Source organism: Elaeis guineensis, chromosome 10 (genome assembly GCF_000442705.2).
Source record: "Elaeis guineensis isolate ETL-2024a chromosome 10, EG11, whole genome shotgun sequence".
NCBI lineage: Eukaryota > Viridiplantae > Streptophyta > Magnoliopsida > Arecales > Arecaceae > Elaeis > Elaeis guineensis.
Window position 1 is genome coordinate 64,363,141 of NC_026002.2, and position 72,089 is coordinate 64,435,229.

A 72,089-nucleotide genomic window follows, 5' to 3' on the forward strand; every position below is an offset into this window, starting at 1 on the left:
TCTTTATCTCTCCATTACTCTCTTGCACTCTTGCATTTAGTCATTAGTCTTAAATTAACTTTACTCTCCCAAGTTATTTAGCTATTGTCAAACATTTTTTTTCATAAGACATAAGTTAAGCATAAATTTTTTAGAAACCCAATTCACCCCCCCTCTTGGGTTGCATAGCTGGGCAACAAGTGGTATCAGAACCCGGTGCTCTAACCCTACTTTGATCTAATCAATCAAAGAGCCAAAGATCTATGGCAACTCAAGTCGGCACTTCTCTAGCCGAGGGGCAATCCACTAACCGACCTCCACTTTTCAATGGGTCTAATTACACCTATTGGAAAGCTCGGATGAAAATATTCATCCAAGCACTTGACTATGATATGTGAAGTATCATAGTGAACGGCCCTCACACCCACTAAAATTATAGATGGTGTGGAATCAGCCAAACCCGAGAAAGAGTGGGATGAGGTTGATAAGAAAATGGCCCAATTAAATGCTAAAGCTATGAATGTTCTATATTGTGCTCTTGATGCTAACAAATTTAATCACATTTCTACTTGCTCATCTGCTAAAGAAATATGGGATAGGTTAGAAGTAACCCATGAAGGAACCAATCAAGTAAAGGAGTCCAAAATCAACATGCTTGTGCATAAATATGAATTATTTAAAATGGAGCATGATGAGTCCATAACTGAAATATTTACTCGCTTTACTGATATTATAAATGATTTAAAGAGTCTTGGTAAGTCCTATACTAACAGTGAGCTTGTAAGAAAGATTCTCAGGTCCTTACCAAGAACTTGGGAAGCCAAAGTGATCGCCATCCAAGAAGCCAAGGATTTGAACATTCTATCCTTGGAAGAGCTTCTTGGATCATTGATGACTCATGAGCTGAGCATGAAGCAACATCAAGAGGAAGAAGTCAAAAAGAAAAGAACAATTGCACTCAAATTCACAGCTCCACCAGATGAAGAAACTGATGACACCGAAAATGAAGAGCAGGATGAAGAGATGGCACTCATTACCCGAAGGTTCAAAAAATTTTTGAGAAAAAGGAAACAAGGGATAAGGAAGAGGCCATTCACAAAAGGGGAACAGAGCAAAGAAAAAGATAAAGACCAACCCCTTATCTGCTATGAGTGCAAGAAACTGGGACACTTCAAGTCCGAATGCCCACAACTGAAGAAGGGTCCCAAGAAGTACAAGAAGAAGGCCATGATGGCCACTTGGAGTGCGAGTGATGACTCAAGCTTCGAAGAGGAAGATTCGACTGAACAAGCCAACCTGTGCCTTATGGTACATGAAAATGAGGTAATCTCCGAAACTCCTAATGACTTTACATTTGAAGAACTGCATGAAGCTTTTTGTGATTTAGTTGATGAACTAAAGAAACTAGAGATAAAGAACAAAGATCTAAAATCGAAAAATCAATCTTTATTGAAACAAAATGAAAGCATTTCAATTGAAAAATTCATCCTGCTTCAAGAAAATCAAAGTTTAAAGAATGAAATTGCCAAGCTAAAACCATTAGTTGAAAAATTTACCTTGAGTTCAAATAAACTTAATATGATTCTTGAAAATCAAAAGGCCGTGTATGATAAGGCTGGACTTGGCTATAACCCCTTGAAGAAATAAAAGTATCTGAAAAATATCTATGTAAACTCTTTAAGTAACAAGTCTTCTAATATTACTTGCTTCAAATGTGGTAGAGTAGGACATAAGTCATATACTTGCTTCTCTAACAAATCTGCAAACTCAAATGTAAAAAAATATGGGTTCCAAAAGGAACGATTATAACTAACCAAAAAGGACCCAAGAAAGCTTGGGTACCTAAAACAAAAACTTGACTTTTGCTTGTAGGTGTGTCTAGCATCCCAAGGAGGAAACAGAAAATGGTATCTTGACAGCGGATGCTCGAGACACATGACTGGTGATGAATCCCAATTCATCACTCTTGATGCTAAGAATGGAGGGATGGTCACCTTTGGAGACAATGGCAAAGGAAAGATCATCGGTATAGGTAACATTGGTATCACTCCCTCCAAATACATTGAAAATATTTTGTTAGTAGATGGTTTAAAGCATAATTTACTAAGCATTAGTCAATTTTGTGATAAAGGATATAAAGTTATTTTTGAATCTTTTGTTTGCATTGTAACTAGTCCTATTAATGATGGCATTAAATTTATGGACATAGACATGGTAATATTTATATGGTAGATTTGAATGATCTATCCAAAATGAACATGCAATGCCTAGTATCCTTGAATGCCAAAATTAATGAGACTAGTTGGCTTTGGCATCGTAGGCTTGTACATATTAGCATGCATTCACTTTCAAAATTAATTAAGAAAAATTAATTCTTGGTTTTCCAAAATTGAATTTTGAAAAGGATAGAATTTGTGATGCATGCCAACTAGGTAAACAAACAAAAGTTTCATTTAAATCCAAAAATGTTGTTTCAACCTCTAGACCTTTAGAGCTTTTGCATATGGACTTATTTGGACCTACTAGAACTACTAGTCTAGGAGAAAAATGATATAGTTTTGTAATTATAGATGATTACTCTCGTTTTACTTGGGTTTTCTTTTTGGCACACAAAGATGAAACTTTTCATGTTTTCACTAAATTTTACCGAAAAGTCACTAATGAGAAAGGATTTTCAATTCAAAATATTCGAAGTGATCATAGAACTGAATTTGAAAATCAAAACTTTAAAAAATTTATGATGAAAAAGGAATAGGCCATAATTTTTCTGCACCTAGGACACCCCAACAAAATGAGGTAGTAGAAAGGAAAAATAGAATCCTAGAAGAAATGGCCCGTACCATGCTATGTGAAAGCAACCTTCCAAGATACTTTTGGACGGAAGCTATTAATACAGCATGTTACATTTTAAATCATGCTTTGATTAGACAAATTTTAAAGAAAACCCCCTATGAGCTTTGGAAAGAAAGAAAACCTAATATTGCTTATTTTCATATTTTTGGTTGCCGATGTTTTGTATTAAATAATGATAAAGAAAGACTTGAAAAATTTAATGCAAAATCAGATGAAGTAATTTTTTTGGTTACTCCTCCACTAGTAAAGCTTTTAGAGTTTTTAACAAAAGAACCTTAGTAGTAGAGGAGTCGATACATGTTGTCTTTGATGAATCTAACGATCTTCCTTCAAGAAAGAATGAAGGTGTTGATGATGTAGATCCTTTTATAGAAGGAATGAAGGAGATCACTCTGAAAGATTCAACAATTCAAGATGATGAGGAACATGAAGACAAACAGGATGAGGAGGTGAAGAACATCAAGAACAATCTCAAAGTACAAATGACCTACCCAAAGAATGGAGGTATGTTCACAATCACCCTAAGGAGCTAATTATTGGTGATCCTATGCATGGGGTAAAAACTCGTTCTTCACTTAAAGATGTATTTAATCATTATACTTTTGTCTCTCATCTTGAACCAAAAACTATTGAAGAAGCTGAAAATGATTATAATTGGATTAATGCAATGCAAGAGGAACTTAATCAATTTGAAAGAAATAATGTATGGACTTTAGTATCAAGACCTAAAAATTATTCAATAATTGACACAAAATGGGTCTTTAGGAACAAATTAGATGAACATGGAAATGTAATAAGAAATAAAGCAAGATTGGTTGCTAAAGGCTATAATCAAGAAGAAAGAATTGATTTTGATGAGACCTTTGCACCTGTTGCTAGATTAGAGGCCATCAGACTTCTACTTGCATATGCTTGCTTTATGAAATTTAAATTATTTCAAATGGATGTCAAAAGTGCATTTTTGAATGGATATATTACTGAAGAAGTCTATGTAGAACAACCCCCAGATTTTGAAAATCATGCTTTTCCTAATCATGTTTTTAAATTAAATAAAGCTCTATATGATTTGAAACAAGCACCTAGGGCTTGGTATGATAGGCTAAGCAAATTTTTACTAAATAATGGTTTTTCAAGAGGTAATGTAGATACAACCCTTTCATTAAAAGAAATCAAAATGATATGTTAATTATACAAATATATGTTGATGACATTATTTTTGGGTCTACTAATGAATCTCTTTGTCAAGACTTTGCTAAGCTCATGCAGGGGGAGTTCGAGATGAGCATGATGGGAGAACTTACATTCTTCCTCGAACTCCAAATCAAACAAACAAAGGAAGGAATCTCCATCACCAAAGCAAGTACATCAAGGAATTACTCAAAAGATTTGGAATGGAGAACTCCAAAGCAATTGGCACACCCATGAGCCCTTCATGTAAGCTTGACAAGGATGAAGAAGGTAAATGTGTAGACTTAAAATATTATAGAGGTATGATTAGCTCTCTATTATATTTGACTGCAAGTAGGCCTGATATCATGTTTAGTGTTTGTCTGTGTGCTAGATTTCAATCTAATCCTAAAGAATCTCACTTGAATGCTGTTAAAAGAATCCTTAGATATTTAAATGGTACTCAAACTCTAGGATTATTACTCTAAGAACTATTAATTGATTTAATAGGATATTCAGATGCTGACTTTGCCGGATGTAGATTAGATAGAAAAAGTACTAATGGAACTTGCCAATTTTTTGGAGTTAACCTAATCTCCTAGTTTAGTAAGAAACAAAATTCGGTAGCACTGTCTACGGTCGAGGCCGAATACATTGCAGCCGAAAGTTGTTGTGCTCAAATCTTGTGGATTAAGCAACAACTCGAAGATTTTGGTATCAAACTTAATGAAACACCCATAAGATGTGATAACACTAGTGTCATAAATCTTACTAAAAATCTAATTCAACATTTTAGGTCTAAACATATTGAAATCAGACATCATTTTATAAGAGAATATGTTCAAAATAAAGATATAATTCTTGACTATGTTTGCACTGAAAATCAATTAGCCGATATCTTTACAAAGGCCCTAAGTGAAGATAGATTCTGTGAAATTAGGAGAGATCTAAGAATTCTTGATCCATTTGCTTAAATATCTCTCTAATTCCAAGGAATCAATGTCAAAATTCTTTGAGCTCAATTTCCATCATCTCTCTTGGACCTAAAAGCTTAAGATTATCATTCTCACAACTTTTCATAGAGCAAAAATTCTTCTCCCAGAATTCTGAATTTTTTTGGAATTTATTCATATTTTTCCTGAAATTTTGTGAATCATGAGTCAACCCCCTAGGGTCGACCCAATGGCATACTTGTAATTTTCGGCCAAAACCCCACGGATTCCTCTCTTTTTGGTTAAAACCCCATTCATGAGCCGACCCTCTCCATCTTTGTCTTCCTCCCTCCAAAACCCATAGTCCTCTTCTTCTTTCTCTCCAAATCCAAGGTCTAAGCCCAAGATCTTTCTCCCATCACCTGTCCACCTCAAATCGCCCCTTGGGAAAGGAGCTATTCCCATTTTTCTCCCTTGATTGGAGCGGTTGGAGCGTGCCCTAGCTTCCACCATTCTCCTCCAAATCAGATTTCTCTCCTCCAAAAATCTTTTCCATCCCCTAATAACCCTCTATCTCCTCACACATTTGATCTTCCAAGTCTCCTTGCTTGTTCTGGTGGTGAGTATGGCTCCAAAAATGAAGCTCCCTCAAAGAAGGAAATCGGTCCGCGAGTTGGAAGAGAGCGTGCACAGAAAAAGACAAGCTTCTCAGACCTCTTCTGCTTCCATTCCTGCTTTGGCATCTGCTCCAGGTTCCTCTCAATCTCCTCTTAGCCCTAGTAAAATTCCTCTCTCTGTCGAAAGGTAGAAATCGGGAAAAATATTGACTTCAGATTTTTTGAAAAAGAGGGGTTCTCCATTGGTTCAAAGATCAAAAACCAAGGTTGGGGATTTTACTGTTCACTTAAAGAAGTTACATATGTGGATTTAGTTAGAGAGTTTTATCTGAATCTATGCTATGGCAATGGAACGTAACATCCACTGTAAGGGTATTTATATCTGTTTAGATCCTGTTATTTTGGGAGAGATTCTTCATTTGTCCTGTGAGGAATATTCAAACATGGAACTCCCAGTGAAGGAAGAAGGGATTAATGTGATTTTAGGAGGAACCTACTCGGGAAGCCTGAATAAACTAGAAGCCAAGATCCTGTCCATTGAAATGAAGATTTTACATCAATTGGTAACAAAGCTTTTCTTCCCAAGAAGTGGTAGACATGACCTCCTTTCAGGCTGAGACATCTGTATTATGTTTCATGTGATTATCCAAACCCCCCTAAATCTCCCTGCATTAATGATAGAAGCCATGAGGGAAACTCTGAATAGATTCAAGGCTCATCTGCCTTTTGGTATGGCCCTCACCTTGGTATTCAGGAGGTTTGGAGTTAGTTTTGAGGGGGAGGTATCAGCTAGGCTCTCTCACTCTGACACCATCAACCAACACACTTTGCACCACATGGGATTCACTAGGACTGATGGTGGTTGGATTAAGGGTGCAGAAGAGAGAGTTGATGACAGAGCTGAGGAAGAAGGTCCTTCATCACCTCTCCATGACATCAGGGCAGCATCTCCAGACATCCAGTTTGTTTCAGATCCCGAGGTTGGCCCTTCAGTGTCTACCAGGAGGCACACTCCAGTTCAGCAGCCAGACAGCAGAGCACCTCCCTCAATGATCAGATTGGCTGATGACCAGATTGAGCTGATTTCTCAGCGTGTGGCTTCCTTGCTTTCTTGACAGTGGGGCACTTCAGCTTTTGCACAGGGATCCACATCATTAGATGCATCTGATTAGACTTTGATCCCCCACATCTCCACTATATTTCAGATGATCTCAGATCAGTCAGTTCGGATTCAGCAGCTCAAGGGTTACATTTTGAGACTGACTGGGAGGGTACTTGACTTGCAGGGGCAAGTATTAGCTCTGGCCCATCCACAGCCACAGGAGTGCACTACTGAGGTCTCAGACCTATCTATGGAGGCAGCCAGACTTAGAGGAGTATTGGAGAGTGGATTTGATTTTCTGAGGAGAGAGATCAGAGGCTCTAGTGAGCATGCATCCACCCAGTTCACTGTACTGCTACAGTTTGTTTCGAGAGCTCTGAACCTTCTAGACACCATCAGGCTCTCTCTTGCAGTTCAGTCTATTGCTTCTCAGCCTTCAGGATCATCTCGCCCACCTACTCGTGCCAGCACCTCCACTCGTGGCAGAGGCAGATGGGGTAGAGGACGAGTTCTTGGTCGTGATCCTTCATCTCCCCACCCCATCTCTGATACATCTGATTCTGATCCATCCAGTCATGAGCTCTACTAGATCCTTGTAGTTAGTCCTGTCTTTTGTCTCTTTATAGGATCTATCTTTTGGGACATGTAATGATGTTGACTAATTGACTTTTATATTTTGGTATATGTATTGGAACAACTATGGTATCAGTCACTTTTTGATTATATATCTACTCTTTGATTTTTAATGTATGTTCTTTAAATTGAGTTCCTTTCAATTGAGTGCGTGCCTAAAATACTATGAATTGCTATTTCATATCTATGATACTCAATGGTATATTTTTTATGATTGCTGTATTCAGGGGGAGTAAACATTAATGTTAGTAAAATTAATGATTAGAACAAGAAGCTCAAGAAGTAACATTAGTAAAATTATTTCCATCAAAAGAAACAAAAAGAGATAAACAATTTTTGTTGATGATGTCAAAAAGGGGGAGAAATTAAAGGATTAAAAGCAAGATTAATAAAAAAATTAAAAGCAAAATGAGTAAATTGTTAAGCAAAAGTAAATGAGCAAACTTTAAAATTAATTCTTAGACATGCTCTGGTACCAAATTAAATAATCAAATGAGAATGAGCAAGTTTTCAAGATGCTAAGCAATTTGAAAAACAAGCAAATGAGCAAATGAGATATTTTCAAATGAGCAACTTTCAAAATTCTTAGGCAAATTCTGCTTTGCTCTGATAACAAAAATAAATTTTGCTCTGATATCAAAATCATATAATCAAATGAGTAAATTTTTAATTTATTAAGCAATAGGCAAATTGTTTATGCAAATAAGCAACACAAGCAAATGGGCACATGTATCACATGCCAAAAGAATCAATCTTCTTTTCAAGCAAATGCACTTATAAGTAATTTTCAAGTTGGTAGTAAATTTTCTATTTATCTTCAACTACCTATAATGCATTTCATTCCTTTGAAATTTATGTGTATTGCTTCATATATATGCTTTTGCTCAAGTATTTTGTCATCATAAAAAAGAGGGAGATTGTTGCTCCTTAGATTGATTTTGATGATTACAAAGTATTTGAAGGGGTACTAATGATTTTCGCTTGAAAAAGACTTATTGCTCTTCAGGGACAAAATCATAATTTTATCAAATCTTGATTTGAAAGCATCAAGTGATAGAACAAAAGATTTGTGATCCATTGGTGAAAATTTTATTATTTTTGGACTTGTATGTTGAAAGATATGCATGTTTGAAAAATATGAGTCGACCCATGAGTCGACTCATGGCACATGAGATGATTGGCATGCTGAATTTCTGACCGGCACAAACTTGGCACACCCTGTGAGTTGACCCATGAGTCGACCCCCAAGGCATGAGTCGACCCATGAGTCGACCTCTGCAGGTTTTGGGCCAATTTTACAGAACCTTGCTTTCCGTTTGATTTTCTGGTGTTCTTCCACAGAGGTCGACCCATGAGTCGACCCCCAGGCATGAGTCGACCCATAAGTCGACCCCTGTGATGGGATTGTTCTGCAACGGCTAGTTTTTAACCCATTTTAAGTACTTTTAATGCTCATTTAATGTGGTCTAACGGCTCTATTTCAGTCCAGAATATTTTTCACTATTTCTTGAAGTTATAAAAGGGATAAATAGGTGGGAATCATCAAGAAGAGAGATTTTGAAAAAAAATTTTAAGCAAACTTTTTAGCCCTAAGCAAAAGCTCACTCAAAGCATTCAAGAAGCCTTTAATCCAAGCTCACCAACTCCTCAAGTGCACATTCAAGTCTCCAACCACCTTGAGGAAATCAAAAAGGGTCTTCTTCTTCTTGAGTAAAGTATATTTAAAGTCTCATACGCTCATTAAAGGAGCTTTCTTTGTACTTACTTATGCTATTCATTGTTATACTTTGTTTGAGTTATTATTTTTATTTTGGAAGGGTTCCAAAACAAGGAAAGGTTGATCCGAACCTTGAATCAGAGTGTATTGGGTTGGTTTGTACCCAAAAAATAAGTGGACTAGCTTGGGATAGCTAGAGTTGGAGTTTCCGATATTTGTATTCGGGTTGAATACAAGATTAGTGGATTGGAATTTCCAAGTAGGAGCTTGGGGAGTGGATGTAGGTGCAAGATTGGCACCGAACCACTATAAATCCTTTTGTTTGTGTTGTGTCTAATTGCTCTTCTTTATCTCTCCATTACTCTCTTGCACTCTTGCATTTAGCCATTAGTCTTAAATTAACTTTACTCTCCCAAGTTATTTAGCTATTGTCAAATATTTTTTTTCATAAGACATAAGTTAAGCATAAATTTTTTAGAAATCCAATTCACCCCCCCCCCCTCTCTTGGGTTGCATAGCTGGGCAACAATGCATAAGACAAGCACAGAATGTTGAGATGAGTTGATGGTAATACAAAAAAATGGAACAAAAAATAAAATTCATAAGGGGTGGAGGTTGCACCAATTTAAGGCCAAATTCATATGTACTTATTTTATCAATAAAAAATAAGATAGATTTTTACAAAAAATATATATATTAAAATATAAAATATCATAATATATATGAAATACTTCTATTTAATTATAAAAAATAAATTATCATTAACTTAGGAACTATTTACACATTTTTTTTCACCATGAATCCATTTCTAACAAAAAAATTTAGTATTCCATTTCAGATCTAAATCTGATAAAATTTATAAATGCATATTCAGATCCCAATATTGAGATTTGATACCTCGAGATTCGATCTATACTGAGCCCACAACAAAGTCCAGGACAACAAATGGAGTCCCATGAAAAAAGATGAAAATACGCACGAAAAAAGGCTCGAAGCAAGTTGCATGGCTCACAAGGTGGTGGAGGCTTGCGGCGGTGCAGTCGGGCCCGACGGATGGGCGTGCGTAGGAGCAGGGGATCCAGCACACGAGTGGGCCCAGCGCTCGCAGGCCTATCCAACAAGGGCGCAGGCACCCAGGCCTAGCACCCTGTCGCGGTCTATCATGGACCGCAGGGTGCTGAGTGGTCCATGGAGGCTGCATGGACCGATCACACGGTCTACATACGATCTAGAGGGTTTGTGCATGATCTGACGTTCCAGATTGTGTGCGGTCATGATCGGACAACTAAAACTCAATTTGAGCGTGATTAGACTTGATCTGAGGCTGTAATGCATGATTGGATGACTTTGGTGTGAGCCGATCATGATCGGACGGCCATAGATGGTTATAGGATTGATTTGGACTCGATATTCCTAGTATAATACTATTTTGGAGATTCTAGAGCCTATATAGCTTTGATTGATGAACTGTTTGTTGTTTTGAGTAGCTGATGACATTTTGGAGGTGTAGAAAAGCTTCAAAAGATGTTTAAAAGAGCTTTTATAAAAATTTTGAGCTTTTTTATTGAGAGACTCTTGTACAAGAGTTGAGTGGTGAGTTTCTCTTATATTGTTGTGTTTTATTCTCTCATAATGAAGCTTGTATGTCCCGTGGAGGTAGGCTTGAAGTCGATCCACATATTTATATTATATTTTTTATTTTATTTTTTTTACTGTAATATGTGGTACTAGATCATGCATAACACCCAAGCCCAATCTGATGATGCATTTGATCTAAAGTTCTAAACTGGGTGTAGAAGTAAAATAATGGATTCGCTCGGATATTGTCCAACCCATATCTATCTTTGGCTTTTCATGGTTCAATAAAGAGACTTTAGAGGGACCGCGATGAGACTTGTTTATTAGAATGCTTGGGCCCACTTGTGTTTGTTTTCTCTTTATGGCATTTCTGTGGGCCCTGCTTCGATATCTTCATCTATTGTCTTGTTTGGCATCGAAGAGTGGATAATGCAAATAGAGTAGGACGGCCGCCGCATAAACTCCCAAGCAGTGGAGCTCATGCGGCCCATTTTTAAAAAGGCCTCACACTCATACACAACCTTTAATAAATAAACTTTATCTTTCCTTCATGAATACTTTTACTTCCTCGTAATAGAGATCTTGTAGCACATTAATTGGACAATAGATGATAATAAATAGTAGACTAAAGACACCATATGCATCCAGCACGCTATTCATGCCCTTTTTTCTTTGTTGTAATTGATTCTCATTGGACTTGGCAATGGATTGGTTCGGATGTGGGTATGAGTCGATCCGAATCTGATTCGATATTTGAGTATTTTAATTCGAATTCGATCCATGATCCAATGGATCAACACTTTTTTTATCCATATCCTATCCGATTGGGTATCGGATTATCCGATCGAATATCCATCCCACTTAAATGAGATTTTCTAGATAAAAATAGAAGCGTTGAATAATAACCTACCACCATTCTTCAACCCTTGAGGTCTTAACCAAGTCTAAAGGCCATAAAGCCAACATTTCATACAATCAGCCCACATTTGAACAATATATATATACATAAGGTCGGATCATATTCGGATCGGATAATGAATTGGAACAGTCACTATCCGAATTCGATCCGATCTAAAATATAAATTTATTGGATTCAGATCAGATCAAAATCCAATCAATCTATTGACCAATCTGATCCATTAGAGTCGGGTCGGGTCGGATCAGGATCCATGTGAGTTAGGTGTGTTGTGGCCAATCCCCTATTGTGCCTGTCGTCGGTGAGGAGCACTTGCAAAATAAAGTCCACATTGATCAAAATTATATCTGACAGGGACCCTCCGATGCTTAAGTCAGTGAAAAATGATGAACCACAGATAAAGTATTCAAAATGACAGAGTATCAATCTAGAATTATCTTATCAGATACTATTTATTTACCTCCTTTTATAGACAAATAGTTGATAACACTACAATAAAACAGGATATTAGTGATGAAAAAAATTTATCGCTAATAACTAATTTTTATCGCTAATAGTTATTAATAACAAAAATTATTAGCGATAAAAATTTTATCGCTAATATTTAGTATTAGTGATGAAAATTTTATCGCTAATATTTAGTCATCAATAATGTCATCATTGATAATTTTTTACCATGAAAAAAATTTTCATTATAAATAATCAATATTATCGATGAAAAATTTTCATCGTTAAAAAAATTATTTTTTTAAAAACTATTTATGATGAAAAATTTTAGTCATAAAAAAAGATAATTTATGATAAAATTAATTATTTATGATAAATTTTATTCATCACTATTAATTTAATTAAAAATTTTTATAAAAATTAAATTTAAAAAATTATTAATGATGTAAATTTTTCATCATAAATATCATAATTTTTGATAAAAAATTTTATCACTAATAAATATTAAATTAATAGTGATGAAAATATTTTCATTACTATTAATTTAAATAAAAAATTTTATGAAAATTAAATTTTAAAAAAAAATTAGCAACATAAATTTTTCATCGTAAATATTGTTATTTATGATAAAAATATTTTTATCATTATTAATTTAATTAAAAATTTTTATGAAAATAAAATTTAAAAAAATATTAATGATATAAATTTTTCATCATAAATATTATTATTTATGATGAAAATATTTTTATCACTATTAATTTAATTAAAAAATTTTATAAAAATAAAATTTAAAAATATTAATGACATAAATTTTATGTTGTAAATATTTCAAATTTTGATGAATATTTTTATTGTTATTAATTTAATATAAAATTTTAATATTTTTAAATTTATTAAAAAATTTATTTACAATCAATTTTTCATCACTAATATATTTTTTGGTGATCAATATTTCATCAAAAATAATTCTATCACTAATAATTTATAGATATTTTTTAAAAAATAATTTATGAATATATATATTTAATTTATATTTATAATATTTTTTATAAATTAAAAATAAAATAAATAAAAATAATAAATTTATATAATAAATTTATAAATAAATTTTATTATTTTATTATATTAAATTAAAATTATAAGAGATGTAAAATAAAAATAAAAAGCTACACAAATAGACCGTCAAGTATCGGCATCTGCAGAAGGGAAACAAGTTGGGGAAGAAGAGGGCTTGGATGAGCTCGGACCGATCTGCTGCTGTCTCATTAGCTGCATCATCTACTCCATCTGTGTCATTCGCTCCATTATCTGTATGTGGAGTGCTGGTACTTGTCGATGTGTGCAGTCAATTCATCAGCTCACTGCTCAGCCTGCCTCTGTACCTCTGCCAGTCGAACATCGCAGGTAGCATGGATGTCAGCCCTGGACGAGCATGAGGATGAGGGAGCAGTGATCCCATGCCCTAGACTTCTAACATAATAGAATCTTATACCAAGCATCTGATCATAGGTCTCATCATCTGTAGGTGCGGTCATGCCCAGGGTAGACTGGGATCTGATGTCTATCATATGATCTTGAAAATTAAAATTATAGCTATTTTAATTTTGTACAAAAAATCAAACTATGAATGAAAAAAATAATTGAATAACCTTACAAAGAGCTCCTGGCTTCCCGTCGTCTACTCTCCTGACCGTCGTTGGTGGGTCTACTGGTAGATATCTATCCTATCAGAAAGCTCGCCACTCTCAGCATCTCTCTATAATTTAAGAATAATTAATTAAAAAAATTTTAAATAACTAAAATATTATATACTAATTAGAAATTATTTATCATCTGCTTCATGTGACGAGCGAACGACTTTGAACCCCCATAATGTGGTACAGTCTGTCTAACCCAATTCATGGTGTTCTAGGCATATCTTCTCTATACAGTTAGCAGTCAAATTAATAGGTAACAAACTGAATTTAAAAATAAATAACTCAATCATTAAACTTAAAAAAAAAAAGCTTGGATGTGTAATCTGATATGCTGGATCCTCATAATGCCGGCATATGACAGTCAAATCATCTATAGTGATGCTATCATAGGGCCCCTGCTATGCTACCTCCACCCTATGATCCTGCATCACATGGTACCAATACTGATAAATATGATGGCGATACTCCTCGAAACATAAAGATAAATGAGCATCCACAGCTCGCTGCATGCGATCCTCCTCAAAATCAATAATATCAAATACACCCTGCCAATAACAAATATTAAAAGAATATCATGCTAATTAAATATTTATAGTATAATTTATTTTATCTATAACTAGATGTAGAAAATCTATCTGTGAGTCAGTACAATGTGACGTCAATCAAAAAGCATCACGGGGGCATAGCTGTGGCATATGATGCTCAGCTCAGTCTGCCACGGCTCGCACCATCTCTTAATAGGTCTAGTGTAGCCGGATGGTATCTCGATACGGAGATGCTATCTCGAGTGCTCGTGTCTCTAATGCTCTAGAGTGAGGTTCTTTGATGGACCTTGCCCTTGCCTCACTACTAGTGAAGACTAGTCTAAAATAATAATAAATAAATTATTAGTATGATAGCCATCCAAATAAAAAAATTAAATTTTATTATATAAAGAGTATAATAATATCACTCGAACCCACCTCACTCAAACCTATCTCACTGAGACCTGCCAGTGTAGGACCCTCTGGCAACGAAGCTGGTGTGGCAATGAAAATTGGTGAAGGTGCCTCAGTCTCTGGGGTAGACAACGAACGTGAATGTCGTCGTCTATCTCCTGATGCCATACCTACAATTCTTGACATATAAATGAATATAATATTGAATAATAATAATAATAAATAAATTATATTCTAATGAATAGAATTATATCACATACCATTATTGCAAGAGAAGATTGAACAAAGAATATAGATCTACTCATCAATATTCGTATCTTCTTCGATGTGTAGATCTTCTTCCAAATCATAATAATCAACATATGTATCGTCTTCTATCTCATCGTCATTTATGAATGGATCGTCACCCTCTAACTCATCAAGATTAAATACAAAATTAGTTTCAACTTCATTGGATGGTAGATTAGTCCTATTCAAAAGAGCCGTTATAAGTTCTTCATCAACAAGGAGCTTGGCTAATATTTGTTCTTCCTGCTGAAAAGCTTTCTCTTCATGTAAATTCAACTTTTCTTCCATCTCTAATCGGGTTGGTATGTCATATACGTCTCTAGATATTATTTTTTGTACGATATGCCAATTACCTCGATACTTTAGATCTTTCAAATATATTACTTGTTTCGCTTGAGTTGCTAATATATACAGCTCATTCTGGTACCATGTTCTTGCAAAGTTTACACTGATTAAATATAGATCGATATGAATACTAATCTTTTTATTGCTAATATCTAACCATTCACATTGAAATAAGAATACAGAATTACTGGATCCATACTTCAGCTCTATGATATTTATCAGTACACCATAATATTCAATCTCTTCTTCTCCTTCATATCCTATCGTAGCAATCTCACTATTCTGATTATGTCGTTGCATCTCAAGCTCCTTTGTATGAAATCTCATTCCTCCAATGATACAGGATGTGTAATGGTTAACCCTTCGATCAAGACTACATACTAAATCATACAACTCATCGATCACACCCTCTTCTTTATTGAAATATTTATATTTCATCTGCACCATAACATAAAAAATTATGTTGATTCAAATAATTATTTTGATAATTATTAAAAATAATATATTACTGTGAAACTTAAAAGATCACCAAATCATTTTATAAATTTTCTCCTATGTGAATCATCAGCATTTGTATTATTCTCTCTGCATATTATACTCTTGTGCTCACTGCAACAAGTTATGATTTTTAATTTTACATCAACATGAAAAAATTACTTAGAACATTAAATAGTATGCTAAGATGGTACTTACTCAATAAAATCTTCAATTTCTTCATAATTATTTAGAATGTAGAAGTGTGCCTTGGATAGCTCATTCATGTCTATAAATTTATATCTCCTTCTACCAATGGATCGAACCATTTGTTTAAATATAGATAGTATTAGTTCATTATCACCCCATTCATGATCTGCATTATGATCTGTACGATTGAATCTTATTTCGATATCATCAAGATACATCGAGCAGAACGTGACACATTCCGTAGCTACATATGCTTCTGCTATAGACCCTTCAGATCGTGCTTTATTACGTACATATTCTTTTAAGATACACAAGAATCTATAAATAAAAATAAATTTAAATTTTATAAATATATTTATATCTTATAATTGATATGATAAAGTGCATACAATTTCTTTACCTTTCAATAGGATATATCCACCGATAATATATCGATCCAATCAAAAGAGCTTTCTTTGAAAGATGAATAGCCAGATGCATAATAACATCAAAAAATGATGATGAAAAATTTTTTTCTAACTTACAAAGAATGAGTACGATATCCTTCTCAAACTTTTCAAGTAAGTTAATCTTCAATTTTCGGCAACATAGTTCTCGAAAGAATACTTCCAACTTAATCAATGCAGTTTGAACATCACCACCCAAATAGCCATACATGACCACAGAAAGCAAGTGTTGCATTATTATATGAGAGTCATGACTTTTCATGCCAGAGATATTACTATCGTTGTTCTCAAGACACTACGATATGTTTGAAGCGTATGCATAAAAAAACTTTACAGTTTTGATCCATCCACAAAAACTCTTCTTTTTCTCACCAAACAGCGAATAACATGTAGGTGGCATAAAAAATCTATCAATTCAACGAACTAAATACAACTCCGATCGAATTTTTATTTTCTATAAATCAAGACGAGCTTTTGTACTATCTTTTATTTTTTTTAGGATGTTCAATATAGTATCGATGATATTATCACAAATATTTTTCTCAATATGCATTACATCCAGATTATGATGAAGTAGTAGCTACTTCAATATAGTAGTTCGAAAAAGATGCTTCGCTTCATCCAATTCTGCTCAGCTTCAGTATGCTTTCATTTGCGAGTATCTGATATTTTTTCAAATTGGACGTTTTCAATGACTTCAAGTTGTTCTAAATTTTTTACTCCACTTAACTCCTTAGGTGGTGGACGTCGGTCGGACTTACCATCAAAGTATTGATTATAACGAGTCCTCCAAGAATGATTACCAGGTAGAAACCATCGATGACCCATGAAGCATATTTTTCGTTCATGCTTTAAATGTAAGGAGGATGCATCCTTGTTACATATTGGATATGTCAGATATCCTTTGGTGCTCTACCCAGATAAATTTTTATATGTAGAAAAATTATTTATGGTCTATAAAATCGAAGCATGCAACTTAAAATTTATTCGACCCATAGAATCATATGTCTGTACTTTATTTTTCCATAGCTCTTTCAGATCATTGATTAACGATCGTAGATATACATCAATTTCATTATCTGATACTTTTAAATCTGAAATCAATAGTGATATAAAAATAAATGATTCTTTCAAGCACTTTCTATTAGAAAACCACTTGGTTTTGTACGTAAAGTTTAAAAATTTTTCTCAAGATCTATATAGTGAAAATAAATAAATTAAAATAATTTTAATTTATTCATGTATCAGATCAAATCTAAAAATCATAGTAAAGATCTTGATATGAACATGTAATCATGATCTAAAATCTGAAATAGAAAAATAAATAGTTAAAAAAATCAAACGAAGATCGGATCTCCATACCTCGGATCCTGCGGATGTCTTGAGTTTTGATCATAGCTGCGCACATGCCCGACCACTGTTGGTATCCACATAGAGCTATCTGATTGAAGCATCGAGATCATTAGTGTGCTAGCACCTTGCAGATCTCGCTCCTCATCTTTGGATCTAGATCTCTTCTTCTAGATCTCGAAGAAGAAGATCGTTGCACGAACTCTTTCATGTAGATCCATCAGGATCTGAACCAAATCATCATGAAGAGAAGAAGAATCTTTTTTCTTCTCTTCTTCTCTCTCTTTTTCTCTCTTAGATCTGATCACCATCAGATCTAGGCATTGGATGAAGGGGAGAAGGGAGGAGACATTGGGAAGGAAGATTTGATGTAAGAAAGAAGATGTTCTTCATATCTCACGCATGCCTCCTCTCCTCCTTTTATTTTTGTCACTCCAACCAGATCTCTCATGCTCCAAAACCTTCTTAATGCCTTAATAGATCAAATCCCATTTGATCTTGGACATCCAAAACAAAAACAATAGATGAGATGCATTGAGATAAGGGAAGAAAGAAGGAGAGATGTCTCAGGCCAACAATTAGCACACACCCTCCTTGCTCTAATTTTTTTGTCGCACAAAAAAAATACTTCTATGCCTTAATTAGATAGATTTCTATCCTATTTTGAATTAAATTTAAATAAAAAAAATTAGATGAAAAAGAATTCCAGATAAGGCAGGCGCCAACTATTGGTGCCCCCCTCCACTTTCACACGTGCTAAGGAAAAAAGAATGAGAAAATTAATGACTTATTTTTTTTGGTGTAATTTCTAGAGAAAGAACCTCAAAAAACATGAGCTCTCTGAGTCATAGTTCATCTGGTTCAAATAGGGCCTCAATCGGATTCAAATCGAGTCCGAAACGAGCCAAATTTGAAAAGACTGTCAAGCCTGAAATCTAAATTTGATTTAGATAATTGAACCTAATAAATATTAAATTAAATTAAATTAAATTAAATTTAAATTAATTAAAATTTAATTTATAATTTAATCAGCCTCAAAATAAATTACAATATGTGCAATTAAGTCCTTGCGCTAACAATTAGCAGCTACCAAAATTGTAGCGATTATAAATTAGCAGTTTCTAAAATTCAAACTATCAATCTGATTGATAATTTAAATATGATTCAAGCCATTGATCAGGTCATGCTCCTTTTATGTATGACTCCTCAGGTTCTATTCTATCTGATAGTAAAATATACCGTGATCTCTATCACAGTATCATAGAAACTCTTTTCGATGGGCTGAAATGATTCCAACTCACCTCAACAGATATTGTTGATCCAAAAATAATCTTAGTGAGTTCTCACGATCCACCAGTGATGTCTGGCAACATGTAGTGGCAACCCAGTAGAATAAAAAAATAAATTCCTAGGTGCAGTTATCATGCAATACAATCTCTCTATCGTGAGTCCCGACTTGATGGAGGTCATGGAGAACTCGTCAAACTCCATCATCAGTCATATCCTAGATTGGCTTGACTCGAGTTCATTTGTAAATCCCATAAAAAAGTTTTTCTAGTATTTACACTTATTCTAGTTAGAGATTTTTTTGAACTCAGTCTTATGAATTGTATAGGACTTCTCCTTTTCTATTAAGGTCGATAGATTCCATCTAGGTGCATCCTACTCCAAACAGCGAACCTGAACCTACATAGTCAACATACACAGCAAGGACCCATATGGCTAGAGATCAAGAAAATATGCATTCAAACTAATGTAGCCTCACTGTGAATAGCCAACACACCACAGGTCAAAGGATCAGTCACACCACTACAGCATCAAAAAAACTACTGATGAGTGAGTGACATCTAAGTAGTTTCTCATGTTGGTCATGCTCAGTGCAAGTTGTTCTCTAACAACCATCTGCACTCTCACCCCAGTATCTCTACACTACAGACTCAAGACTCATTTGTCTTAAAGGAAAGTGATCCGTGCATCGATCTCGAATGGATTGATCACTATCTTTCGTGATGATCCTTCGATCGGGAGCATTTAGAAATTAACCACTAATAATGTATATCTCAAATTCTTAACACTTTGAGAATATACAAAATCATCTTTGTTAATTTTTAAGATAAATCATAGACACATAAGACATGATTGGTTATAAAGATTGCCCAACAAGTATAAAATATGCCCTAGAGAAAAGTATATATTAGCTAAGATTGACTTTTAGGGCACACATCCAACAAACTTCTACTTGTACTAAAGCCAATCTGCCATATACCTGAGCCCCATCTTCTGAAGATAGGCTTCAATGTTTAGCTGGCTAAGTGACTTGGGCCTACTACATTTATATAGAGTTTACTCTCTTTACCTCCATGTATTTCTACTTGACGTAATCACGTATATCTCTATGTAGGAACCAGATCTAGTGTTTCAGGGTTAGATCTTGAAACTTTTTCAAGATCATACAGTAGAAGACTAAAATAAATCAAAATTATTTTTTAAAATCAGAAAATTTCTAGATCTAAGATCCTATTATATGATTATTACATAGCATTAAATCAGAAATTAAAATATATAAATATAGCATAAACTACATGTTGATCATATCAACATGTTTCTATACTACATCTAATGTATGTATTAAACAATAGATCAGATCTATTACCTTGCAAGTTAGACGTTCTAACCTCGCTGATCCGGGCTTGAGGATGATGTTGTAAGCCGTACATGCATCCGGCCTCTAAGAGTCATCCACACGAGCCCACGAATCTCGATCAGAAGTCCTGCTTCAGGAAATCAGCACAGTATGCTAGTATTGCACTGATCCTTCTTTGATGGTTGATCAGGTGCCTCCTTCTTCTTGATTTGGACTCTTCCAAATATGAAAAGTAGAAGAAAGAGTTTCAAATCTGAGATGCTCTCAGGAAACTCAAGATGGAGGGAGAAAAGATATGAAAACAAACAACCCTAGAAGAAGACCCTCTTCTTCTTCTCGTTTCTCTCTCTAGACACCCAAACTTGCATCTTTTATATCTCTACGACCCAAAGGTATTTCTCTCTGATTTTTGGATGGCACAAAGGTCTCTCAAATCTCTGACTTTTCCTAAAATTTCATGAAGAAACTCATCTTATATAGAGAGATATGATAGAGTCCTTATCTAGGTCAAATACCTAATCAAGGCTTATCCAAACATGGCAAGTTAAGGGGCGCCCAACTCTTGAGCACCTCCTCCATATTTTTATACAGGGATTACTAGAAAAGGGTTCACAATATGTACCCTAAAAGCCACAAAAATTCCAAAAAAAATTTGAATAAATTCGGTGCAAAATTGAAAGAGTTTTGGATTTCTAAAACTCTATCTCATAGAATTCAAAATCCAAACTTATTCCTTTTTGATTTGATCCAAACCACCTTCCATATAAGAAAGAAGAGAGGAAACCTTTTGTGAACGTGGGAGAGACCTGGGAGAGGGCTTTTGTCGTACAAAATAAGAGAAGATTGATGTTGAATGAGAGAGAGGGCGTGGGGAAGGCTTATGTGGTGCAAGGTGGAATCCTAATCTTACAAGGATTCTAACTTATGACTTGTTTTAATTTGGTTTCTCAAACCAAATCAAATCAAAATTAGATCAACCCAATTAAAATAGGTCTTAATCCAATTAAGAATCTAATTTAATCAAATTAAATTAGATTTAAATCTGATTTAATTTTTTAATCAAATTAGAAATTAGATTGACCCAAGTCCTAGTTGAACTAGGACTAGTTTTTCCTTGCACTTGGCTTATCCAATAAACTAATTGGACTTGATCCAATCAAGCCCAAACTAAATTTAATTAAATTATATTTAATTAGACTTAATCTCAATTCATTGACTTAATCAAATTAAGCCAATTAGCAATCGAATTGCTAATCGATCCTCCTGCAACACTTACACTGGGTTAAATGTCAATCGTATTGATCATTTAACCCTAAAACGATTCTTAATCGTTGATCAACCATCCAATTGGATCATGAACTCTAATGTGTATGACCTCATAGGTCTGAACCTAAGTTGGTAGTACAGGAATAAATTTTTATACCAATCGAAGTGACTATCTAGCAATGGTACCCGACGATCGGATAGGTCGAATGTGTAGAACAACATCCTTAGAACCCATGCAGATATAGTTTTCATCTAATTCATCCCCTTGACCAAAATGATTATAGGACACCCCAGAGTTCAACTGTCAACTCTGATCAGGTTGTCCACATTGTATTTCAAAATATCAAATCCATCTGATGGATTACCCTGGCCAAGGTTTTGCTAAATTGAAATACAGCGACTCATTCTTCTCCAACTCTTGGAGTGGTCAATCCCATCTCGATCACACTTTGACTTCACAAGTACTTGACTGTGCCCAGAAGCCTTCCGTCCCTGAATTAGAAATTCAGTTAGTCTAGTACCAAAGCACAGTGAGTTGCTTGCAAGTCACTGAGACGATCTCAGGTCTAAGGGACACTTATACCTATATCCCATCAGAGACATTCTCGACAGCAGAATGCTCTGGAGTTGGTCACGTTCAATGATGATGTACCAGTACATCTCACCTGTATGCCATACCAGTATCTCCACACTCTTTGGTTAAGAGGACAACCAACCCATATGACCTACAGCGACCTATGCTCGATAGAAGCTGTCATCTTTATTAACAGCCTATCATTTGGTCGTGAACAGTTTTAAGGACTAATCGATAAATCCTCTCTTTATCGAACTTAAATAGTCCTAAGGACTTCATCATAACAATGGAGTTCATTAGAAGATGAAAGCTTATGATGAAGATGCCAAATATATTTTATTTATTAATAAATCAATTACAATACTTGGTTGCTCAACCGTCAACAGCTTGACGATTGACTTTTTGGGACACATTTTCCAACAACTCCCACTTGTCCTAAAGCCACTCGGCACAATATCTAATACCCATCTTTGACTTGTGGTTGTCGAACTCCTTTATCGCCAGGGCTTTAGTGAAGGGGTCGGCCAGGTTCTTCTTTTCGTCGATCTTCTGAAGGTCGACGTCACCTCGATCCACGATCCTCCAGACCAAATGGAAGCGGTGCAAAATGTGCTTCGTCCGCTGGTGTGCTTTGGGTTCCTTCGCCTGAGCTATGGCACCAGTGCTGTCGCAGTAGAGCAGGACCAGACCATCGAGGGAGGGTGCTACTCCGAGCTCGTTGATGGATTTCTTCAACCACACAGCTTCCTTCGCGGCATCCGATGCTGCGATATACTCTGCTTCACAAATAGAGTCTGCCACAGTATGTTGCTTGGAACTCTTCCAGCAGATGGCTCCACCATTCAGAGTAAAGATATAACCTGACATGCTCCTGCTGTCATCATGGTCAGATTAGAAGCTAGAGTCTGTGAACCCCACAAGTTTCAGATCTGATTCGCCATAAACCAACTATTGATCCTTAGTATTTCTCAAATACTTAAGGATGGCTTTAACCACTTTTCAGTGATTTTTTCCAAGATCAGATTGGTATCTACTCACTACTCCTAGTGAGTATGCCACATCTGGTCTTGTACATGTCATGACGTACATGATAGATCCCACGGCTGAAGCATATGGGACTCTACTCATACGCTCTCTCTCTTCAGGAGTTATCGGACAATCCTTCTTAGAGAGAGAAATTCCTTGGCCTATCGATAGATAGCCCTTCTTGGAATTCTCCATGCGGAACCTCTTCAGCACAGTGTCTATGTACATGGACTGGGATAACCTAAGCATCCTTTTAGATCTATCCCTATAGATCTTCATCCCTAGGATGTAGGATGCTTCACCCAAGTCCTTCATGGAGAACTGTGATGACAACCAAATTTTTATTCCCTATAGTGCGAGGATGTCATTCCCGATTAAGAAAATATCATCCACGTACAAGATAAGGAATACCACAACTGGACCATTTGCCCATTTATAGATGCAGGGCTCTTCTCCATTCTTAATGAAGTCATACCTTTTGATCACCTTATCAAAATGCATGTTCCAACTCCGAGAAGCTTGCTTTAATCCATAAATGGATCTCTGAAGCTTGCACACCTTGGACTCATCTGTGGATTTAAACTCCTCAGGTTGTATCATATACACCTCTTCGATCAGCTCTCCATTCAGGAAAGCTGTCTTTACGTCCATCTGTCAGATCTCATAATCCAAATGGGTAGCTATTGCAAGCATTATTCGAATGGATTTGAGCATTGCCACAGGGGAAAATATCTCGTCATAGACAATACCATAACGTTGATGATACCCCTTGGCGACCAGATGGGCTTTATAGGTCTCCACCTTTCCGTCTGCACCCCTCTTCCTTTTGAAGATCCATTTACACCCAATGGGTTTAACCCCTTCAGGTGGGTCAACCAATGTCCATACATCGTTGACCTTCATGGACTCTATTTTGGATTTCATGGCTTCAAGCCATTTCTCAGAATCAGGTCTCTGCATTGCATCCATATAGGTGATCGGATCCTCATTATTCTCATCAAGTTCGATGGGATCACCGTTCCGGACCAAGAAACCGTAGTATCTGTCCGACTGATGCGGTACTCTATCGGATCGCCTTAATGGTGCAGGTACATTGGGCTTCGGATCTGATCTAATCATATCCGACTCAGGTTCAGCTATTGGTGTCGGTCCTTCTACCTATTGAACTTCATCAAGCTCAACCTTAGAGGCAACGGTTTTTTCACCAAGGAACTCCTTTTCTAAAAAGATTGCCTTAAGGCTGACGAACACTTTTTGTTCATCAGCATGGTAGAAAAAATATCTTTTTATCTCTTTGGGGTACCCTATGAATAAGCATTTGTCAGACCTAGGTCCAAGTTTGTCTGTGACTAATCGTTTGACATAGGTCGGGCACCCCCAGACCCTAAGGTGTGAAAGTGCTGGCTTACGTCCCGTCCATATCTCATATGGAGTCTTAATTATAGACTTACTTGGAATCCTATTTAACAGATAACAGGCTGATTCGAGTGCATATCCCCAGAAGGATATCAGCAAGCTAGCAAAAATCCATCATGGATCGGGCCATGTCTAACAGAGTCCGATTCCTCCTTTCAGATACACCATTATGCTGTGGTGTTCTTGGAGGAGTCCATTGGGAGAGAATCCCATTCTCTCTTAGATATGTGAGAAACTCACTAGAAAGATATTCTCCTCCTCGATCAGATCGAAGAGTTTTAATACTCTTTCCAGTTTATTTTCCTACTTCACTTTGGAATCGTTTGAACATTTCAAATGAATCCGACTTATGTTTCATCAGATAGACATATCCATATCGGGATAGGTCATCCGTGAAAGTTATGAAGTAGAAATATCCACCTCTAGCACTGGTGCTCATGGACCCGCATACATCAGTATGTACTAGGCCCAAGAGCTCAGTAGCTCTCTCACCTTTTTCAGTAAAAGATGACTTGGTCATTTTACCAAGAAGACAGAATTCACAGGTTGGAAGTGATTCACAATCACTGACTTCGAGGATTCTCTCTTGAGTCAACTTGTTTATTCTGTTCTTGTTTATATGACCTAGCCTACAGTGCCATAAGTAGATATCTGACACACTATCTAATCTAGGGTGCTTGCCAGTAGAATAGACTCTTATCGGGCTTGATCTTTCTGGTCTGGCCCTGCACTGATGTCCCAGCCTGAACATGCACCTTCTTCACTTTCTTCTTCTTGTTCTTCTTTCCTTTCTTAAAAGGTCAAGAACCAGAAGATGAACCTCCCACTAAGTTCACCGACTCCTTGTGAAGTTGGTGATCCTTCTCAAAGTTCTGAAGCAACCCCAGTAACCTGTGGTAGTTCTCTTCAGGCTTTGTCATTTTATAATGAGTAAGGAATGGGAGATAAGACTTGGGCAGCGAGTTCAGTATTGCATCTTTCCCAAGCTGCTCATGCAAGGGAAAGCCGAGCTTGCTCAATCATTCCATCAGCTCAATCATGTACAATACATGATCAGTGACAGAGGCACCATCCCGCATTTTGGTGTTGAAGATGGCACAACTAGTCTTGTGCCTCTCTACGTCATCGGATGTGCCAAAAGCATCCTCCAACACTTGAAGCATGTCCTTTGGCTGAGCCATCTCGAATCTACGACTGAACTCGTCGCTCATAGTAGCCAGCATGATACAGCGCACCGTGGTTCGATCATTGAGCCACTTCTGGTAAGTGTCTCTGACTGTTCTATGTGCATTGGCAGCTGGCTCCTCAGGTGTAGGATCCATTATCACATATAGGATCCATTCATGCTCCAAGACTATCTTCAACTTTCGGTACCAGCTGCCGAAGTTGGGTTCCACCAACTTATCATTGTCCAACAATGATCAGAGCGATAGGGAAGTAGCCATATTTGCACAAAGGAGAACCATAACCTAATTAGTAATTGATTCATTAAATCTAAAGATTTGGACTTTAATCAAAAGGTTTCTTCCATTATTTTATTTGAATTGGTAACCTCTACCTCCAATTCGAGAAATTATCCTAATTCCTTAGTGGGTACTAGAATCCACTTAGACTGCACACAAGCCCAACTTTGGTTGGCCAACCCATGTACATCTAAGGGTAGGTTCATAACCAATTATTTTTCTAAATAATTTTTAGTAATATTAATTTTGTCCCAGAAACCTAATCAGTAGGCTTTGGCCTCCACTGTAAGGATTCGGTTAGGTCCAACCATTAACATGATCATACTTGGTGTATCTAACCAATGAATGATTAAGCCCAACTTTGGTTGGCTCACCTAACCACCATTAGAGAGATACTTCCAAGTCATCATATGATGAGTGATAATTTCATTAGTCAACAAGCACCAGGCCTTTGGGTCTGCAATGATTATTGAGTTAATGGACTCATTATCAAACACCTTAATGGGAGGCTATGACTCAGTTATCTCCATAACTTTATCATTTTAAGGACCTAATAATTTTAGAGGATTTAAATAATTTAGAGGATGAGGTCAGATGAACCAACTTATCATGATCCTCCCACTGGCTTCACCAAGTCAGCTTAAGGGAGACCATTAAAAGGGTTGGTCTAGGAGCACCTAAATCAGTCACACTGATTTACCTAGCTGACATGGGTCAGCTCGAATAGTCAAGTGATCCGATCAAAATATAATTTTACCAAGAGGCCAGGTAAGTTCGATCAGTGGGAGGATCTGCCAAAGCTTACCTTAGACACCATCAGAAATGGCCAGGTAAGCGGGCTCCCAATTAAAAACCACTGGTCTGGTTTACCTTAGACACCAACTGGTTTAATTAGTTTCGATTAGATCAATCTAACAGTTCATGCTAGACCGCTTAGCCAAGAATCAAATCCATTTGGTTCTCGTTAAAGACATGGACTTGACCAACTATAACTATTATAATTGATTTAGAGAATCCTTGACCTAATCTAAGATAACAATTGATTAGATTTAGTCAATTCTCTAATTAAGTCCATCTTTAATCTAACCATAGGTCTAACCCAATTAATGGACCTAATTCTCACTAACCCATTAACCCAATGTGTTATGGTTTGTGTCTTAGGTTCTTCAATTCACAATCCTAGAACCTAATCAAACAACTTCTTAATTCTTAATTAAGTTTTGGGTTGAGGGTTGGGTTCGACTTTTAAAAAATAATTTTCATATTTATAAAATAATTTTACAATATGATTCTACCAACCATATTACATGTTTGATTCATAATCAAGATACAAGTGAAATAAACATGAAACTACTTTAGATCTAATCTAAACAGGTTCATGTAATTGAAACAGTTTCAACTTTAAACAATTTCTTTGCACAAAAATTATTAACAAAGAGATTTTATTTTATATTTAAATATTTTTTAAATTTAATAAATCATAAACTTAATCTAGATCATATCTAACAAATTTATGATTAAAGATAGATCTACACAAACTAGGACAACCTTTGCACTGTAAGGGGTAAACCTTACAGCAAGACAACCTTGCAGTTCGTGATTGATCTAAAATTTTAATTTCAGATTTAATAATCAGATTATAAATTAGATCTAATCTAAAAAATAATCTAATCATGTATAAATAATCATATAATAAAGAACCTAGGCTCTGATACCAATTGTAGGAATCAGATCTAGGGTTTCAGGGTTAGATCTTGAAACTTTTTCAAGATCATACAGCGGAAGACTAAAATAAATCAAAATTATTTTTTAAAATTAGAGAATCTCTAGATCTAAGATCCTATTACATGATTATTATATAGCATTAAATCAAAAATTAAAATATATAAATATAGCATGAACTACATGTTGATCATATCAACATGTTTCTATACTACATCTAATGTATGTATTAAATAATAGATCAGATCTATTACCTTGCAAGTTAGATGTTCTAACCTTACTGATCCGGGCTTGAGGATGATGTTGCAAGCCACACATGCATCCGACCTCTAAGAGTCGTCCACACGAGCCCACGAATCTCGATCAGAAGTCCTGCTTCAGGAAATCAGCACAGTTGCTAGTACTGCGCTGATCCTTCTTTGATGGTTGATCAGGTGCCTCCTTCTTCTTGATTTGGACTCTTCCAAAGATGAAAAGTAGAAGAAGGAGTTTTAGATTTGAAACACTCTCAAAAAACTCAAGATGGAGGGAGGAAAGATATGAAAACAAACAACCCTAGAAGAAGACCCTCTTCTTCTTCTCGTTTCTCTCTCTAGACACCCTAACTTGTGTCTTTTATATCTCCATGACCCAAAGGTCTTTCTCTCTAATTTTTGGCTGGATCAAAAGTCTCTCAAATCTCTATCGTTTCCAAAAATTTCTTGAAGAAACTCATCTTATATAGAGAGATATGATAGAGTTTTTATCTAGGTCAAATACCTAGTCAAGGCTTATCCAAACATGGCAAGTTAAGGGGCGCCCAACTCTTGAGCACCTCCTCCATATTTTTGTGCATGGATTATCAGAAAAGGGTACACAATATGTACTCTAAAAGCTACAAAAATTCTAAAAAAAATTTGAATAAATTTGGTGCAAAATTGAAAGAGTTTTGGATTTCTAAAACTCTATCTCATAGAATTCGAAATCCAAACTTATTCCTTTTTGATTTGATCCAAACCACCTTCCATGTAAGAAAGAAGAGAGGAGACCTTTTGTGAACGTGGGAGAGACCTAGGAGAGGGCTTTTGTCATACAAAATAAGAGGAGATTGGCATTGAATGAGAGAGAGGGCATGGGGAAGGCTTATGTGGTGCAAGGTGGAATCCTAGTCTTACTAGGATTCTATCTTATGACTTGTTTTAATTTGATTTCTCAAACCAAATCAAACCAAAATTAGATCAATCTAATTAAAATAGATCTTAACCCAATTAAAAATTTAATTTAATCAGATTAAATTAGATTTAAATCTGATTTGATTTTTTAATCAAATTAGAAATTAGATTGACCCAAGTCCTAGTTGAACTAGGACTAGTTTTTCCTTGCACTTGGCTTATCCAATAAACCAATTGGACTTGATCCAATCAAGTCCAAATCAAATTTAATTAAATTATATTTAATTAGACTTAATCTCAATCCATTGGCTTAATCAAATTAAGTCAATTAGCAATCAAATTGCTAATCGATCCTCTTGCAACACTTGCACTGGGTTAAATGTCAATTGTATTGATCATTTAACCCTAGAACGATTCTTAATTGTTGATCAACCATCCGATCAGATCATGAACTCTAATGTGTGTGACCTCATAGGTCCGAACCTAAGCTGGTAGCACAGAAATAAATTCCTGTACCGATCAAAGTGACCATCTAGCAATGGTACCCGACGACCGGATAGGTCGAATGTGTAGAACAACATCCTTAGAACCCATGCGGATATAGTTTTCATATAATTCATCCCCTTGACCAAAATGATCATAGGACACCCCAGAGTTCAACTGTCAACTCTAATCAGGTTGTCCACATTGTATTTCAAAATATCAAATCCATCTGATGGATTACCCTGGCCAAGGTTTTGCTAAATTGAAATACAGTGACTCATTCTTTTCCAACTCATGGAGTGGTCAATTCTATCTCGATCACACTCTGACTTCGCAAGTACTTGACTGTGTCCAGAAGCCTTCCATCTCTGAATTAGAAATTCAGTTAGTCCAGTACCAAAGCACAGTGAGTTGCTTGCAAGTCACTGAGACGATCTCAGGTCTAAGGGACACTTATACCTATATCCCATCAGAGATATTCTCGACAGCAGAATGCTCTGGAGTTGGTCATGTTCAATGATGATGTACCAGTACATCTCACCTGTATGCCATATCAGTATCTCCACACTCTTTAGTTAAGAGGACAACCAACCCATATGGCCTACAGCGACCTATGCTCGATAGAAGCTGTCATCCTTATTAACAGCCTATCATTTGGTCGTGAACAGTTTTAAGGACTAATCGATAAATTCTCTCTTTATCAAACTTAAATAGTCCTAAGGACTTCATCATAACAACAGAGTTCATTAGAAGATGAAAGCTTATGATGAAGATGCCAAATATATTTTATTTATTAACAAATCAATTACAATATTTGGTTGCTCAACCGTCAACAGCTTGACGATTGACTTTTTGGGATACATTTCCCAACACTCTGCTCTATGTGCATGGACTTCTGGTGAGACCTTGGCTTCTTAGCAAAGGCTATGGACCATTATCTTTGCAGTATAATATCAAAGCATCCAATGGTATGACATCCAGTCTATAACTATCATAAAAATCAGAATGCATCCTGCACATCGACAACATATTCAACTTCCATTGTTCGTTTGTCTGAAACCTTTCCAACATACCGAATCAATATAACTTAAGAATACATGCTAATATAGATATTCTACCATCAGCATCAGTTTATACTCCCACTCTTAGCTCTAACCCTTCTTCAAAGATAAGAAATAATCTCTTAGTGCTTCTTAAGTACTTAGGGATATTTTCACAGCAATCCAATACTCCCAGCCTGGATTCGACTAAAATCTGCTCATCACTTTCACAGCAAAAATATCAAGTCGAGTACATAGCATGGCATTCACCTATGCCCAAGAGGATAACGGATCTCTCTTGAAAGTTTCAATGCGAAACCATTTCAGTACCTCTTCTATGTACTTGTCTGTGAAAACCAAACATTCTTTTAGGATATATCTCTATAGACCTTTTATTTTCAAAATGTTTGACCTAAGTCTTTGAAAAAAAAATTCTATATGTAACCACATCATAACCGATGTCCGTATGGGACCCTCCCACTGATCTTCATGTAACTACATGATTCTTCATATCACATCATTGTAGATTTTGGGATCATCTTTATGTTCCCAATCTCCCTCAAGAAATACTTTCTCTGAATCCTTTGTAAGAATACCAAGTATCTTTCTAAAAGATAAGAGACCTACGAGATCTACGAGGTGGAGAAAGTACTACATATATTGGCTTATCTTAAATAGGTTGTATAGATCTTGTGACTCATTATTCTTCAGAGATTTTTTATCTTTGAATTCATCCTCCCATTATTTTCAAAAAAATAGTATAATTGCTCACAATCACATTGTGAACCACTAGGAAGAGAAAGTGACATCCCAAACTCTTTTGAGATATCCCATAAACAAGCTCTCATAGACCTATCCTCTAACTTATCCACTATATCATATCTCATATGGTGTGGTGAAACCAACTTTAGAGAAAATTTAATTTAAATTTTAGAAATTAAATCTTATTCCTAAAGAAATAATAGTTAAATTAGTGATATTCATGATAGATCGGATCATATCTCATATAATGCCATCGCTCCTTACAGTTACCCCATTAAGCTGAGGTGTACAAAGAGAATTTCAGCATGAAATTATGTCATTCTCTTTAGATAATCGATAAATTTTCTATTTTAGTATTGCATCTTCGATCTAATTGAAGTACCTTTAGGATTTTTTCGATTTATCTTTTCTACTTCATATCTGAATCCTTTGAACCTTTCAAAGTCTTTCAGATTTGTATCTCATATACATACCTATACTATGATGGTCATCGACAAAGGTGATGAAGTAGTGACAACCTCCTAGTCTAGCTCATCAAATGGGCCATACACATCGTATGTGTACTAGAGCAAGTATCTCAGTGGTCCTATTCCTTTAACCTATAAAGGACAGCTTGGTCATTAATCCTCAAAGAGATGATTCATAGACTAGATATGACTTAACAATCAATGAGTTCAAAGGCCCATATTCTTCGATCAGTAAATTATTTCTTCTCATACATGACCTAGCCAAAAGAACCATCTATATACTTCAGATTATTTCGATCTGGATCTCTCAGACCCAATGACATTCACTATTTGCTCAAATAATTTTTCACAAATACATCACCATGTAAATGATAAAAATTAAATCTAAATGGTAATCATCGAGATTAGGTACTCACAATCTAGTATAATTTTGGCACCATTACCAACTCAAAAGAGTCACTTCACCTTCCCTTAGTCCTCTTCCTTCCTTAGACCTTATATTAAAGTGCATAATATGCACTAGAGTCTAATGAAAAAGAAAAAACTGTAAGATCAAATTTGAGCAATTCGATATACTTTCCAAAAGCATGTCAATGTTACTTTAGATTCTTCAGGTATGTACCTCTGAACTTTTCAAGATCCCTTAGTTACCAGCATATCGACCAATTTAGTTAAGGTGCTATAATATTTATCATATAATAGTTTCATAAACTATCCGTATGAATTAAAAATTATAGGATCAAATTCATTAGCAAATTTTTATGCATAGTCATGTCGAGCTTTTCATACTCTTCAATGTCCTTGATCATCGATCATGGACAAACTATCCATCACACATCTCATGCATTATGCGACTCTGATCATCTCACAACTATTACAGATGAATTAGTATATCATTAGCAGTCTATATGTCCTTATGCATATATTGAATCTCCTCAACTATGAAATCTAATTTATAGCACCTAACCTAATTATCAATGTCCAACCATTTATCAAGTATAGCTCGTTGACTATGGATTGGACAAGCTGATGACATTGGGTTAACCTGGTCAAGAACATGACTTAATTTCTAAAAGCTAAGAACTATTCTTAGATTTATGAGCCAGAATATGTTATTGATTTTAGTTAAATGGTTAATATTTAGGATTCAAGATAGAGGGTTGGAAGCTGAAGAATTGATTATAGAGAGTAAAGATTTAATTAGATGATTGTACTTGTAGTAGTTTATTCTAGAGACTTTAAAAACAAACAAAAGGCTCTCACTAATTTTTTCAAATCTCTCACACTCTTCGGGTGGGGAAACAAAAATTCTAACATGATAATAAGTTCTAATGGGTGCTGCAGTTTCATCGATGTACGGCACCTCACCTAACAGTTAATAGTGATACGTATATCAATGCATGGATAACTCTTTATCCAGATGCTTCTCCAAGCATGTTGCAGTGACTTAGTCTCTAAGTCTTGTGGCCTCACCTAACAGTTATTGACACATTCCTTAGTTAAGTCTGACACACTATTTACCAGTTAGTGCAAAGCCATCATTGGATCTCTCACCTAACAGTTATTGGGCCCAACTCCATATTTACCTTGGGATATTTGATATCAATAGAGTGGTAGTGCCTTTTCGATGCAACCGAACCACTGTAACCAGCTGAGAACGATCAACATCAGAAAAAGTACCCACATCTCTACAACGGTAGAAGACCAATAGACTTAATATTTAGTGAGGAGATTTAGGTTCAGATCTCTTCTAATTAGTCCCATACTCTGATGTAATGACTAATATGATTTGGATCAGCACATTACCTGTCTGACCAACCTAGTCGGCATGGGTGAACTCAGATCAACAAGTAATCTAATACAAAACATAATCTCCCAAGATGGTCAGATAAGTAAAGATGAGTGGGGGTCCCCCCATTACTTTTCTTAGTCACCAATGAATTAGCCAGATCAGACAATGAAACCAATTAAATAACTACCATCTAATACTTACCTTAGATATCAAATTGGTTGATTAGAAATAATTAGGTTAACCAATAGACTCAGACTCAAACCACTGAGCCAAATTCGATCTTGACTAAATCAATTCACATCATATGTGAATCAATTTGACCAACTACAACTAAATTCAATTTTGAGCCCCTTTGACCTAATCCCAACTAACCCTTGATTAGATTCCAACTAACTCTTGATTAGATTCGATCAACTGCTCAAAATCGAAAAAGATTCTAATCTGATCTAATCAATGACCCTAGTTACAGTTTAATCTCTAAACCTAATTTGTTCAACCCATACCCAAAAGTATATATTTTATACATTAAAATTTAGATCTTAAATTCATAATTTTAGATCTTATAATTTCAAATCTTAATTTTTAATTAAGTGCATTATGTACATGGGTTGGGATTTAGATCTTGAAATATTTTTTAATCTAAATCACTTGTTGGGTATAAAATACCCCCAACCGAAGTTTGTAAAAGGCCGACCCTTCCAGGGCTTTTCCGGCTTCTGACCTTGTGTGGTGTCTTTCTGAACTCCCTCGACCGTCCGAGCTTCCATAATGCCATCCGGGCTTCTCTAATTATGAGCTTCTCCATTCATCTACCGGATTACTCCAAACGCTCTCTGAACTCCGCTATCAGCCAATTTTCTACAGTGATCGACTATTCTCCAAATCTCTTCCAGACTTCTTCCGACCACGGACGACTCTACTCTGAACTTCTTTCAGACATCGTCAATGTTCGAGCTTCTCCGACAGTGAGATTTCTACAGTAACTAGACTCCATCCAAGTTTCTACGGTGGTTGACCACCTTCCGAATTCCACCCGAGCTCCTACGAGAATCGAATTTCAGCTGAATTCCTACAGTAGATGGATCCCAGATGAATTTCGACAACGAAAGGGCTCCACCAGTCGGATCTCTACTCCGAACTTTTACTGCAAGCGATCTACTCCGGATCTCTACTGTAAGCAAATTCTATCCGAGCTTCTACTGTAAATAAATTCCTTCCGAACTCCTATTACAGGCGGACTTCAGTCGAGCTTCTTCAATAAACGGTCCCCATCCGACTTCTACAAGAATCGAACTTCGTCGGAACTTCCATAGCGAATGGATTTCGGATGAACTTCTACAACAGACGGGCTCCAGCAGCTGGATTTCTACAACGGCCTACCACCCCCAGTGTCTACCGTACCTCTCCAACCATCAACCTTCAATAGTGTCAGCCGGACTTCAACAATGCCAACCAGACTTCCACAGGATCCTCCAGACTCCTCCAGCGAACGAACCTCCACAACAGCATCCGAAGTCTACTGTCGGTCGACTCTCTGTCAGATTTCTCATGAAACCAGACTTCTCCAACAGAAAATCACCGTCCGAGCTTCTACAGTAGATGACTCCCACCTGCAGCATCAGTGCTCTAGGCACCCGACAGCAGTGAACTCGTCAGCAACCTCGAAAACATCCGAGCCTCTCTTAGATTGCAGAGACAGAAAGCCATTCAGCTCCTTCAGATGTCCCAGCCGAGCTTCAGCCATCAGGCCCGAACTCTCTGGCAAGTCACGACAACAGCCACTATCCTGCTCCACTCTCTGTAACGGATTCCACATGGCTCCACCACTTTCTGGCAAGTCGCAATAACGGACATCACTCCACTCTCCGTAACAAACTCCACGTGGCCCTAAACAGCCCCCTGACACCACTACTCTCCGTAACAAACTTCACGTGGCCCAGAACGGCCCCTTGACGCCACTACTCTCTGTAACAAACTCCGTGTGACCCTGAACAGCCCACTACCAAGCGGTTATAGACATCGCTGTCAATCAGTTACGCTCTCCATCTATAAAAAGGGATCTCCAGATACGTTCTTCTCTAAACTCTAAACTCTATCTCAAAACTCTACCAAAATTCTATTTGAGTGCTCCATTTCTATTGAAGCAGAGTACTGACTTGAGCATCGGAGGATCTTGTCGAAGCACCCCCAACTCTGGTTTAGACTTTCCTTACAGGTCCCGACGACGACCGCGGTCATCTCGACTCCAGCTTCTCCGACGTCGGTAGAATTCTGCACCAACAGAATTGGCGCTAGAGGAAGGGGTGTGTCTTCACAGTACCCTTGTTCTTAAAGGAGTGCTCAACAGGACTGTCTCTGATCATCTTCTCCGACATCTTCTTCTCCTTCTCCTACCAGATCTCCAACTGATGCCTCCCCAAAAGGCATCCACCAGGCGATCCACGGCCTCCACGGTCAGATCTCAGTGAGCTCCATAAGCTCCAGCCTCGTCTCCAGTTTTCCAGGCTCCTTCTTCGGCAACGGCAGTCGGCATGGAGCAGTTTGACTTGCTAGTTCAGCAGGTCAGGGGCCTCACCGAAGCAGTGCAGGCCATGCAACAGCAGCCGCAGGCATCAGTGCGGCTGGAAAGAGCATCGTCGGAGTTCCAGAATCTGATGACTGGGCGGGCCACTTGGGCAAGTCGCCCTATCTTCTCCGGAAAGGAGAAGTAGAAGGCGGAGAGCCCACCATCCGATCACAATTCCACCCCCAGAGAGTCCCTACCTCCGTTCCACCAGAAGACCCTCGAGACTCGCAGTCGAGAGGACCTCCTGGATCAAAGATTCTGAGAGATGAACCGATGGATTGAGGAGCTCATCAGATGAGGTCGGCTCGATAGATTCATCCGACGCCGACCTGAAGGTAGGGAGGATCGGTCGAGGGCCCTACCACAGCCAGAGCCGTCAAGGAGGGAGGAACAGCCTGAAGATCGGCCTCCAATCGAGATCATCAACACCATCTCTGAAGGACCTCAATGGGGAGCAGCCAGTGGATCGGCCATACCGTCCAAGCGGTAGAGGACGGAAGAGTCTATAATCTTTACTGAAGAAGATGCCCGGAAGATTCAATTCTCACATAATGATGCGGTTGTAGTTTCTTTAAATATTACTGACTATAATGTACGCCACATTCTTGTTGATAGTGGAAGCTCAACCGACATTTTGTTTTACGATGCATTCTCGAAAATATCCATTTTGGATGGTCGATTAGGGCCGGTAAACTCTCTGTTGGTAGGGTTCACTGACGATGCTGTGCCAGTGGAAGAGGTAATAACTTTAACCGTAGTTGCAGGCCAGTACCCAAAGCAATCAAGAGTGCAAGTGGATTTTCTGGTAGTAAGGGCGCCTTCTGCCTACAATGCAATACTCGGCCGACCTGGCCTCAATGTCCTCTGAGCTATGGTGTCGACCTACCACTTGAAGCTGAAATTTTCTACTAGCCAAAGAGTCAGAGAGGTCAGAGGAGATCAAGCCCTGGCAAGACACTGCTACAACATAGTCCTTCAGAGAAATGGTCAGTCCGACCCCTGTCCGATTGATGGATTGGATACTCGCGATGACCTTGCTGAAGAACGAGGTGAGCCAATTGAAGATCTTATCTCAATTTCTTTGAACGATGGGAATGAGGAGCATGTGGTGAAGATCGGCTCCAACCTGGGGAAAGAGGTACGAACACAGTTTATCAATTTTCTACAAAAGAATGTGTATACTTTTGCTTGGATCCCGACGGACATACCAGGGATTGATGCGGGAGTCATGGAATACCGCCTGGCTGTTGATCCTAAACATCGGCCGACGAAGAAAAAAATCCGAAGTCATGCACCAAAAAGGCAAGTGGTAATAGCTGAGGAAGTTGATAAACTTCTGAAGGCCAGATTCATCAGAGAAGTCAACTATCCGAACTGGGTCTCCAATGTGGTTCTCATCAAAAAGACGAACGGTAAGTGGAGGATGTGTATAGACTTCAAAAAGCTAAACAAGGCTTGCTTGAAGGATAGTTACCCTCTGCCCAGAATTGATCAATTAGTGGATGCAACCTCAGGCCACGAGCTTCTCACTTTCATGGATGCATTTTCCGACTACAATCAAATCAGGATGGCACCGAAGGATGAAGAAAAAACTGCTTTTATTACTAATCGTGGTCTTTATTGTTACAGGGTCATGCCTTTTGGCCTCAAAAATGTAAGGACTGTTGGAGCACGATCCCAGCTCCTCCCACAGATCTTGGGTGCAGCAGAACCAGCAATGAATAAATCTGGAGACTTCTGGACTCGATCAAAGGCCCTTGACGAAATTAGCCTGGTTGCTGTCTTCTTTGTCAGTCTTTTGTTCCAGATGAAGAACACCTCTAAGATCACCTCTAAAAAATCCAAGATCTGGTACCCAACCAGATCAGGCCTGGATCGAGGTCTTTCAATTCGTAGATCTTGAATCAAGATATTTTAGTTAGAGAAGAAGGTAGATAGTACCAGACCTTGCAGATCTGTCCTGCTGCAGTCTTTCCTGTAGATCTGTTGATGGAGATCTCATCCGTGCCTCAAACGACCTCAGATCAACTCCAGATCTGAGAGAAACTTATACCAATCTCTTCACAAGAGATTCTAGGTCTTGGACCTGATATTTTGGGTGGCTGCAAGAGAGGGAGAGAAAAAAGGGGTTGGCGGCACAAAGGGGGAGGGGCTAGCGCCTCCCCTTGCTTCTCCTGCCTTTTTGGGACCTGGCAGCAAGAAACCCTAGGGTGTGGAGAATAGCTGGAGAGAGAGGGAGAAGAGAGAGAGAGACTTGGGAGTAAGAGTTTTCTATTCCTTGGCTTAATCAAACCTATACAGTGCATGTATATATAAACACAGGGTCAAGTAATCCAAACCCAAAACTCTCTTGACCAACTTTATGGGAGATTAGGTTAACCCAAGCCCATGTACACCCATGACTCGACCTAATCTCACCTATCCTAGGCCCAGACCTGGCCCATAAAGAGTTGATCCCTTGAGGTCCACATAACCTAGATCTCAAGAACCCGAAAGGCCCACAGCCTTTCAACCTAGGGCCCAACTAGCCCTAGAGCCTCCATGAAGCACTCATGAATGATGGACCTTGGCCTTAGTCTTGGTCCCCTGGGCCTTGGGCACACCATCTGGATCACAATAATCTCCACCTTGGTGTCCCAAGGCCTCAACCAACTCCACTCTGTCCATCAACCGAATCAGCTCAACACATCTCTGAAAGCTATCCCATGGAAGTACCTTCGTAAGTGCATCAGCTGGGTTCTCCTTGGTGTGCACCTTTACCAGCTCCACCTCGCCATTCTCCACAAGCTCCCTGATCCGATGATACTGAATATCGATGTGCTTCATCCTTGCATGATAGACTGAGTTCTGTGCTAATAGAAGTGCACTCTGGCTGTCACAGTGCACTCTAATGGCCTCCTGAGTAAGGCCCATATCCGTCAACAAACTCTTCAGCCAAATTGCCTCCTTAGCTACTTCTGTCAGCCCGATGTACTCTACCTCTGTAGTGGATAGGGCCGTGATAGGCTGCAGACTCGATCTCCAAGAAATAGGACCTCCATACAGGCTAAAGATGAAGCCTGTCGTAGATCTCCAGGTATCCACATCTCCACCGAAGTCTGCATCTACATAACTGCCAATCAGCCCCTGAGCCTCCCTGGACATGTCAAAGTATCCCACTGTACCTCCTTGCTGTCCGTAGCATATGCCAACTCTAACTGATCTCGTCAAGTATCTGAATATCCACTTCAGAGCTCTCTAGTGCTCCCTGTCAGGCTGCGCCATGAACCTGCTAACCTGACTTACTACATGAGCGATGTCTGGCCTACAACAGACCATCGCATACATCAAGCTCCCAACTCCTGAAGCATAAGGAACCGTCTCCATCTCCTGAGCCTCCACCTCAGTCTGTGGCGCCATGGTCTTCGAGAGTCTGAAGTGACCGACAAGTGGCAGCTCCACCGGCTTTGCTCCCTTCATCCCGAACCTCTCTAAGACCTTCTGTATATAGCCCCCCTGAGATAGATGCAGCACCCTCCGGGCTCGGTCTGTAAAAATCTCCATGCCTAGGATCTTCCTTGCAGGGCCCAAATCCTTCATCTCAAACTCCCGAGATAAGGATACCTTCAGATCCTGCACAACCTTCCTACTCTTGCATGCTATAAGCATGTCATCCACATACAAGAGTAGGAACACCCTAGAACCATCCTCAAAAGATTGAACATAAACACAGGGATCAAACTCGCACCTGAAAAGTCCAATGCTGCGCACATAGGAGTCGAACCGCTTGTACCATTGCCTTGGCGACTGCTTCAGCCCGTACAGCGACTTCTGCAACAAATAAACCTTTCCCTCTGATCCTGGATCCCTGAAACTAGGTGGCTGCTCCATATAAATCCTCTCCTCCAAATGCCCATGGAGGAACGTCATCTTGACATCCATCTGCTCCAACTCTAAATCCTGAGCTGCTACAATGCTCAGCAACACTCTGATGGAAGTATGTCTGACAATGGGAGAGAAGACCTCGCTGAAGTCGATGCCTTCTTTCTGGGAGTATCCCTTGGCCACTAACCTTGTCTTGAATCTGATACCTCCCTGCTCTGAAGGCCCTTCCTTGCGACTGTAGACCCATTTGCAGCCAATGGGCCTCTTCCCCTGTGGCAACTGCACCAATCGTCACGTCTAGTTTTGGTGGAGAGACTGCATCTCCTCGAACATCGCTTGGACCCACTGCTCTCTGTCCTGGCTCTCAATAGCCTCCTGATACATATATGGGTCTCCATTCACTATCACCAGGGCATATGACAGCATCTCCTCGAAGCCATATCGGTCCGGTTGCCTGATGGTCCTCTTGGGCTTGTGTAGGGCAACACCGATATCAGTCCTCGATCCAGCTCGCTCCTGCTGGACCTCTCCACCTCGATCATCCGTCCGAGTCCTCTCCACCTGTGGAGACACCTTAGGTAGGTTCTCCACCTGAATCTCATGTCCTCCCGTAGTACCTGCAAGAGGCAAAATCAAAGAGGTAAGCTGTCCAGCAGCGCCCTGCTGGACCTCCTCCTGCTCCTGCTGCTCCTCCATGCCTGCTCGCCTCTGTAGGACTGACTCCTCATCAAAAGTCACATCCCGACTAATGATGACCTTCTTTTCCAAGGGATCCCACAGCCTGTATCCCTTAACTCCTCTCGGATAGCCTAAAAACATCATCTTGCATGATTGGACGTCTAGCTTGCTCCGCTCACCAGCTCCAATGTGCACATAGGCCGTGCACCCAAATACCCGTAGATGGCCCAGCCCAACTGTCCTCCAATACCACACCTCCTCTGGAAGCCTGCCATCCAACCTCGTGTGAGGTGATCGATTGACCAAGTAACCCGCTGCGTCAACTGTGTCAACCCAGAACACCTTTGGAAGCCCTGCCTGCAGCCTCATGCATCGTGCCTTTTCCAGAAGTGTTCTGTTCATCCTCTCGGCCACCCCATTTTGCTGTGGAGTCTCTTTAACTGAGAAGTGTCTCCTGATCCCACACTCCTCACAGTAGTCCTGGAACTCTCTGCTGGTGTACTCTCCATCATTGTCTGACCTCAGATACTTCACGCTCCTCCCCTACTCCTTCTCCACCTCAGCTCTCTAGATTTTGAACTTGGTGAAGACCTCAGACTTCTCTCTCATGAAGTAAATCCAGAGTTTCCTTGAGAAATCATCAATCAGGGTCATTAAGTATCTGACCCCATTCCTAGCTGAAACTGGGGCTGGTCCCCACACATCCGTGTGTACTAACTCCAGAGGGACTGCACTGCGGGTTGTACTGATGTTGAACTGAACTCTTCTCTGCTTTTCCATCTGGCAAGGCTCATAGATCTCCCCTGTAGCACCATCCTCCAGATCAGAGATGAGTCCTCTCCTGCTCAACTCCCTCAGCCCCTTGTCACCCATGTGGCCTAGGCGGTAGTGCCACAACCTATAAGCCCCCTGCTGGTCCTATGCTGCAGCTGCTGCATCAGACTCTCCGGTCACCACAGATCCCTCCATGCGATAGAGGTTATTGTCCAACCTCCTGCCTCTCATCACTACCATAGCTCCATTGGAGATGTTCAGTACTCCGCTTCTAGCCCTACTGCTGAAGCTGTATCCACTGCGCTCCAAGTAGCCTAGTGACACCATATTCTTTTCCAGCTCCGGGATGTGCTTTACATTTGTCAATGTCCTCACAATCCTATCAAACATCCTCACCCTGACTGTCCCTATCCCAGCCACCTTGCAAGGATGATTGTCACCTAGAGTCACTGATCCCTCATCTGTCTTGGTGTATGTCGCAAACCAAAATCTGTGTGGTGTGTAGTGATGTGAGCACGCAGAGTCTAGTGTCCAGTCCTCTGTGTAATGCCTGTGACCATCTGATACCACAAGTAGATCATCCTCCACCTGCTGTCCAGCAACTGCACTCACTGATTCTAAGCTACTTCTTTCTCCCTTCTTGCTCTTCCATAGTGGACATTCTCGCTTGAAGTGCCCGAACTCATTGCACTTGAAGCATTTCATCTCTTTCTTTCCCTTCCTGGACTTGGACCGCCCCCTGGACTTGCTTCTGCCTCTGCCTCTACCTGTCCTCTCCCCTACTGCCAAACCCTCCTAGGGAGCCCGATCTCTGGTCAACTTTTTTCTTTGCTCATTAGACCTCAGCACCAAGACCATGTCCTCATATTCCAGAGTCTCCTTGTCGTAGAGCAGTGTAGTCACCAAAGAGTCATATGATCCTGGCAGCGAACACAATAGCAACAGGAACTTGTCCTCCTCATCCAGCTTCATCCCGATATTCATCAACTCCATGCACAACTGGTCGAACCTCTGAATATGGCCAATCACATCAGATCCCTCCTGCATCCGAAGACTGTACAATCTCTTCTTCAGCATTAGCTTGTTGCACATATTCTTCCCTATATACATGGTGTGCAACTTCGACCAAAGGCCCTTCGAGGTCTTTTCTTCCAGCATCGAATACAATGCCACATCCGCCAAACATCCTCTGATCACCGAGCATACTTTTTTTTCCAACGATGCCCCTGTCTATCTGTCATTCCCTCAGGCTTCTCATCCAAAGCCTGATCCAGATCTGCTTGCACCAGAAGATCCTCCACCCAGATTTTCCACATGAAAAAATTTTTCTTGCCATCAAACTTCTTGAAATCGACCTTCATATTGCTGCCCATGACTGGATCTAAGCCAAACAAGCAATATAAAATCAAGAAGTGTAGAATATACCTTGATGGTACCTTGCTGAAAATTTTTAGCACTTGGGATCTTCAACTTCTCGTGCTTGAAACCGCTTCCTCACCACTGTGGCTCTGATACCAACTATTGGAGCATGATTCTGGCTCCTCCCATGGACCTTGGGTGTAGCAGAACCAGCAACGAACAAATCTAGAGACTTCTGGACTCGATCAAAGGCCCTTGACGAAATCAGCTTGGTTGCTGTCTTCTTCATCAGCCTTTTGTTCCAGATAAAGAACGCCTCTAAGATCACCTCTAAAAAATCTAAGATCTGGTACCCAACCAGATCAGGCCTGGATCGAGGTCTTCCAATTTGTAGATCTTGAATCGGGATATTTTAGATAGAAGAAAAGGTAGATAGAACCAGACCTTACAGATCTGTCCTGCTGCAGCCTTTCCTGTAGATCTGTTGATGAAGATCTCACCCACGCCTCAAACGACCTCAGATCAACTTTAGATCTGAGAGGAACTTATACCAACCTCTTCACAAGAGATTTCAAATCTTGGACCTGATGTTTTTTGTGGCTGCAAGAGAGGGAGAGAAAAAAGGGGTTGGCGGCACAAAGGGGGAGGGGCTAGTGCCTCCCCTTGCTTCTCCTGCCTTTCTGGGACCTGGCGGCAAGAAACCCTAGGGTTTCTTACTCCTGGGGCATGGAGAATAGCTAGAGAGAGAGGGAGAAGAGAGAGAGAGACTTGGGAGAAAGAGTTTTCTATTCTTTGGCTTAATCAAACCTATACAGTGCATGTATATATAAACACAGGGTCAAGTGACCCAAACCCAAAACTCCCTTGACCAACTCTATGGAAGATTAGGTTAACCCAAGCCCATGTACACCCATGACTCGACCTAATCTCACCTATCCTGGGTCCAGACCTGGCCCATAAAGAGTTGGTCCCTTGAGGCCCACATAACCTAGACCTCAAGAACTCGAAAGGCCCACAGCCTTTCAACCTAGGGCCCAACTAGCCCTAGAGCCTTCATGAAGCCCTCATGAATGATGGACCTTGGCCTTAGCCTTGGTCCCCTGGGTCTTGGGCACACCACCTGGATCACAACAGGGGTGACTTACCAATGGCTAGTGAACAAGATCTTCAAAGAGTAGATCGGCCGCAACATGGAGGTCTACGTGGATGATATACTTGTAAAAACCAAATCCACAAAGAACCACATCGCCGACCTTGAAGAGACCTTCAGCATCCTCCAAAAATATAAGATGAAGCTGAACCCGACCAAGTGCACTTTTGAAGTAACCTCAGAAAAATTCTTGGGCTTCATGGTGTCGGGGCACGGGATCGAGGCAAATCTGAAAAAGATTCGTGCCATCCAGGAAATGACCACCCCGAAGTCAATAAAGGAAGTTCAGCACCTTACTGGGAGAGTAGCAGCTCTGAATCGCTTCATCTCAAGATCGGCCAAGCGATGCCTGCCTTTCTTTCAGACCCTCAAGCAGCCGAAGAACTTCTGTTGGACCACTGAATGTCAGCAAGTATTCAAAAAATTAAACAGCTACCTCGGCTCACCCCCGCTGTTGGCAAAGTCCGAACCCAGAGAGGAGTTGTTCCTATACCTGGTGGTCTCCCCTGTGGCTCTCGCAGTAGTCCTGGTTAAGGAAGAAGCAAAAGTTCAACGACCGATCTACTACATTAGCCGAGTATTGAGAGACGTCGAAACCAGGTATACTAAGTTAGAGAAACTAACTTACGCCTTGTTGATTGCAGCTTGAAGGCTCTGACCTTACTTTCAAGGGCACACCATAACACTGCTCACCGACCAGCCGATCAAGGCAGTTCTGCATCGAGCGGATGCTTCCGGAAGGATAACGAAATGAGCAGTCGAGCTCATAGAATTCGACATCAACTATTAACCTCGATCGGCGATTAAAGCCCAGATATTAGCAGACTTCATAGTGGAGTGCACTATTCCGAAAGAGATCGAACTTAAACAAGGTGAAGCCAACAACTCAGGGCTCCAGTTGAATTCTCTTGAAGAAAGAATGGATCTCCCTGATGGTTTTTGGGCTCTCTACGTGGATGGTTCCTCCAACATGTCAGGCACAGGCACGGGCCTGATCTTGGTTAATCTAGAAGAAATTATTATGGAGTACGCACTGTGCTTCGAATTTCCTACGATAAATAATGGAGCAGAATATGAAGCTCTGATTGCAGGATTGAGGATCGCCAAAGAGTTAGAAGTAGATCGGCTCCAAGTCTACAGTGACTCCCAATTGGTGGTAGGACAAGTCAGCAGAAACTATGAAGCTCGAAAGGACAGTATGACCAAGTACCTCGAAAAGGTGAAAGAAATCGTCCCTGCCTTCGGTAGCTTTGACATCAAGCAGATTCCAAGAGCAGAAAATACCAGAGCCGACCTTCTCTCTAAGTTGGCTACACTGGCTCCGGCTGAACTGCCCAAGGAAGTCTTCTTTGAGGTTCTGAAGTGCCCAAGTATGGGAGAACCGTAGCTTATGATGGAGATCAACCATGAACCCTGCTGGATTGACCCACTAGTTGTATACCTCAAGGACGGGGTTCTTCCTCCTGATGCAAAAGAAGCTCGGAAGCTTAGGAACCAGGCCTCCCGATATATTCTTTATGAAGGCAAGTTGTACAAGAGGTCGTACTCTTTGCTCCTTTTGAAATGTCTCCAGCCTTCTGAGGCCGACTTCACCTTATGGGAGGTATATGAGGGAGTTTGCGAAAGTCATCTGGGGGCTAGATCTTTATCCCACAAGCTGCTCCGACAAGGCTATTACTGGCCTACCATGTACCACGACTCCATCGAATATGTCAGAAGGTGTGATCGGTGTCAGAGATATGCAAATATCCAAAGGCAATCCGCCTCCAAACTTACACCCTTGAGTGCCCCATGGCCGTTTGTACAATGGGGGATGGATATCCTCGGACCTTTTTTCATGGCATCTGGACAGCGAAAGTTCCACCTGGTGGCAATTGACTACTTCACCAAGTGGGTCGAAGCTGAACCTTTGACGAAAATTACAGAAGCTAAGGTGCAGGACTTCGTTTGGAAGTCAATTGTCTGTAGGTTCGGCCTACCTAGAACTCTCATTACTGATAATAGGCAACAATTTGCTGGGGCCAGATTTGCTGAATTTTGTGAGGACCTAAACATCTCCCACAACTTCACGTCAGTAGCCCATCCGCAAGCAAACGGTGAAGCCGAGGTTACTAACAGGACTCTGCTGTAAGGGATCAAGGCGAGACTTGAAAGAGCAAAGAGAACATGGGCAGATGAGCTTTATCATGTGTTGTGGGCATACCGAACTATCCAAAGACTGCCCACAAAGGAAACCCCATTTGCCTTAGCCTTCGAAACAGAAGTCGTGATCTCGATCGAACTCAAACTCCCATCGGTGTGAGTTGTAGCATTCGACGAGCAGCGCAACTCACAGGATCTCAAAGCCAATCTTGACTTATTAGAAGAGAAGCGAGAGACAGCTCAAGTTCGGATGGCCGTCTACAGACAGAAAGTGGCCCGCTACTACAACTCCCGGGTTAAGAGCAAGGCCTTCAGAGCAGGGGATTTAGTACTTCAGCGAGCCACTGTCTCACAACCTCAGAATCAAGGGAAACTCGCCCCTAACTGGGAAGGCCCGTATGAAGTTAGAGAGATGGTTCGGCCCGGAACATACTATTTGAAAGAGCTCGGAGGAGCAGACCTTCCACAACCATGGAACTCAAAAAATCTACGAATGTACTACCAATAACTTTACCTTAAATAAAAGTTTCTTTCATATTCGCATATCTTTTCTTTTGGTATGAGCTTATAATGACAGGGAGTAGCTCCTTCAGACAATCAAAATTAAGCATGTCGGAAATAAGAGGAAAACCTCATCCTAACACGAATGAAGGCCCAGTTATTTAAAGACCGGATGGGGGGAGAGGCCCTTACAATGGTCCTTATGTGCCCCCACAGCCATGTTAGGAACAGGAGGAGAACCTCGTCCTAACATGAGCAAAATCGAAAGCTCGATTATTTAAAGATCGGATGGGGGGAGAGGTCCTTACAACGGCCCTTATGTGCTCCCACAGTCATGTTAGGAACAAGAGGAGAACCTCATCCTAACATGAGCAAAGTCGAAGGCCCGATTATTTAAAGATCGGATGGGGCGAGAGGCCCTTACAATGGCCCTTATGTGCCCCCACAGTCATGTTAGGAACAGGAGAAGAACCTCATCCTAACATGAGTAAAGTCGAAGGCTCGATTATTTAAAGACCGGATGAGGGGAGAGGCCCTTACAACGGTCCTTATGTGCCCCCACAGCCATGTTAGGAACAGGAGGAGAACCTCATCCTAACATGAGCAAAGTCGAAGGTCCGATTATTTAAAGACTAGATTGGGGGAGAGGCCCTTACAACGGCCCTTATGTGCCCCCACAGCCATGTTAGGAACAGGAGGAGAACCTCATCCTAACATGAGCAAAGTCGAAGGTCCGATTATTTAAAGATCGGATGGGGGGAGAGGCCCTTACAATGGCCCTTATGTGCCCCCACAGTCATGTTAGGAACAGGAGGAGGACCTCATCCTAATATGAGCAAAGTCGAAGGCCCAGTTATTTAGAGATCGGATGGGGGGAGAGGCCCTTACAACGGCCCTTACGTGCCCCCACAGCCGACCTTGTCTTAACATGAGCTGAAATTGATTGTGGCAGGAACAGGAGGAGAACCTCATCCTAACACAAATGAAGATCTGGTCATTTGAAACGGATGAAGGGAAAAGCCCCTCAGCAACTCCTCTACACCCCTACAATCCCGTTAGGAGCAGAAGGGAAAACCCTCACCCTAACACCAAAAAGAAGAAGAAAAAGTGACGAGCTACACAAAAAATAAATAAATAAATAAATGAACCACATTCGAGGTTCAAGGGACCTCATTTCAACGAGAAAAAAAACTCTTGTCGAAAATCTCCAGTCCCTAAGGGCGAATCAATACGGCGATGACCAGGAATTACAAACAATGCCGACGTCGAACAAGACGGAAAATAAAAGAAGTTCGGTAAACGACAACTTAATACAAGAAGGGACAAGGTAACGGAAAATTTTCTTTTCATTTCATTAGTAAAGTGCATGTTACAAAGCCTTTGAAGGCAAAAAAAAAAAGGCAACAAGAAAGGAAAGGAATACATAGAATAAAAGGCAAAAAAGCTCCAAAGAAGCTCGGTATCATCAGACTTCAAACTCTCGATTCCAGCCATCATCGAGGATTGCTTTAAGTACCTGACTTCTTCTTCCAGTCCCCCTTCTGCTTCCCCCTTCTACGGGACCGAGAAGTACTCGTGGTCAAAGATGTACTACAAGCATGAGCTCTGGGCGATCAAGGTGAAACATGATTGGATCTGTCTCTTCTACCCTCGCCTTCTTCGTCGACTTGGAAGTTGTAGCACCTTCCCTCTTGTGGGCCTTGAGACTCTTGGCTAACATCCGAGCCGCGTCCGCGTCTATATCTGCAATGAAGGAAGATCGACACAGTTTAGAAACAGAGCCGCAAAAAAAGGGAGAGTTCTGGAGCTAACCTAGGCTGGTCTGAAGGATGCAGAGTTGCAGAGATGGGGACAATTCGAAGAATACCTAAGGTCGAGAAGGACGCTGAGGAAGAATGGAACTCTCAGGAAGAAGGAGGGACCGAAGAAACTTCTGTGCAAAGTGAGATCCCTGAAGGAGGGAGGCAGGTTTAAATAGACGACGGGGTCCAGTGCAATAATCACTGCAGGTCTCCTCTAGCCTATCTATAACCGCCGCATGGCCCACTCACCATGGCAGGCAGCTGAAAGTGGCCAACAACTGACAAAATTATTATTGCACCATACCTAGGGCAGTGCTCCAGCGGAAATTCTAAAATAACCTTTTCGAGTCACCTCAATTTGAAAAGGCTCCAGTACCAGCACGCCAAACGCCAAAATATCTGGAAACCACCGAGTGTGGAAATCAAGGGAGGCAACTTCTGTTGTGAAAATTTTTCTGTACTTCCTTCATTCGAAACCTGAACTCCGAAGTAAGGGGACTGGTGTTGGGTATAAAATACCCCCAGCCGAAGTTTGTAAAAGGCCGACCCTTCCAGGGCTTTTCTGGCTTCTGACCTTGTATGGCATCTTTCTAAACTCCCTCGACCGTCTGAGCTTCCATAATGCCATCCGAGCTTCTCCAATCATGAGCTTCTCCATTCATCTACAGGACTGCTCCAAACACTCTCTGAACTCCACTATCAGTCGATTTTCTACAGTGATCGACTATTTTTTGAATCCCTTCCAGACTTCTTCCAGCCACGGACGACTCTACTCCGAACTTCTTTCGGACTTCATCAATGTCCGAGCTTCTCCGACAGCGAAATTTCTACAGTAACCAGACTCCATCCAAGTTTCTATGATGGTCAACCACCTTCCAGATTTCATCCGAGCTCCTACGTGAACCAGATTTCAGCTGAACTCCTACAGTGGATGGATCCCAGATGAATTTCGATAATGGAAGGGCTCCACCAGTTGGATCTCTACTCCGAACTTCTACTGTAAGCGATCTACTCTGGATCTCTACTGTAAGCAAATTCCATCCGAGCTTACACTGTAAATGAATTCCTTCCGAACTCCTAGTACAGGCGGACTTCAGCCAAGCTTCTTCAATAAGCGGTCCCCATCCGGACTTCTACAAGAATCGGACTCCATCTGAACTTCCATAGCGGATGGATTCCGGACAAACTTCTACAACAGACGGGCTCCAGCAGCTAGATTTCTACAACGGCCGACCGCCCCCGATGTCTGTCGTACCTCCCCAGCCATCAACCTTCAATAGTGTCAATCGGACTTCAACAATGCCAATCGGACTTCCACAGGATCCTCTAGACTCCTCCAGCGGACGAACCTCCACAATGCCATCCGAAGTCCACTATCGATCGACCCTCTGCCGGATTCCTCATGAAACCAGACTTCTCCAACAGAAAGTCTCCATCCGAGCTTCTACAATAGATAACTCCCACCTGCAGCATCAGTGCTCTAGGCACCCGACAATAGTGGACTCATCAGCAACTTCAAAAACATCTGAGCCTCTCTTAGATTGCAGAGATAGAAAGCCATTTCGCTCCTTCAGATGTCCCAGCCGAGCTTCAGCCATCAGGCCTGAACTCTCTGGCAAGTCATGACAATAGCCACTATCCTGCTCCACACTCTGTAATGGATTCCACGTAGCTCCACCACTCTCTGGCAAGTCATGACAACGGACACCACTCCACTCTCTGTAACAAACTCCATGTGCCCCTGAACGGCCTCCTGACGCCACTACTCTTCGTAACAAACTCTACGTGGCCCTGAATGGCCCCCTGACGCCACTACTCTCCGTAATAAACTCTGCATGGCCCTGAACAGCCCACTACCAGGAGGTTACAGACGGCACTGTCAATCAGTTACGCTCTCTGTCTATAAAAAGGGACCCCCAGATATGTTCTTCTCTAAGCTCTAAATTTTATCTCGAAACTCTGTCAAAATTTTATTTGAGTGCTCCATTTTTGTTGAAGCAGAGTACTAACTTGAGCATTAGAGGGTCTTGTCGGAGCACCCCCAACTCTGATTTAGACTTTTCTTGCAGGTCTCGATGGCGGCCGCGGTCATCTCGACTCCAGCTTCTCCGGCGTCGGCGGAATTCTGCACCAACACCACTCATGTTGTATCTCATACAATATCATTGTTTGCAGAATCAAGTCGATTCACTCTAATACACGAATCGACTTGTCATAGTGAGTCGGCAAACATTGAGACAAATATAAACCTATAGACTTAGCCTGCATAATTGAATTGGCTCATCTACAAATGAGCTGACCTACCAGGGTCTTGAGTTGACTCCAACAAAAATGAGTCAACTCATCAAGTACTCAAGTCGATCCAATCAAGAATTGAGTCGATTCCACAGGCATACTAGTCATAGTTTCATGCTCTCATGCAAACAAAGCCTAAGATTTTTGGATCTAGGATTTTATAGAAATTAAGTTTTAGATTGGATGTCAAATAATATATCAAATATAATATTAATCGATCTAAAATACATAAAAATACATGCATAATCTGATTTAAATCTAAAATATGTATCATATATACTTTTTTATTCGCTGTTTATCTTTATAGGAAACATCACAGTTGGCATCCCTACACATCATAAGAGAGAACCCATCGAATGGGCAAGAAAAGGACTTCAATCCTTTCATCATCTTATGACCGGATGGCCATGGTGACTATCCCAATTCGATTACTAAGCTACTAAGAATTTAATCTAATATATCACATATGTAATCAATTAAAAATTAGATCAAAATATCTTTCACATGTCAAACATATGAACCATAACTTTGAATCTATGCCTGTAAGAAAAATTTCAACAAACATACTAGATCCAAATTACACCCTAATTAAAATTTTTAAATCTAAAATTAATTTCAGATCTGAATAATTTATGATTTATTTTAGATCTGAGATGATTTTAGATCTAACATAATCTTGTAATCATATTACAGTATGCACAAAAATTAGATCTAACTTTAATCGATGTTCTACATCATTCTAGGACAACCGTTCAGCATAACAGGAGTTATGCTAGGATAACTTTATTTCAGAATGATGTGATCATCTTATTAATCTTCAGATCTAATTTCTATAAATCAGATATCAGATCTGAGGGGGTTTCATATTTGTATCAGAATCTATGCTCTGAAACCACTGTTAGAAAACCACTACAGTTTCGTACATGAAGTTTAAAAATTTTTCTAAAGATCTATATAGTGAAAATAAATAAATTAAAATAATTTTAATTTATTTACATACCAAATCAAATTTGAAAATCATAGTAAGAATTCTGATACGAACATGTAACCATGATCTAAAATCTGAAACAGAAAAATAAATGGTTAGAAAAATCAAATGGAGATCAGACTCCATACCTCGGATCCTGCGGATGTCTCAGGTTCTGATCATAGCTGCGCACATGCCCGACCTCTGATGGTATCCACACAAAACCACCTGATCAAAGTATCAAGATCATTGGTGTGTTAGCACCTTGTAGATCTCGCTTCTGATCTTTGGATCTAGATCTCTTCTTCTAAATCTTGAAGAAGAAGATCGCTGCGTGAACTCTTTCATGCAGATCCATTAGGATCTGAACCAGATCACCATGAAGAGAAGAAGAACCCTTCTTCTTCTCTTCATCTCTCTCTTTTTCTCTCTTAAATCTGATCACCATCAGATTTTGGCATTGGATGAAGGGGAGAAGGGAGGAGGAGGCATTGGGAAGGAAGATTTGATGTAAGAAAGAAGATGTTCTTCATATCTCACACACGTCTCCTCTCCTCCTTTTATTTTTGTCGCTCCAACCAAATCTCTCACACCCCAAAATCTTCTTAATGCCTTAATAGATCAAATCTCATTTGATCTTGGGCATCCAAAACAAAAAGAATGGATGAGATGCATTGAGATAAGGGAAGAAAGAAGGAGAGATGTCTCACGCCAACAATTAGCACACACCCTCTTTTCTCTAATTTTTTTATCCACAAAAAAAATGCTTCCATGCCCTAGTCAGATAGATTTTTATCCTATTTTAAATCAAATTTAAATAGAAAAAAATTTAGATAAAAAAGAATTCCAGATAAGGTGGGGCGCCAACTATTGGTGTCCCCTCCCCTTTCACGCGCACTAAAAGAAAAGAATAAGAAAAATAATGCCTCACTTCTCTTTTTGATATGATTTCTAAAGAGAGAGTCTTAAAAAACTTGGACTCTCTAAGTCATAGTTCATCTGGTTCAAATAGGGCCTCAATCGGATTCAAATCTAGTTCGAAATGAGCTGAATTCGAAAAGACTATCAAGCCTGATTCAATCAAGCTTGAAATCTAAATCTAATTTGGATAATTAAACCTAATTAATATTAAATTAAATTAAGTTTAATTAAATTAAATCTAATTTAAATTAATTAAAACTTAATTTATAATTTAATCAGCTTTAAAAAAAATTATAATATTTATAATTAAGTTTTTATGCTAATAATTAGCAGCTGCCAAAATTGTAACGATTACAAATTAGTAGTTTCTAAAATTCAAACTATCAATCCGATTGATAATTTGAATATGTTTCAAGCCATTGATCAAGTCATGCTCCTTTTGTATATGACCCTTCAGGTTCTATTCTATCTAGTAGTAAGACATGCTATGTTCTCTATCATAGTATCATCAAAATTTTTTTCGATGGACTGAAATGATTCCAACTCACCTCGACAGAGATCGTTGATCCGAAAATGATCTCAGTGAGTTCTCACGATCTATCAGTAATATCTAACAATATGTAGTGGCAACCTAGTAAAATAAAAAAGTGAATCCCTAGGTACAGTTATCGTGTGATACAATCCCTCTATCATGAGATCCGACTTGATGGAGGTCATGGAGAACTCGTCAAATCCCATCATCAATCATATGCTAGATTGGCTCGACTCAAATTTATTTGTGAATCTTGTGAAAAATTTTTTTTAGTATTCACACTTACTCTAGCCAGAGATTTTTCTGAACTCAGTCTTACGAATTGTATAGGACTTCTCCTTTTCTACCAAGGTCGATAGATTCCATCTAGGTGCATCCTACTCCAAACAGTGAATCTGAACCTACATAGCTAACATACATGGCAAAGACCCATATAGCTAGGGATCAAAAAAATATACAGTCAAACTATGCAGTCTCACTGCGAATAGCCAACACATCATAGGTCAAAGGACCAGTCACACCACTGCAGCATCGAGAAAATCACTGACGAGTGAGTAGACATCCAAGTGATTTCTCATGTTGGTCATGCTCAATGCAAGTTATTCTCCAACAACCATCTGCACTCTCACCTCAGTGTCTCTACATCGCAGACTCAAAACTCATTTGCCCTAAAAGAAGATGATTCATGCATTGATCTCGAATGGATTGATCATTGTCCTCCATGATGATCCTTCGATCGGAAGTATTTAGAAATTAACCACTAATAATGTATGTCTCAAATTTTCAATACCTTGAGAATATATAAAATTATCTTTGTTAATTTTTAAGATAAATCATGGACACATAAGACATGATTGGTTATAAAGACTACCCAACAAGTACAAAATATGTCTTAGAGAAAAGTATGTGTCAGTCAAGATTGGCTTCTAGGGCACACATCCAATACTTTCAAGGTGACACATTATATACAACTAACATCACAGGCCACATGCTATAGAAAGTACTCAAATTGCCTAAGAGATTAAATCTATCTGTTGCTAGACCAAGCCGGATATTCCATGGGTCACTCGCAAAGTGCGGATGCTTTGCATCGAACTCTTTCCACACTACAAAGTTGGTCGAATGGCTAAGTATGTTCTCCTCCAAAATTTGCTACTCATGATGCCATCTCATTTCTTCTGCTATCTTTGTGGACATATACAACCTTTGAAGTCTTGGAATCAATAAAAAATACCTCAAAATCTTTTGAGGTATCTTCTTTTCTTTACTGTTATCAATTTTGTATCTAGGCTTATCGCATTTCAGACATTCAGTAGCCTATTCATTATCCTTATAAAATAATATACAGTCATTTTTGCAGGAATGTATAGAAATATAGCTAAGTCTCAATTTTTGCATGTATATTTTTGCTTCAGAATATGATTTCGGAAGTCTGTCTCCATTGAAAAGAGCTGCTTTAATCAATGTCAAATTTTGATTAAATGACTTCTGACTCTATTAGTTCATGATTTTAATTTAAAGTAATTTTATCAAAAATACTAACTTAAAGAACTTTATATAATTTGGATAGAGTGGCTCTCGTACATCCCTTACAAGCTTTGCAAACTATTCAGAAGTCCCTTCTACCTTTGGGTGGATATTGTGTTCATGATCAGAATTGTCTTCAGATGCACTAGTACTCATGCATATATTTGAACAAGTACCCTGATGTAAATCATCCAATAGTTCTTCTATACTATCATGTTTGATAGGTTCAGCAGCATCACTATCATCTTCAATATCATCATCATCGCACATAACTTCATTCCGATCACCCTCTTCATGCCATATCCAACAAGTATACTTCTTACCCATATCATAATGTAGCAGATGTTCCTCAACAAATGTTATGTGATGATATACCATATTGACACATATCTTGCATGGATACTTTATCTGACTAGCACTACGAGCCTTATACCGTGCAAACTCAATAAAATCTCGAACATCTTTTCGATATTCAGATAAAAAAATACGTCTAGCATTCATCCAACTTTTGTTGATATCTATCTAACAACAAACATGAAAATCATTAACAACAAAAAAATTTTTAGTGGTATTCATCCGAATCGGATCCCAATCCAGATTTCAGATTGAATCACGACTCGAATTTTGGATGAAATCCCAATCCAAATTTGGACACGGATCATTGTATACAACACAGCACATATTAAAGAATACAGACTGAACAGTAACATAAAAAATCTTCTTCCACTAATTTAATGAAGCAAAAATATATGATCCTATCCATTTCAAATCATTACTAATAAGTATAGTCCTGTCTCTTTCAAAAAAGTAATAATCTTATTATTTTTATTAGTCAATATTTTATTTCATTATTATAAAAATTTTGACAGTATCTCTCCATAGTTCTCCAAGTATACGACGTGAATATGGTGCCTACGTATCCTATCCATCAAATACCTAGAGAACAGTGGACAGATAACTATTGAGTACCACATAATAAAATAAAATATCAACTATTAACAACAATAAGATTATTACTTTTTCAAAAAGTCCAAATATGGAATATCCAATTATCGATCTCGATCAAAATTAACTCTTGAACAGGAATCTATGGCTCAATGCAATTTAACTACCATTTCTGAACATACATTCAAAGATGAATTTTTAATTTATCAAAAAAGAGTAACTCTGTATTAAAATTTTTTCATCAAAAATTTCAATAGAATTTTTTCTAAAATAAAAATATTTTTTATATTTAATTATAATAAGTAAAAGCATACAAAATAACACATAAAATAATTAAATTATAATAAACAATAGCAAAGTACATTATGCTAGTGAAACAAAAAAAATTTATAAATTTCAGTAGTAACACTAAAAAATTTACGTAACAAATATAAAATAAACTATAAGTAATTGAGCATGCAAAATAATATTAACACAAAATAACAACATGAAATCTAATCTCGAGGATCCCATGATTTTTTATTTTTTCTAAAATATTTTTATCTACAAATAATAAATAATTTTTTTATTTTTTTAAAAAGTGTTTTTTATCTAAATTTTTTTCTAAAATTTTTTTCTTCTAAACGAGCTCTGGACTTGGCCTCCCATGGCACCGACAACGTCACACACCTCACATCGCTCGGACTCGGTCCTCACGACCCCTGCTTCCATGGTGCCGCCACCGTCACCCATCCCTTGTGAGCCACCTCTTGCGGCGTCGCTGCCCTCTCCAACCCCCCATGACTTGGATCCCAATTCGGATCCTGATCAGATCCCGATCTAGATCTCAATCTGAATCGAGATCTCAATCCGGATCCCGATCTCGATCCAATTCAGATCGTGATCCAAATTTTATTTTTATTAATCAAATAATAAAATATTTGATTAATATTTTTATTTTTTATTTTTTATTTTTTTTCCCCATCATTTCTCTCTTCCCTTCCTCCCTCTCCGCCGTCACCCACCCCTCCCCAGTCGACCCCTTCTCCACTGTCACCCACTCTTCCCCGACCAACCCCCTCCTCGACCAACCCCCTCCCCACCATCACCCATCCCTCCCCGGTGGACCCCCTCCCTAGCTGACCCACTCCACGGCCCCATGGCACCGCTATGTCACAGCCGACCCCCTCCCTGCCCCATTTTGCCCCCGACTCGATCTCCATCGGTCGACCCACTCCCTAGCGCCATCACGGCACCAGCTGCCCACCGCCCTATCCCCCCTGTCTCACCTTCGACTGCCCCTCGACCCATCCCTGCCCCCATCTTGCCTCCGGCCACCCCCGACCCCGTCTCCACCGACCAACCCCCTCCCCGACCCCGTGGTGCCGCCGGCCACCCACGGCCCCCTCTCCACCCCCGTCTCCCCCCTGGCCAACCCCGAACCCATCCCCACCCCTGTTTCACCCCCGACCGCCCCCGACCTCATCTCCACCGGCGAACCCCCTCCTCGACCCCATGGCGCCACCAGCCGCCCACGACCGCCCTCCCCCCCCAACCCCCTTCGTCCCTCGGTGGCCCGATCAACACAAAAAAAATGGGTTGGAATACCTTACCTTCGGTGGACGGCAACAGCAACGATGATGTGGCAATGGCGTGGACGGTGGATGGCGGTGACGATGATGGAGATGGGCTCGCCGGTGGGAAGAGAGTGGGGAGAGAGCACAGAGAAGGAGAGGGGAAAGGGAGAGGGGAGAGCTCAGGGAGAGCATGGAGAGAGGAGAGAGGAGAGGGGGAGAGGAAGAGAAGATAGTTTCATATGATGGGACATTGAGTTGACGTGCATTGAATAAAAAACTATTAGTGATGAAAATTCTTATCGCTAATATAATTATTAGTGATAAAAAAAAATTTTCATCGCCAATAATTTTCGTCAAAAAAAATTTTTCTACTAAAAAAATTCTCTCTAAAAAAAATTATTTACGATGAAAATATAAAATTTCATCATTAATAATGCTATTAGCAATAAAATTTTTATTTTCATCATCAATAATTTCTATCAAAAAAAAATCACTAAAAAAATTTTTTCTCTAAAATAATTTCACTCAAAAAAAATTATTGATGATGAAAAAATAATTATCATTAATAAATTAGCAATAAAAATTTTATTTTTGTCGTCAATAATTTCCACCAAAAAAAATTTCTCCACTAAAAAAATTTTTCTTCTACAAAAATTTATTTACGATGAAAAAATAAAATTTTATCATTAATAATTCTATTAGCAGTAGAAACTTAATTTTCATCATCAATAATTCCGGTCAAAAAAAAATTCTTCACTAAAAAAATTTTCTCTCTAAAAAAAATATTGATGATGAAAAAAAGATTTCATCATTAATAAATTTATTAGCAATAAAAATTTTATTTTTATCATAAATAATTTTCATCAAAAAAAAATTTCCACTAAAAAAAATTTCTCTCTAAAAAAATTTTGCAAAAAAAAATTATTGGTGATAGAAACAAAAACTTTCATCATTAATAAATTTATTAGCGACATGAATTTTATTTTCATCACCAATAATTTTTATAAAAAAAAAAATTTAAGTCTATTTATGATGAAAATTTATTTTACATTGCTAATAATTAACTATCTTTCTAATAATAATTTTATAAAAAATTAATTTTAAAATTTTCTTTTCAAAAAAATTTTCCATCCAAAAAATTTAACAAAAAAATGATATTAAAAAAATATTCATGATAAAAAATAAAATTAATTTTCTTTAATCTAAAAATTTTTTTATTTAAATTTTTTTTTCAAAATAATTTCATCAAAAAATTAATTTTTTATTAATCAAAAAAATTATATAAATAGTTAATTTTTTATTTTTTTATAAAAAAAATTACATACATAAAAAATATAATTTCGATGAAAAGTTTAATTTACGTTGTAAATAATTGTTATAAGAACAGCTTTTTGACTTCCGTAATGGAATGGACACTATGGGAGATCGATAGTTTTGAGGTTTTCGATCTTCAAGGAGCTCATCTTTTTCTTGGAGTCCTCATTCTGAAAGTTGGAGTATGAGAATATCATGACAATTTTGAGATCGTGAAAGAAATCTATCAAGCTTAAGTCATAAATTATCGAATACTTACGATGAAAATATTAGTAAAATAAGAATTACCTTTCGCATTACGTCCATCTCATAAAGCAATACCTCAGCAAATTGACCTTCGCTGACACCGTCCCTACATAAATAGCAAGTCAAACACTTCTATCACATGACAGAAAGACACAACTCCAAAGAATATATTGATACTGTAAAAACCTATAAAATATTATTCTCTCGGGCTTCTGTTTCACTGCTTAATAGAAAGAAAGTAATAATTCTTTGCAAAACAAGAGGAAAGAGGAAAGTATTTAAATTTAAATTCAAAGATAGGATCTAAGCCTTAAGAGTAAACTTACCTTATCATGCCACCATGTGAATAATCTTTTTGTAGATCATGTTTTAATGTATAAAGATCCTGCATCATCTTCTTTCTATGTTTTTGGATAGATACAAGATCTTTGTACTTTATGACCTCTAGTCAGTCCATAGATCCAACAACCTATACAAAATTGAGCAATGAAATAGATTCAAAGAAACTTAGAGACAAAAAATTTCATCACAAATAATGATCAACTTTTGATTTTTTTTTAATTTCTGATTTTTTTAACTATTAGCGATGAAACATGTTTCATTGTGAATAATCTTGTATTTACAATAAAAATATATTTTTCATCATAAAAAAAGTTATTTACAATGAAAAATTTTCATCACAAATAATTTGTAATTTTTTATTTTTTAAAAATTTTAATTATTTTTTATAGATATTTATGATGAAAATATTTTTATCATAAATAATCATTATAAATAATTGATTATTTATGATAAAAATATTTTTATCATTAATATTTTGAAAAAAATAAAAAATTTAAAAATTATAAATATTTATGATGAAAATATTACATCATAAATAATTAAATATTTATAATAAAAATCTATTTTTATCATAAATAATCAATTATTTATGATGAAAATATTTTCATCATCAATATTTTAAAAAGAATTAAAATATTTAAAATTTTAAAAATTATAGATTAGTTACGATAAAAATATTACATTGTAAATAATCAATTATTTATGATGAAAATAAATTTTTATTATAAATAATAAATTATTTATGATAAAATATTTTAGTCATAAATAATCTATAATTCTTAATTTTTTTAAATTTTTGATTATTTTTTTAGCTATTTGTGACTAAAATACTACATCATAAATAATTGATTATTTATGATTAAAATCTATTTCTATCATAAATAGTCGATTATTTATGATGTAATATTTTTATCATAACTAATCTATAATTTTTGAATTTTTTAAATTTCTTATTTTTTCAAAATATTGATAATGAAAATATTTTTATCATAAATAATTGATTATTTATGATGAAAATAGATTTTTATTGTAAATATTCAATTATTTATGATGTAATATTTTCATCATAAATATTTAAAATTTTTGAATTTTTTATTTTTTTTCAAAATATTGGTGATGAAAATATTTTGATCATAAATAATCAATTATTTATGATAAAAATTAGTTTTCTTCATAAATAATCAATTATTTATGATGAAATATTTTCATCATAAATAATCTATAGTTTTTAAAATTTTTAAATTTTTTTTTTTTTTAAATATTAGTGATGAAATATTTTTGTTGAGAATAAGGTTTTTTTGATGAAAAAATAATTTTTAACATAAATAATTAAATTATTTATGATAAAAATATTTTCATCATGAATAATTTGAAATTTAAAATTAAAATAAATGATGTATTATTTAGGATAAAAATATTTATCATAAATAATTCATATTTATGATAGAATTTTTTTCATCATTGATTTTTTATTATTTATGATGAAAATATATTTTTATCATAAATATTTTATTATTTATGATAAATTTAATTTTTTATTGTAAACACAGTTATTGATGATGAAAATTATTTACGTCGTAAATAATTTTATCATAAAAATATTCTTTTCTTGTTGTGTAACCATTTGTAATGGTTAGACACATGGATCTCGCATGTTTCGACATTATGTGATGGTGAGATGGACGGTTATATCCACCATTGATCACGTTCTGATCATTATGCACTTTCTGCACTGACAGTTTCAAGTAAGCTGACTATATGTTGGTAATAGTAGTAGGTCAATCGTATATCGGTTGATTATATGTCAGTAGTCATAGAGATCTGAATGAGCATCGATCGATAACTCTGATATGTCGATGGTCATCAGTCGGAGATTAACTGAGTTATTGTAGTTATCTGTTGATGGCTGAGGATAGCCGATTATCGGTCAGCTAACTGATTGTTAGTCGATATTTTGTATTTATGAGGCCGATCTAGAGTCAGAATTGGGGGTCGACTAAATTACCCCAACAGTTTCCCCCACACTCCTAAGTCCAAGGTAGTCTGATGTCTATTGTCACGTGGTCTATCACGTTAGATGAAAGGAGTTATCACATGCTGTTTTGAGCTCCGATTCAACTGTTGTTATTAATGATTTTTGGAATATGAGAGATCTCTAGCTATTTTGTTATTTCGATAACTATGAAATCATCATTGGGATGCCATTTCGGGAAGATAATTCGACATTCGGAGAATCCAAACGATTCGAATAGATCTTGACCATGTGTCCAAATATCATTGCCAAAGTTGTTCATGCAGATAATGGTGAAGTGGCGTGATCTGAGAATAGGTGCATCGAACTATCTTATTAATGGTTAGTTTTGATGTAGCCATATATCGACATCTGAGAAGATCCTAATTTGAATAATTTCATTCAAACCATTGAGGGGTCCTATATATACAAAGTTGCTTTCATTTTCACTTTTGCATTTGTATTTGTCGCTTTCCTCTGCAATGGAAGGTTCTGCTAGAAGATTTTGTCCCAGTACTAGGAGTTTTTGAGTTCTATTTCTTGCCCCATCTTTGGCTTCAGGTCGAGTTCCCCTTTCCTTCTCTTAGGATTTTTCTTCTCTTAGGATTTTCTTTTTCTTTCTTAGTTCTTCATTTTCAATGGCAAGTAAGAAGGCTTCATCTTCTCAGGATAGTCGATCGGGGAATCTAGTCGACGATTCCCCCTCAGGTTCGAAAATAAAAGTTTCTTCCCTATTTGGGCCCAACGTTGAATGGCTCCAAAAATAGTACTGTATCCTGAAGCAATATCAGCTTTTTGCTCCTGATCCAGATAGTTGAGTGAACTCTCCTCCTCCAGGCCAGGTCGCATTTTATGTCGAGGACCTTCAGACCGATCTTCGATTTTCAATTTCAGAGTTCATCTGAAATCTTCTTGATTATTATGGTCTCTATCCTGCTCAGCTGGCTCCGAATTCTATTCAGTTGATCATTAGTTTTGCCTTATTATGTCATCTTATCCTGACTGATCCTCGACCTTCTTTATTTCGAGTATTTTTTATCCTCCATCCTCATCTTAAGGTCAAGGGTTGGTGGTTTTTTAATCTGAGGAAGGGTCTTTTTTTTATCTTCGATCTTCCATCATCCATTCATGGATGAAAGAATCAATTTTTTTTTGCTTCTTCTTTGTCTCCCTAGGGCTTTCCTTCGTGCTGAGGTAATCCGAGAACTGGTCCTAATGAGAATAGTCGGGTAGATTCTATCGATTGGAAAGACTTTCTTTAATTAAAAGATATGGAAGTTCTACCGCAATGAGAGCTGATGATCGAATAAGCTCTCTATGATGCTGGACTTAGTTCGGTAACTTTTTTGGGTATAACATAGTCGGTTATTTTACTTTTTCTTCTATCTATTTTTGAACTTTGCACTGATCTTTTTCTTTTGATTGCAGCTATGCGGACAAGGACAGGAGTGTCGGCTGTCGATATCCATTTGCATGCTACTAAGAAGAGAGCAACGATTGATGCTAGACCTTCCCGACCGTTGAGAAGGAGTCGGGTTGACACTCCATCGGTACCGGTGAGGGAATCCGACATTCTGTCGGAGATAGTCCTCGAGCCGATCTTAGCATTGTCGGCCCCAATAATGCTTCCTCCAATAGAAGTGCCGTCTATTGAAGCTGAGATGGTGAGAGATGAAGGAGCCATGATAGAACCATCAGCGGCTCCATCGGTGGGGCTTTAGGCTGAATCAGTAGTCACTATCGAATCTGAACAATCTACTGCTGCGCCAGCTGTTCCTCCAATAGAGCGGCCTCGGGCGCAGTCCAGTACTGACTTTGCGGCGGTGTCAAGCATGCGACCGTCGACTAGAGATTAGGGGAAGGTGCCTACTATTTTCCCCGATGATGGGTCATTTGTGGGCCTCCCCACCTTGTTCGACATCAGAATCCCCGTCGGTGAGTCGGCCTTGGCCAATCCGCCATTGGCTAAGCGGCTCATCGAGGCTGCACTTTTTTCGACAAATATGGAGAATAAAAGAAATCGGACAGTGTTTGAAATGTTCTCCTCCTTCTATTCGATGATACTTGGGATAATTTTTTGACATTCTTTTTCTTTTTTTAAAATCTAACTTGATTTATCCTTTCTTTTCAGTTGGCGCACGATATGTATGACTTAGAAAGTGGATATCAAAAAATCTTCAACCTTCATCGGGCTTGGATGGATAAGATGGCGGCCGTCACCATCGAGAAGACTGCTGTCGTTGAACAACTTCAAATGGCAATTGAATGGGAGAAGAAGCTTTAGAAGAAAGTCTCCCATATGATGGCCGACCTGCAGTCCTTTAGAGCTGAGCTTGAGCCGGCTCGTCAAAATATCACATCTCTCAAATCTCAAAGTAGGAGCAAGAAACACTCCATCAATCGGCTTCGGAGAGAGAGGGATGGATGTATTGAAGAGCTAAAAGTTGAGCGCGAAAGGCATTGGACCACCATGGAGAGGCTGGCACTGGTCGATGCTGAGTCGGCCTCCACGAAGGCTGAAGCTAAATCAATGAAAGACGCCCTAAGTCTGGCTGTCGAGAACTTCAAAAATTTAAAAAAAATTAAGAAGGAGATTCTTGAAGGTGGATTCGCTTCCTATTGTGTCAGATACGAGGACGGTCGAGATGTGGTTGAAAAATTATATCCGGACTTGGACTTGAGCAGCATCGTTCCTCCTGGTTCAGGAGAAGAGGCTACTGAAGAGGGTACCACACTGGCTGAAGAAGATGCGTTGACTGCACCAGGAACTACTCCAACTACCGAAGCTATACTGGAGTAAGGAGATGAAGAAACTAACTGGTGATCGGTGTAGCATTTTCTCTTTTTTTTTGTAATCAGATATATTTTGTAATCGAACTTTGGTCTAATTCTGTAACCCTCTTTTCAATGAATAAAAAAAAAATTTCAAAGTACAAACTCTCTTTTTCTTATGTACTTTCAATGTCATCGAATCATAGTCGGATAATAGAATACTCATCGATGAATCGGATGTTCAGTAATAATTATTGTAGAATTTATCTGTTAGTTGAGTGTCAATCGACATACCTTACCTTTTAAGTATTTGGATAGATGATGATAAGCCGAATATATTTCGACTGACCGTAGTCAGATTGATATATCTAGATATTTGTTAAATGGTGATAAACCGAACATCCTTCGACTAACCGTAGTCAAGTCGGTGTATTTTTGATTCGATTGGGATCGAATTGGTATAATATTCTGCTTAGTTAAAACTAAATTGACATAAGTGGTCATTCGACTAGAGTCAGTTTTTACAGTAAAAAATCGAGATATAATCGATGTATCGATTTTTATAGTAAAAAATCGAGATGTAGTCGATAAGAATTGATCGATTATTTATCGGTCTAATATCATTTTGTAGATGTAGTTGATTGAAGCTTTCACGATTTTGAATGTTTCATTCTGAACATTATACATGTGAACAACTTTATTGATAATACATCTTCAAATTATCGACATTCCAAGTCCGAAGAATAATTATTTCATTAAGAGTTTCTAGCCAATATACACCCGATCGAAGTGTCTTGATTATTTTGTAGGATCCTTCCCAATTTGGAGATAATTTTTTCTAGTCCAGTGGCTTTGAAACTTTTATCTTTCTTAGGACTAGATCTTCTGAATGAAAGATCTTCAGCTTAACTTTTACATTATAATACCGAACTACTCTTTACCGATATGCTGCTATCCGAACTTGAGCTTGCTGTCAGACTTCTAGAAGTAAGTCTAAATCAGCTCTCTGATATTATGAATTGCTCGGCTCATTGTATTATTCTACCCTTACTGATGGTAATCCGATCTCAAGTGGAATTATCACTTTTGTTCCATAGATCAGGTTGAATGGTGATTCTTCTGTCGATATGCGAGGAGTTGTTTGATATGCCCATAGGATCGGATACAGTTCTTCCACCCAGAGGTCTTTGGCTTCATTCAGTCTGGTCTTAAGATCATGTAGGATTGTTCGGTTTGTTACTTCTACCTCACCGTTGGATTGTGGATGGTCGACTGATGTGAGTTTGTGCATAATATAAAATTTCACACAGAACTCTTTGAAGTTTTGATTATCGAACTGCTGACCATTATCAGTGATGATGGTGTATGGTAGATCGAATTTGCATATGATTGATTTCTAAATGAAGTCTTTCATCTTACTTTTAGTGATTTATGTCAGAGGCTCAGCTTCCATCTATTTGGTGAAGTAATCAATGACAACTACTATGAATTTTCTCTGACCAGATGCTGGAGAAAAAGGATCGAGTATATCGATCTCTCATTGTGTGAAGGACCATGGTGCAACAATTGATGTTAGCTAACTGATCAATTGATATTGTATATTAGCATACTTCTGGCATGGTTAATACCTTCGGACAAGTTCAACTGTATTTTTCTTCATGGTGGGCTAATAATATCCCTATCGTAAAACTTTGTAAGCCAAAGATTTGCCCCCTAAGTGGTTTTCATAAATCTTTTCATGAACTTCTCTGAGTGCATATTCAGCATCTGCTAGTCTCAAATACTTTAGTAAAGAAAGAGAGAATGATCTTTTATAAAGTTGGTCATTCATCAAAATATATTATGAGGCCATCCATCTAAATTGTTTGGCTTCTAAAGGATCTGCAGATAGAGTTCCATCAGTCAAGTATTGGATGATTGGGTCCATCCAGCTTGGCTCATCATTGACTTGTAGCACTCTTCGACTTTATCAATACTCAACTGTTTAAAGCATTCGATGAATGTTCGACCTAGTGAGTTAAATGAAGTGGTTGTAAGTCAGGAGAGTATGTCGGCTCGAGTATTTTCTATCCTTGAAATGTAAGAGATCTCAAAATATTTTAGAGTCGATGTAAGATCTTTCACTTTCTGAAGATACTTCATCATAATAGGGTCTCGAACTTTAAACTCGCTCTTAACTTGCCCAGTAATTAACTGTGAGTCAGTGAAGACCTTCAAGTTTTTAATATCAAGCTCTTTGGCAATCTTCAAGTTGGCTAGGAGTGCTTCATACTCGATTTGATTATTTGAAGTTTTGAAATTGAATCGAAGGACATATTTAGTTACAATCCATTCGAAATTGATGAGGATGAGACCGGCTCCACTGCCTTGTGCATTAGATGCTCCATTAATATATAGCACCCACACCGATGTTAAGTCAGATTCGAAAGTTTCAACTTGCTTTATTTTGTCGTTAGATTTATTCTCAAGCTTATTGTCAGGTTTGGTACACTCGATAATGAAGTTGGCCAAAACTTATGCCTTCATCGATAGACGTGGGTGATATTGAATATCAAATTTATTGAGTTTTATTGCCCACTTTGCCATTCAACCTAAAGTATCATGTCAGTATAAAATTGTCTTCAACGGTTGATTTGTCAAGACAACAATGGGTTGTGCTTGAAAGTATGGGCGAAGTCACTGTGACGATATGATTAGAGTATAGATCATTTTCTTCACCCTTGAATATCTTATTTCAACATTATGAAGCACCTTACTGGTGTAGTAAATAGATGGTTGAATTCGATTTTCATCCTCTTAGACGTGTACCGAACTAACTGCCTTTATTGAAGTTGCCAAATAGAGATATAAAGTTTCTCCCACCTTCGATTTTGTAAGTAGTGGCAGAGATGTAAGATATCTTTTTAGATCTTTGAAGGACTACCAGCACTCGTCTAACCATGAGAAGTCTTATGCTTATCTTAGGATCTTGAAGAAGGACAAACATCTTTTTACCGATCTTGAGATAAATCGGTTAAGTGCGGCGATCCTTCTGTTTAGTTGTTGTATCTCTTTTTTGGAGCTTGGATGCTTCATATTGATGATACCTTTTATTTTCTTGGGATTAGCTTCAATTCTTCATTGTGACACAAAAAATTCAAAAATTTTTTTGAAAGTTTCTCTGAATGCACACTTAGTCGGATTTAATTTCATTTGATGTCGTCGAAGTGTGCCGAAGGTTTCTTTCAAATCCTGAACATGATCAGAAGTTTGAAGATTTTTCACTAGCATATCATCCATATAGACTTCTATATTTCGTTCGATTTGTGTCTTGAATAATTTATTGACTAACTGTTAATAAGTTGCTCTGGCATTCTTTAAACCGAACAGTATTACTTTATAATAGTAAATGCCTTTGTCAGTTATAAAGGCTGTGTGCTCCTCGTCTTCAGGCGCCATCCAAATCTGATTATATTCTGCAAAAGTATCCATGAAGTTTAAAAGTCGATATCCCGAAGTTACATCAATTAGTTGGTCGATCTTTGGCAAAGAAAAACTGTCTTTCGGACAAGCTTCATTCAGATTTGTATAGTCGATGCAGATTTATTCATTTTTCATTGGTTTTTCTCACCATCACTATATTGACAAGCCAATCAGAATAATTAGCTTCTCTAATGAAGTCGGCCGCGAGGAGCTTGTCAACTTCTTCGTCGATGACCTTCTACCTTTTAGGAACAAAAGGTCTTTTCTTTTGTCTCACCAGCCTAACTTTTGGATCAATATTTAGCTGGTGGGTTATTATCTCCAGAGGAATGCTTGGCATATCAATAGCTGATCAAGCAAAAATATTGGCGTTTACTCTTAGTAGATTTATCAGTTGTTGCCACTTCAAATCAGACAACTATGATCCAATTTGGATCATTTTTTTAAATTTTTTTTCTTTTAGCAGATAAAAATTAGTTGCTCGACTGGTTCACCCCTTTCTTCATTTTTTTTTTGGTCTAATTTATCAATAGACAAAAAGTCTTTAGGTTGATTATTCTGTGTGGAGATGAGGAAGCAGCGTCAAGCAAGTTGTTGATCTCCATGTATTTCTCTAACTCCATTTCTTGTTGAGAATCAGACCAATAAATAATATGTTAAGGCTACTGCTCTTAGGGCATTAAGTTCAAATCATCCAAGTATGGCATTGCAAGTCAATGAAACTCGAACGACTGTGAATGTTAAGAGAACAGTACTCTGTTGTGGATCTGTTCTTACAGTTAATCGTAGGGTAATTTCTCCTTCCACAGTAACTGCATCTCTAGTAAAACCGATTAATGGTGTCGAGACTCTTCTGAATTGATCAGTCGGTAGTCGCATTCGGAAGAAAGTCGGATAAAAAAGAACATCAGTTGAGCTTCCATTATCAACTAAAATTTTTTTTATATCATAATTTACTATCATCATCAAGACAACGATAGCATCATCATAGGGAGTTTGTATTCTCCGGGCATCATCTTTTGAAAAAAAAAATTATATTATCAAGTCATCATTTCTTCACCGACTCTTCTTCAGAAGTTGCCCCCTAGTCCTTCAGTCGCTCAAAAATCATATTGATGACTCCCGTTGTTAGTTAATTATTGATTATTTTCTCAGCTTGTGGCTGAGACTGTTGGTCGGTGGGAGGTTGAGTCGGGCGATCTCTTTAGAACTTTCCAAGATAGCCTCATCTCATCAAGACCTTTATCTCATCTCTGAGTTGGATACATTGTTCGATATCATGTTGCTCCTTGAATTGATTTTGATGATTACAAAGCATTTAAGGAGGTTACTAATGATTTTGGCTTGAAAAAAGACTTATTGCATTTCAGGGGCAAAATCATAATTTAATCAAGACCTGATTCGAAAGCCTCAAGAGCAAGAACAAAAGATGTGCAATTTATTGGAGGCAATTTTAATATTTTTGGAAGTGTATTTTATAAGAAAATTAGATTTCTATTTTTGAGTCGACCCCATGAGTCGACTCATGACTAAAAGAGCTGAATGGCACGCAAAAATTTTGGCTGGCACACTCTGTGGGTCGACCCCTTAGCATGAGTCGATCCTATGAGTCGACCTCTGCTGCTTTGCAGGCCAAAATTACAGAACAGTCATTTTCTTCTCTTTTCCACAGAAGTCGATCCCATGAGTCGACCCATGAGCATGAGTCGACCCTATGAGTCGACCCCTACGATAAAAAAATTTCGCAACGGCTAATTTTTAACCCATTTCAATTATATTTAATGCTCATTTAATATGCTCTAACGGCTCTATTTCAGTCCAGATTACTCTCCACCATTATTTGAAGTTATGTAAAGAGACTTAAAGGAGGAAATCAAAAACAAGAGAGAGATTTTGAAAAAGGGTCTTCAAGCATTCATTTCAACCCTAAGCAAGAGCCCACCAAAAGAGTTCAAAAAACTTTTAATTCAAGTTCACCAACTCCTCAAATGCTCATTCAAGTCTCCAACCACCTGGAGAAAATCTGAAAGAGCTTCCTTCTAATTGTGTAAAGTATATTTAAAGCTTTATTCGCTCATTAAAGGAGCTTCATCTGTATTTCTGTGCAATTAACTGTAATACTCTTTTTGAGTTATTATTTTTGTTTTGGAAGGGTTCCAAAATGTGGAAAGGTTGATCCGAACCTTGAATCGGATTGTATTGGGTTGGCTTGTACCCGAAAAATAAGTGTTTTAGATTGAGATAGCTAGAGTCGGAGGTTTCGATGAGTGTATTCAGGTTGAATACAGTTTAATAGATTAGAATTCTTAAGTAGGAGCTTGGGGAGTGGATGTAGGTGCAAGGTTGGCACCGAACCACTATAAATCTTCTTGTTTGTGTTGTGCTTAATTGCTCTCCTTTTAAGCTTCTTTATTTTCTTGCATTCTTGCATCCAACTATTATCCTTGCATAAATTACACTCTCCATACTTATCTTTCTCTTGTTAAATAATCTTCATAGTTGTAAGTTAAGTCTAAATTTTTAAAAACCCAATTCACCTCCCTCTTGGGTTGCATAGCTGGGCAACAAGTGGTATCAGAGTCTGGTGCTCTAGTCCTACTTTGATTTAACCATCAAAGAGCTAAAGATCTATGGCAACTCAAGTTGACACTTCTCTAGCTGAGGGGCAGTCCACAAACTGACCTCCACTTTTCAATGGGTCAAACTATACCTATTGGAAAGCTCGAATGAAAATCTTTATTCAAGATCTTGACTATGATATGTAGAGTATCATAGTAAACGGACCACACACACCCATTAAAATTATTGATGGTGTGGAATCAACCAAATTCGAAAAAGAATGGGATGAGGTTGATAAGAAAATAGCTCAACTAAATGCTAAAGCCATGAATATTTTGTATTGTGCCCTAGATGCTAATGAATTCAATCGTATTTCAACATGCATGTCTGTTAAGGAAATATGGGATAGATTAGAAGTAACTCATGAAGGAACTAATCAAGTGAAGAAATCCAAAATTAACATGCTAGTACATAAATATGAATTTTTTAAAATGGAGCATGATGAAACTATAACTAAAATATTTACTCATTTTACTGATATTATAAATGATTTAAAAAGTCTTGGTAAGTCTTATTCTAACAGTGATCTCGTAAGAAAGATTCTTAGGTCCTTACCAAGAACTTGGAAAGCCAAAGTGACCGCTATCTAAGAAGCCAAGGATCTGAACATTCTACCCTTGGAAGAGCTTCTAGGATCACTGATGACACATGAGCTGAGCATGAAACAACATCAAGAAGAAGTCAAAAAGAAGAGGACAATCATCCTAAAATCCATGGCTCAACTTGATGAAGAAACTGATGATATGAAAAATGAAGAGCAGGATGAAGAAATGGCTCTCATTACTAGAAGGTTTAAGAAGTTTTTGAGGAAAAAAAAATAAGAAATGAGGAAGAGGCCACCCACAAAAGGAGAACATAGCAAAGAAAAGGATAAAGACCAACCTCTTATTTGCTACGAATGCAAGAAACCAGGACACTTTAAGTCTGAATGTCCACAACTGAAGAAGGATCCCAAGAAGTACAAGAAGAAGGTCATGATGGCTACTTAGAGTGGAAGTGATGAGTTAAGCTCCGAAGAAGAAGACTCAAATGAACAAGCCAACTTGTGTCTTATGGCAAATGAAAATGAGGTAAATTCTACAACTCCTATTGACTTTACTTTTGAAGAACTTCATGAAGCTTTTTATGATTTAATTGATGAACTAAAGAAGCTAGGGGTAAAGAACAAAGGGTTAAAATCAAAGAATCAATCTCTACTAAAACAAAATGAGAGCATTTCAAATGAAAAATCTATCATATTTTAAAAAAATTTGAACTTAAGGAATAAAATTGCTAAGCTAAAATCAATAGTTAAAAAATTTACCTTAAGTTCTAATAAACTTAATATGATTCTTGAAAATCAAAAGGTCGTTTATGATAAGACTGGTCTTGGTTACAACCCTTTAAAGAAACAAAAGTTTCTAAAAAATATCTATGTAAACTCTTCAAACAACAAGTTTTCAAACATTACCTACTTCAAATGTGGTAGAATAGGTCACAAGTCATACACTTATCTCTCTAACAAATCCATAAATTCTAATGTAAAGAAAATATGAGTTCCAAAAGGAACCATTGTGACTAACCAAAAAGGACCTAAGAAAGCTTGGGTACCTAAAGTAAAAACTTGACTTTTGCTTGTAGGTGTGTCTAGCATCCCAAGGAACAAACCGAAAATAGTATCTTGATAGCAGATGCTCGAGATATATGACTGATGATGAATCCCAATTCATCACACTTGATGCTAAAAATAGAGGGATGGTCACCTTTGGAGATAATGGCAAAGGAAAGATCATCGGTATAGGTAACATTGGTATCACTTTCTCCAAGTATATTGAAAATATTTTATTAGTAGATGGTTTAAAACATAATCTATTAAGCATCAGTCAATTTTATGATAAAAGATACAAAGTTATTTTTAAATCTTCTATTTGTATTGTAACTAGTCTTGTTAATGAAGACATTAAATTTGTTGGGCATAGACATGGTAATATTTATATGGTAGATTTGAATAATCTATCCAAAATAAACATGCAATGCCTAGTATCCTTGAATGCCAAGATTAATGAGACTAGTTTGCTTTGGCATCGTAGACTTGCACATATTAGCATGCATTCACTTTCAAAACTCATTAAGAAGGAATTGGTTATTGGTTTACCCAAATTAAATTTTGAAAAGGAAAGAATTTGTAATGCATGCCAACTAAGTAAACAAACAAGAGTTTCATTCAAATCTAAAAATATTGTTTCAACTTCTAGGCCATTAGAACTATT